Here is a 72,089-nt window from a genome sequence, read left to right on the forward strand (position 1 = left end):
ATACCTGGGTTAGTACCTGGGGTTAGTACCTGGGGTTAGTACCTGGGGTTACTACCTGGGGTTAGTTCCTGGGGTTACTTCCTGGGGTTAGTAACTGGGTTAGTACCTGGGTTAATATCTGGGTTAGTACCTGGGGTTAGTACCTGGGTTACCGCCTGGGTTACTTCCTGGGATGTAGTGGTAAAACTATAGATGGGTAAATTCTGATCACCGGGTCGCAAAAAGCGCGTCTACCGCGTTTACTTGTTTCCCCTCCGCTACACCACTGGTTGGTACATTACACATCTCCCTCTGTGTCAGGTTTAGGACCGTACCATGTACACCATATGAAGGGGGAGATCATTTCAAATGCTGAAGAAGGTACTGAAAGCTTTGCCTCAAGACTGTTATTTCCTGTTATCCAGTGTGAAATTGTATCCTTGTGTTGGTGGTTAGTCAGATGTGACGGAGGTCAACGTCAGGATAAATACACAACTGTGAATTCATGCCTTATTAAGTGTACTCTGCTCTCTCTCTCTGTTGAACACACTACAACGAGCCAAGCAGAGTACCCAGGTGTTGAGTAGTATCCTTCTCTTGTCTCTTCTCTCCTCCTCTCTTCTCTCCTCCTCTCTTCTCTCCTCCTCTCTTATCTCTTCTCCTCTCTTCTCCTCTCCTTCTATCCTCTTCTCCTCTCTTCTCCTCTCCTCTTCTCCTCTCTTCTCTCCTCCTCTCTTCTCTCCTCCTCTCTTATCTCTTCTCCTCTCTTCTCTTCTCCTTCTCCTCTCTTCTCTCCTCTTCTCTTCTCCTTCTCCTCTCTTCTCTCCTCCTCTCTTATCTCTTCTCCTCTCTTCTCCTCTCCTCCTATCCTCTTCTCCTATCTTCTCCTCTCCTCTTCTCCTCTCTTCTCCTATCCTCTTCTCCTCTCTTCTCCTCTCCTTTTCTCCTTCTCCTCTCTTCTCCTTTATTATCCTCTCTTCTCCTCTCCTCTTCTCCTCTCCTCTTCTCCTCTCTTGTCTTCTCTTCTCTCCTCTTCTCCTTCTCCTCTCTTCTCTCCTCCTCTCTTATCTCTTCTCCTCTCTTCTCCTCTCCTCTTCTCCTCTCCTCTTCTCCTTCTCCTCTCTTCTCTCCTCCTCTCTTATCTCTTCTCTTCTCTTCTCCTCTTATCTTCTCCTTCTCTCCTCCTCTCTTATCTCTTCTCCTCTCTTCTCTTCTCCTTCTCCTCTCTTCTCTCCTCCTCTCTTATCTCTTCTCCTCTCTTCTCCTCTCTTCTCCTCTCCTCTTCTCTTGTCTCTTCTCTCCTCTCCTCTTCTCCTATTTTTTCTCGGTTTTTGTTACATAGTGAAAAGGGCTTGAGGGTGTTGATTGGAACAGTTTCTCTCCGCTTGTTATGAGACTAAACATCAGTCAATGTCTTTGTAAATATTGTACATATTTGATTGTTGTATATATATATATATATATATTATGTGTTCTTGCTTTTAATGTAATAATTATGAATGAATCTATTTATGTTTTATTGATGTTCTGAGTATTCTGAGGACAGCTAGCGTTTTGTAAGTACTGTGTTATTTGTTGACGACGGCGCGTTATAGAAACGGTAAACATGGTGAGTGTCGGATCAACTGTTAAGGACCTTTCAACTATACCTGAACACTGAACAGAGCCATGTCTGGTACGTTGCTCTGTAACACACCTCGGACGGTACTGAACAGAGCGATGTCTGGTACGTTGCTCTGTAACACACCTCGGACGGTACTGAACAGAGCCATGTCTGGTACTTTGCTCTGTAGCACACCTCGGACGGTACTGAACAGAGCGATGTCTGGTACGTTGCTCTGTAACACACCTCGGACGGTACTGAACAGAGCCATGTCTGGTACGTTGCTCTGTAACACACCTCGGACGGTACTGAACAGAGCCATGTCTGGTACGTTGCTCTGTAGCACACCTCGGACGGTACTGAACAGAGCCATGTCTGGTACGTTGCACTGTAGCACACCTCGGACGGTACTGAACAGAGCCATGTCTGGTACGTTGCTCTGTACCACACCTCGGACGGTACTGAACAGAGCGATGTCTGGTACGTTGCTCTGTAACACACCTCGGACGGTACTGAACAGAGCGATGTCTGGTACGTTGCTCTGTAACACACCTCGGACGGTACTGAACAGAGCCATGTCTGGTACGTTGCTCTGTAACACACCTTGGACGGTACTGAACAGAGCGATGTCTGGTACTTTGCTCTGTAACACACCTCGGACGGTAGTGAACAGAGCCATGTCTGGTACGTTGCTCTGTAACACACCTCGGACGGTACTGAACAGAGCGATGTCTGGTACGTTGCTCTGTAACACACCTTGGACGGTACTGAACAGAGCCATGTCTGGTACGTTGCTCTGTAACACACCTCGGACGGTACTGAACAGATCCATGTCTGGTACGTTGCTCTGTAACACACCTCGGACGGTACTGAACAGAGCCATGTCTGGTACTTTGCTCTGTAACACACCTCGGACGGTAGTGAACAGAGCCATGTCTGGTACGTTGCTCTGTAACACACCTCGGACGGTACTGAACAGAGCCATGTCTGGTACGTTGCTCTGTGACACACCTCGGACGGTACTGAACAGAGCGATGTCTGGTACGTTGCTCTGTAACACACCTCGGACGGTACTGAACAGAGCCATGTCTGGTACGTTGCTCTGTAACACACCTCGGACGGTACAGAACAGAGCGATGTCTGGTACGTTGCTCTGTAACACACCTCGGACGGTACTGAACAGAGCGATGTCTGGTACGTTGCTTTGTAACACACCTCGGACGGTACTGAACAGAGCGATGTCTGGTACGTTGCTCTGTAACACACCTCGGACGGTACTGAACAGAGCGATGTCTGGTACGTTGCTCTGTAACACACCTCGGACGGTACTGAACAGAGCCATGTCTGGTACTTTGCTCTGTAACACACCTCGGACGGTACTGAACAGAGCGATGTCTGGTACGTTGCTCTGTAACACACCTCGGACGGTACTGAACAGAGCCATGTCTGGTACGTTGCTCTGTAGCACACCTCGGACGGTACTGAACAGAGCGATGTCTGGTACGTTGCTCTGTAACACACCTCGGACGGTAATGAACAGAGCCATGTCTGGTACGTTGCTCTGTAGCACACCTCGGACGGTACTGAACAGAGCGATGTCTGGTACGTTGCTCTGTGACACACCTCGGACGGTACTGAACAGAGCGATGTCTGGTACGTTGCTCTGTAGCACACCTCGGACGGTACTGAACAGAGCGATGTCTGGTACGTTGCTCTGTAACACACCTCGGACGGTACTGAACAGAGCGATGTCTGGTACGTTGCTCTGTAACACACCTCGGACGGTACTGAACAGAGCGATGTCTGGTACGTTGCTCTGTAGCACACCTCGGACGGTACTGAACAGAGCCATGTCTGGTACGTTGCTCTGTGACACACCTCGGACGGTACTGAACAGAGCGATGTCTGGTACGTTGCTCTGTAACACACCTCGGACGGTACTGAACAGAGCGATGTCTGGTACGTTGCTCTGTAGCACACCTCGGACGGTACTGAACAGAGCGATGTCTGGTACGTTGCTCTGTAACACACCTCGGACGGTATCCAGGCTTTTTTGAGGAAGTACGATTACACGATTTTCACTTTTAGTCTATGGTCGGCGGGTTGGTTTTCCATAGCTGTGTGTCCCAAACGACGCTCTATTCCCTATATAGTGCACTACTTTTGTTCAGGGTCCATAGGGCTCTGGTCAAAAGTAGTGCACTATGTAGGTACAAGTGTGCCATTTGGTAAGCACAATATGAGTTGAAGCATTATTCTGTCATGTGTGCAAAGGGGGTAACTTAAACAGAAGATCTGAGCCTTGTGTTAAATATTAGAATTTTTTTATTGAGCATGTATTTGTATGAACCTGGATATGATAAACATTATGATTCTAAAATCGCTGACTACGCAGTTTCATTACAGCAGTTTGTTGTTTCTACATCTACAGTAGCAACACATGTGATCCACCATTAGACTCTTTTAAGAATTCACATGTGAGGCCATGTGCTAAACAGAGGGAGTAAGGAGACTAAAATCGTGGTAAAAGTAGTAGCCTACAATAAGGAAAAACTACAGGTAAAAATACACTTTATCTCGTCCTTAGCCTTTATCCTAATCTGGTAAAACACACACTTTAACAAATAAAATCCACGTTTATTTGTCACATGCACAGGACACACAAGGTGCAAACGGTACAGTGAAATAGTTACTTGCATAGTACATGCAATTTAAAAAACAGAAAGTGTCCAGATAAAATATGTTATAATTATTAGATGATGCTTAGCCAGACACACTTCGATGTGAAACAAATGCTATACCCCCAGCTACATCTAGCTATTGTCACGACATGTACACATGTACCATAATCACCCCCAGACACACCTGGCTAACTTTATGGGTCATGTCGTCATCTGGCGTAGTGGAGTCTTTTGTTTAAACATAGCTAGCTAGCTAGCTAAACAATTAACCAAAATCCCAACCCATACAGTACTAGCAATAGAAACTGATTGTCATAGCTAGCCACCATACACGAAATGGTGTAGTATGAATCTGCAGGTAGCTAAAGCTAACCAATTAGAAACTAAATCGTTGTTACTCCACTGTAAAACACTCAGATCTGTGATAGTACAATGTGGAAAAAAACGGGTAGCTCATTAATAAAGCCATCCATGTTTTAATCCACCGTTAATCCACCGTTAATTCACTGTTAATCCACTGTTAATCCACTGTTAATCCACCGTTAATCCACTGTTAATCCACTGTTAACCCACTGTTAATCCACTGTTAATCCACTGTTAATTCACTGTTAATCCACTGTTAATCCACCGTTAGTCCACCGTTAATTCACTGTTAATCCACTGTTAATCCACTGTTAATCCACAGTTAATCCACCGTTAATCCACTGTTAATCCACTGTTAATCCACTGTTAACCCACTGTTAATCCACTCTTAATCCACTGTTAATCCACTGTTAATCCACTGTTAATCCACTGTTAGTCCACCGTTAATTCACTGTTAATCCACTGTTAATCCACTGTTAATCCACCGTTAATCCACTGTTAATCCACCATTAATCCACCGTTAATCCACCGTCTATCCTCTGTTAATCCACCGTTAATCCACTGTTAATCCACCGTCTATCCACTAAATAAAATATGACCCACGCTTGACTGATCATGTTACTCTCACTTGATAGTAATGTACACACAGAGGTGAAGGGGTAAATAAAAGGCAAATCAACATACACTGTATTTTATTTCAGATCATCGGCTGTGAAACATTGTGAAGCAGACTCTTTCTGACACACACACACATAAAGAAACGTGGACTACAGAGATTCATCTCTTGACATTCTGGAGATCCCCTCTAGCCATGCGTGTTCTGTTCTGGCCAGGGCCTGACTTGAATTTCATTTCACCTTGTTCCCACCTTCTGATTACTGTAACATTGTCTTCTGATTACGGTAACATTGTATTCTGATTACGGTAACATTGTCTTCTGATTACGGTAACATTGTCTTCTGATTACATTAACATTGTCTTCTGATTACGGTAACATTGTCTTCTGATTACGGTAACATTGTCTTCTGATTACGATAACATTGTATTCTGATTACGGTAACATTGTATTCTGATTACGGTAACATTGCCTTCTGATTACGGTAACATTGTCTTCTGATTACGGTAACATTTCGTTCTGATTACGGTAACATTGTCTTCTGATTACGGTAACATTGCCTTCTGATTACGGTAACATTGCCTTCTGATTATGGTAACATTGCCTTCTGATTACGGTAACATTGTCTTCTGATTATGGTAACATTGCCTTCTGATTACGGTAATATTGTCTTCTTCTGTCTTCTTCTCCTTTGGTGATTGGTCATATAAAATCTGATTACTAGGAGTTAGTGAGTTATGAACATACCTAAGGCAGGTATAACCCTTTGTAAATGTGGTTATAACTCTTCATACGGTGTTAATAACTCACTCCCTCTCAAAAAGAGACCTTTCAAAAGAGGCTTTCCCTAGAAAAGCTACCTAGAGCAGCCCATGTATCTTGGTATGTAAAAAAAAATGTTTTAACTTGTTGTTGCTTCATTTGTTTGTTTGTGGTTGTTTACATGATGTCCTGCTGGTGCTGTGTAGATTCACTGACCACCTGTGGAAGGAGAGGACAGTCAGTCAAGGTCGAGAGGTCAGGCACAGAGAGACAACAACCAGATAGCCCAGAGAGACGAAGTGTATAGATTTGTATTTGACTTGTTTGTTGTACCTTTCGTTCAACAGGGAGTCCCATTGAGACCAAGGTCTCTTTCACAAGGGAGCCCCGCATCGTACAATCACACAACTTTTTTTTACAAAATACAACATAATACAAAAATACGATAACGAACGAGTCCCCTCATATAAATACCTTGGGCATTTGGATCGACGACGAGCTGTCATTTAAAACACGCAGATGAGCTACCGAAGAAACTGAGTCTTAAACTGGGCTTGTTCTTCAGGTTGTAGGAAAACTATTGATCAGTCAATTTCCCTGTCAAATCAAATCAAATCAAATGTATTTATATAGCCCTTCGTACATCAGCTAATATCTCAAAGTGCTGTACAGAAACCCAGCCTAAAACCCCAAACAGCAAGCAATGCAGGTGTAGAAGCACGGTGGCTAGGAAAAACTCCCTAGAAAGGCCAGAACCTAGGAAGAAACCTACAGAGGAACCAGGCTATGTGGGGTGGCCAGTCCTCTTCTGGCTGTACCGGGTAGAGAGGAACCAGGCTATGTGGGGTGGCCAGTCCTCTTCTGGCTGTACCGGGTAGAGAGGAACCAGGCTATGAGGGGTGGCCAGTCCTCTTCTGGCTGTGCCAGGTGGAGATTATAACAGAACATGGCCAAGATGTTCAAATGTTCATAATGTCGGCCTTTGACTATGGGCGATATCATCTATATAAACGCTGCTGTCACTTCTTTAAAACCATTGGACACTGCTTGTCGTGGGCCACGTTCTCACGGGTAAATTCGCTGTGTGTCAGAGTCGCTGGCGGAGCCCAGCGGGCAGCTTAGCGGTTAGAGCGTCTGGGGCAGTAAGCGAAAGATCGCAGGGTTTTATATACCCAAGGTGAAAAATCAGTCGGCGTGCCGTTGAGAAAGGCACTTAACCCTAATTTGCGCCTGGGGCTCCGTACTACTATGGCTGACCCTGTAAAACAACACCTATCATACTACCATGGCTGACCCTGTAAAACAACACCTATCATACTACTATGACTGACCCTGTAAAACAACACCTATCATACTACTATGACTGACCCTGTAAAACAACACCTATCATACTACCATGGCTGACCCTGTAGAACAACACCTATCATACTACTATGACTGACCCTGTAAAACAACACCTATCATACTACTATGGCTGACCCTGTAAAACAACACCTATCATACTACTATGACTGACCCAGTAAAACAACACCTATCATACTACTATGACTGACCCTGTAAAACAACACCTATCATACTACTATGACTGACCCTGTAAAACAACACCTATCATGCTACTATGACTGACCCTGTAAAACAACACCTATCATACTACTATGACTGACCCTGTAAAACAACACCTATCATGCTACTATGACTGACGCTGTAAAACAACACCTATCATACTACTATGACTGACCCTGTAAAACAACACCTATCATACTACTATGACTGACCCTGTAAAACAACACCTATCATACTACTATGACTGACCCTGTAAAACAACACCTATCATACTACTATGACTGACCCTGTAAAACAACACCTATCATGCTACTATGACTGACCCTGTAAAACAACACCTATCATACTACTATGACTGACCCTGTAAAACAACACTGCACCTATCCGGTTTATGTGTTTGTTGTATTGTTGTGTTGTTGTGTTGTTGTGTTGTTGTATTGTTGTATTGTTGTGTTGTTGTGTTGTTGTGTTGTTGTATTGTTGTATTGTTGTGTTATTGTATTGTTATATTTGTTGTGTTGTTGTGTTGTTGTGTTGTTGTGTTGTTGTATTGTTGTATTGTTGTGTTATTGTATTGTTATATTTGTTGTGTTGTTGTGTTGTTGTATTGTTGTGTTATTGTATTGTTATATTTGTTGTGTTGTTGTGTTGTTGTATTTGTTGTGTTGTTGTGTTGTTGTGTTGTTGTGTTGTTGTATTTGTTGTGTTGTTGTATTTGTTGTGTTGTTGTATTTGTTGTGTTGTTGTTTTGTTGTATTGTTGTGTTGTTGTGTTGTTGTGTTGTTGTGTTGTTGTGTTATTGTATTGTTGTATTGTTGTGTTGTTGTGTTGTTGTGTTGTTGTGTTGTTGTGTTGTTGTATTTGTTGTGTTGTTGTATTTGTTGTGTTGTTGTTTTGTTGTGTTGTTGTATTGTTGTATTGTTGTGTTGTTGTGTTGTTGTGTTGTTGTGTTATTGTATTGTTGTATTGTTGTGTTGTTGTGTTGTTGTGTTGTTGTGTTGTTGTATTTGTTGTGTTGTTGTATTTGTTGTGTTGTGTTGTTGTATTGTTGTATTGTTGTATTGTTGTGTTGTTGTGTTGTTGTGTTGTTGTATTGTTGTATTGTTGTGTTGTTGTGTTGTTGTGTTGTTGTGTTGTTGTATTGTTGTATTGTTGTGTTGTTGTGTTGTTGTGTTATTGTATTTGTTGTGTTGTTGTATTGTTGTATTGTTGTGTTGTTGTGTTGTTGTGTTATTGTATTTGTTGTGTTGTTGTATTTGTTGTGTTGTTGTGTTGTTGTGTTGTTGTGTTATTGTGTTATTGTATTGTTGTATTGTTGTATTGTTGTGTTGTTGTTTTGTTGTGTTGTTGTATTGTTGTATTGTTGTATTGTTGTGTTGTTGTGTTGTTGTGTTATTGTATTGTTGTATTGTTGTGTTGTTGTGTTGTTGTGTTGTTGTGTTGTTGTGTTGTTGTATTTGTTGTGTTGTTGTATTTGTTGTGTTGTGTTGTTGTATTGTTGTATTGTTGTATTGTTGTGTTGTTGTGTTGTTGTGTTATTGTATTGTTGTATTGTTGTGTTGTTGTGTTGTTGTATTGTTGTATTGTTGTATTGTTGTGTTGTTGTGTTGTTGTGTTGTTGTGTTGTTGTGTTGTTGTGTTGTTGTATTGTTGTATTGTTGTGTTGTTGTGTTGTTGTGTTGTTGTGTTGTTGTGTTATTGTATTGTTGTGTTGTTGTATTTGTTGTGTTGTTGTGTTGTTGTATTGTTGTATTGTTGTGTTATTGTATTGTTGTATTGTTGTGTTATTGTATTGTTGTATTGTTGTGTTATTGTATTGTTGTATTGTTGTATTGTTGTGTTGTTGTGTTGTTGTGTTGTTGTGTTATTGTGTTGTTGTGTTGTTGTGTTGTTGTGTTATTGTATTGTTGTATTGTTGTGTTGTTGTGTTGTTGTGTTGTTGTGTTGTTGTATTGTTGTATTGTTGTATTGTTGTATTGTTATATTTGTTGTGTTGTTGTGTTGTTGTGTTGTTGTGTTGTTGTATTTGTTGTATTGTTGTATTTGTTGTGTTGTTGTGTTGTCATGACACTGCCGTTATCTCAACTCTGTCCTTGTTTATGTACCTTGTTTTTTCTGCTGCTCTTTTTTTTTTTTTGTGAGACAGGGCTCTCTTCCAAAAGAGACATGGTCTCAAAGGGACTTTCCTGTGAAAATAAAGGTTAAATAAACACAATAAAATACATATAGATATACCGGAGACAAGGACTATACAACTGTAGTTTACTGTGAACAATAATGTGTCCTCCAGGGTTCAGTCAATCCAGGAAGTAAAATGTAAATCCAGGAAGTAAAATGTAAATCCAGGAAGTAAAATGTAAATCCAGGAAGTAAAATGTAAATTCAGGAAGTAAAATGTAAATTCAGGAAGTAAAATGTAAATCCAGGAAGTAAAATGTAAATTCAGGAAGTAAAATGTAAATCCAGGAAGTAAAATGTAAATTCAGGAAGTAAAATGTAAATCCAGGAAGTAAAATGTAAATTCAGGAAGTAAAATGTAAATTCAGGAAGTAAAATTAAATTCCAATTCCTAATTCTCCTCAATGATTTTCTTTTTAGTTGTTGTAACCCCTCTTTTTCTCCCCAATTTCGTGATTTCCAATAAGGATCCAATTACGATCTTGTCTCATCGCTGCAACTCCCCAACGGGTTCGGGAGGTGAAGGTCGAGTTATGCATCCTACGAAACAAGAACCACCAAAACTTTGCTTCTAAACACCCGCCCGCTTAACCCGGAAACACTGTTCAACTGACGACCAAGGGGTCAGCCTGCAGGCGCCCAGCCCGCCACAAGGAGTCGCTGGAGTGCGATGAGCCAAGTAAACCCCCCGCCGGCCAAACTCTCCCCTAACCCGGACGACGCTGGGCCAATTGTGTTCTGCCCTATGGGACTTTCGGTCACGGCCGGTTGTGACGGCCTGGGATCGAACCCGGGTCTGTCGTAATGCATCAAGCATTGTACCACTTGGGAGGCCGTCTCAATGCTTTTCTATTAAGAAAATGTTTAATTGGGAATCAGGAATTTCTGTTCACTTCATGAATTGTCTGAAATGAAATGATATTGACCCGAACCCTGGTGTCCTCTGTAAATCTCTGAACTGTGAGAGGAGGGTGAGATGCTCGGAGGTGGGGTAGAGTCATCAGGTCTAATACTGAGGTGTTCCGGATAAGGGAAGTGAGTTAATTAAAAGGTAGTTGATCAACAGTTGAGATTTAAACTGTACTTACACACAGAGCACTAGCACCCCCTCTCAATATTTAATCTAGATCAAAATGTATTAATTAAATGACTGTAAGGCTATGAGATGCTATGTCCAAGTGCAAAATAAACACCCTATTCCTTATATATAGTGTGCTACTTTTGACACGAGTCCCGGGCCCTGGTAGTGCACTATGAAGGGGATATGGAGTTATTTAGGATGAGGCCTATATTGGTCCATAGTGTCTTCTGTTTTTTGTCGTTCTGTCTGTTTAGCTCACCTCTCCATCGCGGGTTTCGATGGTCTTGATCAGAACAGTCTTCTTTGAGTGGACCTCTGATGAACGCCCTACGTCTGGGCTGGTCTCTGCAGGGAGAGGACAGAGGTAGCACAACCTCAGTCTAATCCAGGACTCAGCTCTCAGGCTTAATGAGACTTGAAAAAGATGTAAACTCAAGACTAACCAACTATCTCTAGGCTGATGTTTTGAATGGAAAGACCACAAGTAAGACTATCTCAACCGTCACCTAGCCACAACCACAACCTAACCCTACCTCAACCTAACCTCAACCTAACCTAACCACAACCTAACCCTACCTCAAACTAACCTCAACCTAACCTCAACCTAACCTCAACCTAACCTAACCACAACCTAACCTAACCTCAACCTAACCACAACCTGATCAAACCACAACCTAACCTTACCTCAACCTAACCTAACCATAACCTGATCAAAACCACAACCTAAGCTTACCTCACTCAACCTAACCTCAACCTAACCACAACCTAATCAAACCACAACCTAACCCTACCTCAACCAAAGCTCAACCTAACCACAACCTGATCAAACCACAACCTAACCCCCAAAACAACCTTAGTCTCTTACCACAGCAGCAGAGAGGAGATAGGCCCGCAAAATGAGGTAAAAAAACAACCACAAGCTAACCCTACCTCAACCTAACCTCAACCTAACCGCAACCTGATCAAACCACAAGCTAACCCTACCTCAACCTAACCTCAACCTAACCACAACCTGATCAAACCACAAGCTAACCCTACCTCAACCTAACCTCAACCTAACCACAACCTGATCAAACCACAAGCTAACCCTACCTCAACCTAACCTCAACCTAACCACAACCTGATCAAACCACAAGCTAACCCTACCTCAACCTAACCTCAACCTAACCACAACCTGATCAAACCACAAGCTAACCCTACCTCAACCTAACCTCAACCTAAACACAACCTGATCAAACCACAACCTAACCTTACCTCAACCTAACCTAAACACAACCTGATAAAACCACAACCTCAACCTAACCTCAACCTAACCTAACCACAACCTGATCAAACCACAACCTAAACTTACCTCAACCTAACCTAACCATAACCTGATCAAAACCACAACCTAAGCTTACCTCACTCAACCTAACCTCAACCTAACCACAACCTAATCAAACCACAACCTAACCCTACCTCAACCAAACCTCAACCTAACCACAACCTGATCAAACCACAACCTAACCCCCAAAACAACCTTAGTATCTTACCACAGCAGCAGAGAGGAGATAGGCCCGCAAAATGAGGTAAAAAAACAACCACAAGCTAACCCTACCTCAACCTAACCTCAACCTAACCACAACCTGATCAAACCACAACCTAACCCCCAAAACAACCTTAGTCTCTTACCACAGCAGCAGAGAGGAGATAGGCCCGCAAAATGAGGTAAAAAAAACAACCACAAGCTAACCCTACCTCAACCTAACCTCAACCTAACCACAACCTGATCAAACCACAAGCTAACCCTACCTCAACCTAACCTCAACCTAACCACAACCTGATCAAACCACAAGCTAACCCTACCTCAACCTAACCTCAACCTAACCACAACCTGATCAAACCACAAGCTAACCCTACCTCAACCTAACCTCAACCTAACCACAACCTGATCAAACCACAAGCTAACCCTACCTCAACCTAACCTCAACCTAACCACAACCTGATCAAACCACAAGCTAACCCTACCTCAACCTAACCTCAACCTAACCACAACCTGATCAAACCACAAGCTAACCCTACCTCAACCTAACCTCAACCTAACCACAACCTGATCAAACCACAAGCTAACCCTACCTCAACCTAACCTCAACCTAACCACAACCTGATCAAACCACAACCTAACCCCCAAAACAACCTTAGTCTCTTACCACAGCAGCAGAGAGGAGATAGGCCCGCAAAATTAGGTAAAAAAACAACCACAAGCTAACCCTACCTCAACCTAACCTCAACCTAACCACAACCTGATCAAACCACAAGCTAACCCTACCTCAACCTAACCTCAACCTAACCACAACCTGATCAAACCACAAGCTAACCCTACCTCAACCTAACCTCAACCTAACCACAACCTGATCAAACCACAACCTAACCCCCAAAACAACCTTAGTCTCTTACCACAGCAGCAGAGAGGAGATAGGCCCGCAAAATGAGGTAAAAAACAACCACAAGCTAACCCTACCTCAACCTAACCTCAACCTAACCACAACCTGATCAAACCACAAGCTAACCCTACCTCAACCTAACCTCAACCTAACCACAACCTGATCAAACCACAAGCTAACCCTACCTCAACCTAACCTCAACCTAACCACAACCTGATCAAACCACAAGCTAACCCTACCTCAACCTAACCTCAACCTAACCACAACCTGATCAAACCACAAGCTAACCCTACCTCAACCTAACCTCAACCTAACCACAACCTGATCAAACCACAAGCTAACCCTACCTCAACCTAACCTCAACCTAACCACAACCTGATCAAACCACAAGCTAACCCTACCTCAACCTAACCTCAACCTAACCACAACCTGATCAAACCACAAGCTAACCCTACCTCAACCTAACCTCAACCTAACCACAACCTGATCAAACCACAAGCTAACCCTACCTCAACCTAACCTCAACCTAACCACAACCTGATCAAACCACAAGCTAACCCTACCTCAACCTAACCTCAACCTAACCACAACCTGATCAAACCACAACCTAACCCCCAAAACAACCTTAGTCTCTTACCACAGCAGCAGAGAGGAGATAGGCCCGCAAAATGAGGTAAAAAAACAACCACAAGCTAACCCTACCTCAACCTAACCTCAACCTAACCACAACCTGATCAAACCACAAGCTAACCCAAAAGCCACAGTTGATTTATGACATCCATGATCAATATTAATTAAGTCTAATCGGGCTCCATTATTTTCATTTGGCTGGTAAACAAGACACACCCCTACTCCTCCCCTCCCCCCTACTCCTCCCCTCCCCCTACACCTCCCCTCCCCCTACTCCTCCCCTCCCCCTACTCCTCCCCTCCCCCTACACCTCTCCTCCCCCCTACACCTCTCCTCCCCCTACTCCTCCCCTCCCCCTACACCTCTCCTCCCCCCTACACCTCTCCTCCCCCTACTCCTCCCCTCCCCCCTACTCCTCCCCTCCCCCTACACCTCTCCTCCCCCCTACACCTCTCCTCCCCCTACTCCTCCCCTCCCCCCTACTCCTCCCCTCCCCCCTTCTCCTCTCCTCCCCCCTACACCTCTCCTCCCGCCTACACCTCTCCTCCCCCCTTCTCCTCTCCTCCCCCCTTCTCCTCTCCTCCCCCCTACACCTCTCCTCCCCCCTACTCCTCCCCTCCCCCTACACCTCTCCTCCCCCTACACCTCTCCTCCCCCCTACACCTCTCCTCCCGCCTACACCTCTCCTCCCCCCTACACCTCTCCTCCCCCCTACACCTCTCCTCCCCCCTACTCCTCCCCTCCCCCTACACCTCTCCTCCCCCCTACACCTCTCCTCCCGCCTACACCTCTCCTCCCCCCTACACCTCTCCTCCCCCCTACTCCTCCCCTCCCCCCTACTCCCCCCCCCCTACTCCTCCCCTCCCCCTACTCCTCCCCCTACTCCTCCCCTCCCCCCTACTCCTCCCCTCCCACTACACCTCTCCTCCCCCCTACACATCTCCTCCCCCCTACTCCTCCCCTCCCCCTACACCTCTCCTCCCCCCTACACCTCTCCTCCTGCCTACTCCTCCCCTCCCCCTACACCTCTCCTCCCCCCTTCTCCTCCCCTCTCCCCTACTCCTCCCCTCCCCCCTACTCCTCTCCTCCCCCCTTCTCCTCCCCTCCCCCTACTCCTCCCCTCCCCCTACACCTCTCCTCCCCCCTTTTCCTCCACTCGCCCCTACACCTCTCCTCCCCCCTACTCCTCCCCTCCCCCCTACACATCTCCTCCCCCCTACTCCTCCCCTCCCCCTACACCTCTCCTCCTGCCTACTCCTCCCCTCCCCCTACACCTCTCCTCCCCCCTTCTCCTCCCCTCTCCCCTACTCCTCCCCTCCCCCCTACTCCTCTCCTCCCCCCTTCTCCTCCCCTCCCCCTACTCCTCCCCTCCCCCTACACCTCTCCTCCCCCCTTTTCCTCCACTCGCCCCTACACCTCTCCTCCCCCCTACTCCTCCCCTCCCCCCTACACCTCTCCCCCCCCCTACTCCTCCCCTCCCCCCTACTCCTCCCCTCCCCCCTACTCCTCCCCTCCCCCTACACCTCTCCTCCCCCCTACACCTCTCCTCCCCCTACTCCTCCCCTCCCCCCTACTCCTCCCCTCCCCCCTTCTCCTCTCCTCCCCCCTACACCTCTCCTCCCGCCTACACCTCTCCTCCCCCCTTCTCCTCTCCTCCCCCCTTCTCCTCTCCTCCCCCCTACACCTCTCCTCCCCCCTACTCCTCCCCTCCCCCTACACCTCTCCTCCCCCTACACCTCTCCTCCCCCCTACACCTCTCCTCCCGCCTACACCTCTCCTCCCCCCTACACCTCTCCTCCCCCCTACACCTCTCCTCCCCCCTACTCCTCCCCTCCCCCTACACCTCTCCTCCCCCCTACACCTCTCCTCCCGCCTACACCTCTCCTCCCCCCTACACCTCTCCTCCCCCCTACTCCTCCCCTCCCCCCTACTCCCCCCCCCCTACTCCTCCCCTCCCCCTACTCCTCCCCCTACTCCTCCCCTCCCCCCTACTCCTCCCCTCCCACTACACCTCTCCTCCCCCCTACACATCTCCTCCCCCCTACTCCTCCCCTCCCCCTACACCTCTCCTCCCCCCTACACCTCTCCTCCTGCCTACTCCTCCCCTCCCCCTACACCTCTCCTCCCCCCTTCTCCTCCCCTCTCCCCTACTCCTCCCCTCCCCCCTACTCCTCTCCTCCCCCCTTCTCCTCCCCTCCCCCTACTCCTCCCCTCCCCCTACACCTCTCCTCCCCCCTTTTCCTCCACTCGCCCCTACACCTCTCCTCCCCCCTACTCCTCCCCTCCCCCCTACACCTCTCCCCCCCCCTACTCCTCCCCTCCCCCCTACACCTCTCCTCACCCCTACTCCTCTCCTCCTTCCTACACCTCTCCTCCCCCCTACTCCTCCCCTCCACCCTACACCTCTCCTCCCCCCTACTCCTCTCCTCCTCCATACACCTCTCCTCCCCCCTACTCCTCCCCTCCCCCCTACACCTCTCCTCCCCCCTACACCTCCCCTCCCCCCTACTCCTCCCCTCCCTGGTCTTAGAATAATCAATATCTGAAATGCATCAACTATCAACCTATTTTCCGCTTCTCCCCCTTCTGGTAAAATGTGATGCTGAAGAAATGTGTTCTCACCTCTGAATCCAATAGTGGAATATGATGAGGCAGCAGAGTGAGCAGCAGAGTGAGCAGCAGAGTGAGCAGCAGAGTGAGAGGCGGAGTGGGAGCCAGATACAGTGATGCTGGGGAAAGAGAGAGAGAGAAGACAAAACATACAGGAAATGACAGGTTAGATATCTATTTGACTGAACGTTTGAAAGTCCCTGCAACAATCTATTGTGGCTGATTCCATTCATGATGACCTCCCTCGCCTACTTTTACCCTGGCTCTATCGCAACGTGTCTTTTGCAATTCCTTGCATCTTATCTCCTCCCTCCTCCTCAACGGTAATGGGGAAGAGGAAGCACAAGTGTATCTATCTACCGGGAAGAGTTTAAATATCTTCCACACCCCATTTGAATCATTGTCTGAGGAGAAAAGCCTGCAAACATTTAAACATAATGGTACTTATTGTTTTATCTATAAAATGTATTGCACAACTACCTTACTTTGTTTTGATCAATTTATACATGTATTTTGGGATCCCTCCCCCTACTCCTCTCCTCCCACTTCTCTATCCCTCCCCCTACACCTCCCTTCCCCCTACTCCTCCCCTACCTCTTCTCCATCCCTCCCCCTACTCCTACTCTCCATCCCTCCCCCTACTCCTCCTCTCCCTCTTCTCTATCCCTCCCCCTCCCCCTCTCCTCCCTCTTCCACCTCTCCTCCCACTTCTCTATCCCTCCCCTCCCCCTACTCCTCCTCTCCCTCTTCTCTATCCCTCCCCCTACTCCTCTCCTCCCTCTTCTCTATCCCTCCCCCTCCCCCTACTCCTCCTCTCCCTCTTCTCTATCCCTCCCCCTCTCCCTACTCCTCTCCTCCCTCTTCTCTATCCCCCCCCTCCCCCTACTCCTCCTCTCCCTCTTTTCTATCCCTCCCCCTCCCCCTACTCTTCTCCTCCCTCTTCTCTATCCCTCCCCCTGCCCCTTCCCCTACTCCTTCTCTCCCTCTTCTATATCCCTCGCCCTACACCTCTCCTCCCTCTTCTCTATCCCTCCCCCTACACCTCTCCTCCCTCTTCTCTATCTCTCCCCTACCCCTCCATCTTCTCTATCCCTCCCAATACTCCACTCTTCTCTCCCTCTTCTCTGTCCCTCCCCCTGCACCTCCCTCCCTCCCTCTTCTCTATCCCTCCCTCTACTTATCCCTCTCTCCTACCGGCTCTCCTCTCCTTCCAGTAGCTTCCTGTAGGTAGCGATCTCTATATCCAGGGCCATCTTGACATTGAGGAGGTCCTGGTACTCTCTGAGGTGACGAGCCATCTCATCCTTCATCTTAGCGATCTCAGCCTCCAGACGGGTGATGGAGTCCTGGTAACCTCCAGCCTCGTTTCCCAGACGATCCTCCATCTCCCTCATCTGCCTCAGCAGAGACTCATTCTGTAGGGAGGAGAGAGAGAGAGAGAGAGAGAGAGGGATGATTACATTAACAGTAAAGTAGGTAAACAGGTATCATAGTTAGATTGAGAGGGGGGATGGGGGAATCGGGGAGAGGTGATTGAAGTGATGATAGGTTAGGGAATTGTCCTGAAGTGCATCGTACCCACATATTTAAAACCATTGGAGTGTCAAATACAAGAAGTAATATAGAGTAGGGTGTAGTAATATAGAGTAGGGTGTAGTAATATAGAGTAGAATGTAGTAATATAGAGTAGGGTGTAGTAATATAGAGTAGGGTGTAGTAATATAGAATAGAATGTAGTAATATAGAGTAGGATGTAGTAATATAGAGTAGGGTGTAGTAATATAGAGTGGGGTGTAGTGATATAGAGTAGGATGTAGTAATATAGAGTAGGGTGTAGTAATAAAGAGTAGGGTGTAGTAATATAGAGTAGAATGTAGTAATATAGAGTAGGGTGTAGTAATATAGAGTAGGGTTTAGTAATATAGAGTAGAATGTAGTAATATAGAGTAGAATGTTGTAATATAGAGTAGGGTGTAGTAATATAGAGTAGAATGTAGTAATATAGAGTAGGGTGTAGTAATATAGAGTAGGGTGTAGTAATATAGAGTAGGGTGTAGTAACAGAGTACTTACGGTTCCCTTGAGAGAGTCGATCTCACAGGTGTAGGACTGGATTTGATGCCTGAACTCCATGCTCTCCTGTTTGGACTGTCTCAGAGCATCGTTGTTCTTGTTCACAGCCTGGTTCAGGTCTGACACCTGGAGAGGAGGTGGAGACATGGGGTGGAATAGATGCTACTGTCACTGTGTAGTGGTGCCAATGTAGTTAGCTTAGCTACAGTCACTGTGGAGTGGTGCCGATGTAGTTAGCTTAGCTACTGTCACTGTGTAGTGGTGCCGATGTAGTTAGCTTAGCTACAGTCACTGTGTAGTGGTGCCGATGTAGTTAACTTAGCTACAGTCACTGTGTAGTGGTGCCCGATGTAGTTAGCTTAGCTACTGTTACCTGTGTAGTGGTGCCGATGTAGTTACCTTAGCTACTGTCACTGTGTAGTGGTGCCCGATGTAGTTAGCTTAGCTACAGTCACTGTGTAGTGGTGCCGATGTAGTTAGCTTAGCTACTGTCACTGTTTAGTGGTGCCGATGTAGTTAGCTTAGCTACTGTCACCTGTGTAGTGGTGCCCGATGTAGTTAGCTTAGCTACTGTCACTGTGGAGTGGTGCCGATGTAGTTAGCTTAGCTACAGTCACTGTGGAGTGGTGCCGATGTAGTTAGCTTAGCTACAGTCACTGTGGAGTGGTGCCGATGTAGTTAGCTTAGCTACAGTCACTGTGTAGTGGTGCCGATGTAGTTAGCTTAGCTACTGTTACCTGTGTAGTGGTGCCCGATGTAGTTAGCTTAGCTACTGTTACCTGTGTAGTGGTGCCGATGTAGTTAGCTTAGCTACTGTTACCTGTGTAGTGGTGCCCGATGTAGTTAGCTTAGCTACTGTTACCTGTGTAGTGGTGCCGATGTAGTTAGCTTAGCTACTGTTACCTGTGTAGTGGTGCCGATGTAGTTAGCTTAGCAACTGTTACCTGTGTAGTGGTGCCCGATGTAGTTAGCTTAGCTACAGTCACTGTGTAGTGGTGCCCGATGTAGTTAGCTTAGCTACTGTTACCTGTGTAGTGGTGCCGATGTAGTTAGCTTAGCAACTGTTACCTGTGTAGTGGTGCCCGATGTAGTTAGCTTAGCTACAGTCACTGTGTAGTGGTGCCCGATGTAGTTAGCTTAGTTACAGTCACTGTGTAGTGGTGCTGATGTAGTTAGCTTAGCTACTGTCACTGTGTAGTGGTGCCCGATGTAGTTAGCTTAGCTACAGTCACTGTGTAGTGGTGCCGATGTAGTTAGCTTAGCTACTGTCACTATGTAGTGGTGCCGATGTAGTTAGCTTAGCTACTGTCACTGTGTAGTGGTGCCGATGTAGTTAGCTTAGCTACTGTCACTGTGTAGTGGTGCCGATGTAGTTAGCTTGGCTACTGTCACTGTTTAGTGGTGCCCGATGTAGTTAGCTTAGCTACTGTCACTGTGTAGTGGTGCCCGATGTAGTTAGCTTAGCTACAGTCACTGTGTAGTGGTGCCGATGTAGTTAGCTTAGCTACTGTCACCTGTGTAGTGGTGCCGATGTAGTTAGCTTAGCTACAGTCACTGTGTAGTGGTGCCGATGTAGTTAGCTTAGCTACTGTTACCTGTGTAGTGGTGCCCGATGTAGTTAGCTTAGCTACTGTTACCTGTGTAGTGGTGCCCGATGTAGTTAGCTTAGCTACTGTCACTATGTAGTGGTGCCCGATGTAGTTAGCTTAGCTACTGTTACCTGTGTAGTGGTGCCGATGTAGTTAGCTTAGCTACAGTCACTATGTAGTGGTGCCGATGTAGTTAGCTTAGCTACTGTCACCTGTGTAGTGGTGCCGATGTAGTTAGCTTAGCTGCAGTCACTGTGTAGTGGTGCCGATGTAGTTAGCTTAGCTACAGTCACTATGTAGTTGTGCCGATGTAGTTAGCTTAGCTACTGTCACCTGTGTAGTGGTGCCGATGTAGTTAGCTTAGCTACTGTTACCTGTGTAGTGGTGCCCGATGTAGTTAGCTTAGCTACTGTTACCTGTGTAGTGGTGCCCGATGTAGTTAGCTTAGCTACTGTCACTATGTAGTGGTGCCCGATGTAGTTAGCTTAGCTACAGTCACTGTGTAGTGGTGCCCGATGTAGTTAGCTTAGCTACAGTCACTGTGTAGTGGTGCCGATGTAGTTAGCTTAGCTACTGTTACCTGTGTAGTGGTGCCCGATGTAGTTAGCTTAGCTACTGTTACCTGTGTAGTGGTGCCCGATGTAGTTAGCTTAGCTACTGTTACCTGTGTAGTGGTGCCCGATGGTGTGTTATAGATGGTTCCTCTTTACTATACCATATTATATAATACTGTTATAGATGGTGTTCACCTTGGACTTGTACCAGTCCTCTGCCTCTGAGATGTTCTTGGCTGCGATGCCCTCGTACTGCATACGGATGTCCCTGAGGGCAGCGGTCAGGTCTGGTTTGGACATGTCCATCTGGACCTGCACCGAGGTCTCCTGGATCTGGCTCGTCATCTCATGGATCTCCTGCAGGGGGTACGAGGTCAGAGGTCAGGGGTTGTAGGTCAGGGGATAAAGGTCAGGGGTCAGAGGTTAGGTGTTATAGGGGTCAACTAGAGTTGAATCAGAGTGGTTTTACATGTAAGAATCAGAATCGCTGCTACAGTGGATGTTTTTCGTAGTAGAATGAACAGGATTTTATTTGGATAACTAGCCTTTGTGAAGAGAGGTTCTGATGAACCCTGAAAAGTGTATTTTTATAGTTGCGTTAATAAAGTAATATGGTTTTAATGGCGAGCGTTGTGCCTTTTTCTTTTTTAAGGATCCTTTAGCATAATTAGCTACTTCTTTCCTCAACGTTCCTGAGTCATTCAATATACAGGTCAAAACCCTGGCTGCTACAACACACAGACAGGACAAAACCCTGGCTCCTACGACATATAGACAGGACAAAACCCTGGCTCCTACGACATATATACAGGTCAAAACCCTGGCTCCTACGACATATAGACAGGACAAAACCCTGGCTCCTACGACATATAGACAGGACAAAACCCTGGCTCCTACGACATATATACAGGACAAAACCCTGGCTCCTACAACATATAGACAGGACAAAACCCTGGCTCCTACGACATATAGACAGGACAAAACCCTGGCTCCTACGACATATATACAGGACAAAACCCTGGCTCCTACAACATATAGACAGGACAAAACCCTGGCTCCTACAACATATAGACAGGACAAAACCCTGGCTCCTACGACATATAGACAGGACAAAACCCTGGCTCCTACGACATATAGACAGGACAAAACCCTGGCTCCTACGACATATAGACAGGACAAAACCCTGGCTCCTACGACATATAGACAGGACAAAACCCTGGCTCCTACGACATATATACAGGACAAAAGCCTGGCTGCTACAACACACAGACATGACAAAACCCTGGCTCCTACAATACACAGACAGGACCAATGGTCTCTCTCTCTCTCATTGTCCTACAAAGACAGGACCAATGGTCTCTCTCTCTCATTGTCCTACAAAGGCAGGACCAATGGTCTCTCTCTCTCTCATTGTCCTACAAAGACAGGACCAATGGTCTCTCTCTCTCTCTCTCTCTCTCTTTCTCTCTGTCCTACAAAGACAGGACCAATGGTCTCTCTCTCTCTCATTGTCCTACAAAGACAGGACCAATGGTCTCTCTCTCTCTCATTGTCCTACAAAGACAGGACCAATGGTTTCTCTCTCTCTCTCTCTCTCTCTCTCTCTCTCTCTCTCTCTCTCTCTCTCTCTCTCTCTCTCTCTCTCTCTCTCCCTCTCTCTCTCTCTCGCTGTCCTACATAGACAGGATCAATGATCTCTTTCTCTGCCCTAAATATTTCCCAGCTGCTAGTCTCTCTCTCTCATGGTTTAATTTTAGCTGTGCATCTGTTGAACAATGTTACAGAGGGCCCTCGATGTCACAGGCCCAGCTGACACTCTGCCTTAACCAAGTCAGGACAGGTCAGGCCAGCATAGCACTGAAGTCCAAATGTCAGAAGAGACAGCATGACAGGATCTGGCTTTAGAAACCAGATCAAGTTCCTCCATCCATTGTGCACTGTGTAACTGTACGGGTGGGTGTGTGTGTGTGTGTGTGTGTGTGTGTGTGTGTGGTGGTGGTGGTGGTGGTGGTGGTGGTGGGGTTGTGTGTTTTGCCCAGAATGTTCTGGCTACCATAGGAGTGAGTGTCACATATATGATCAACTCACTATAGAAATGATGAACTATGCAATTAGAAACTAGGAAAGTCCCGCACGCTGTGCAGGATGTGACTGTATGGTTGGAGATGTATGGTTAGAGATGTATGGTTGGAGATGTATGGTTGGAGATGTATGGTTGGAGATGTATGGTTGGAGATGTATGGTTAGATATGTATGGTTAGAGATGTATGGTTAGAGATGTATGGTTGGAGATGTATGGTTGGAGATGTATGGTTGGAGATGTATGGTTGGAGATGTATGGTTGGAGATGTATGGTTAGAGATGTATGGTTAGAGATGTATGGTTAGAGATGTATGGTTGGAGATGTATGGTTGGAGATGTATGGTTAGATATGTATGGTTAGAGATGTATGGTTGGAGATGTATGGTTAGATATGTATGGTTAGAGATGTATGGTTGGAGATGTATGGTTAGATATGTATGGCTGGAGATGTATGGTTGGAGATGTATGGTTAGATATGTATGGTTAGAGATGTATGGTTGGAGATGTATGGTTAGAGATGTATGGTTAGATATGTATGGTTAGAGATGTATGGTTGGAGATGTATGGTTAGATATGTATGGCTGGAGATGTATGGTTGGAGATGTATGGTTAGATATGTATGGTTAGAGATGTATGGTTGGAGATGTATGGTTAGATATGTATGGCTGGAGATGTATGGTTAGATATGTATGGTTGGAGATGTATGGTTAGATATGTATGGTTGGAGATGTATGGTTGGAGATGTATGGTTAGATATGTATGGTTGGAGATGTATGGTTAGATATGTATGGTTAGAGATGTATGGTTAGAGATGTACAGTAGCTAGTAGGTATAGTAGCTGGGAGTACAGTAGCTGGGAGAACAGTAGCTGGAGGTATAGTAGCTGGGAGCATAGTAGTTGGGAGTATAGTAGCTGGGAGTATAGTAGCTGGGAGTACAGTAGCTGGGAGTACAGTAGCTGGGAGAACAGTAGCTGGATGTATAGTAGCTGGGAGTACAGTAGCTGGGAGAACAGTAGCTGAAGGTATAGTAGCTGGGAGTACAGTAGCTGGGAGTACAGTAGCTAGTAAGTATAGTAGCTGGGAGTACAGTAGCTGGGAGTATAGTAGCTGTGAGCATAGTAGTTGGGAGTATAATAGCTGGGAGTATAATAGCTGGGAGTATAGTAGCTGGGAGTATAATAGCTGGGAGTATAATAGCTGGGAGTATAGTAGCCGGGAGTATAATAGCTGGGAGTATAATAGCTGGGAGTATAGTAGCTGGGAGTACAGTAGCTGGGAGTATAGTAGCAGGGAGTATAATAGCTGGGAGTACAGTATCTGGGAGTATAGTAGCCGGGAGTACAGTAGCTGGGAGTATAGTCACTGGGGGTATAGTAGCTGGGAGTATAGCCACTGGGGGTATAGTAGCTGGGAGTATAGTAGCTGGGAGTATAGTAGCTGGGGGTATAGTAGATGGGAGTATAGTAGCTGGGAGTACAGTAGCTGGGAGTATAGTAGCTAGTAGGTACAGTAGCTGGGAGTATAGTCACTGGGGGTATAGTAGCTGGGAGTATAATAGCTGGGAGTATAGTAGCTGGGAGTATAGTCACTGGTGGTATAGTAGCTGGGAGTATAGTCACTGGGGGTATAGTAGCTGGGAGTATAGTAGCTGGGAGTATAGTAGCTGGGGGTATAGTAGCTGGGGGTATAGTAGCTGGGAGTATAGTAGCTGGGAGTATAGTAGCTGGGAGTATAGTAGCTGGGAGTATAGTCACTGGGGGTATAGTAGCTGGGAGTATAGTCACTGGGGGTATAGTAGCTGGGAGTATAGTAGCTGGGAGTATAGTAGCTAGTAGGTATAGTAGCTGGGAGTATAGTAGCTGGGAGTATAGTGGCTGGGAGTATAGTAGCTGGTAGTACCGTAGTTGGGAGCATAGTAGCTGGGAGTATAGTAGCTGGGAGTATAGTAGCTAGTAGGTATAGTAGCTGGGAGTATAGTAGCTGGGGGTATAGTAGCTGGGAGTATAGTAGCTGGGAGTATAGTAGCTGGGAGTATAGTAGCTGGGAGTATAGTCACTGGGGGTATAGTAGCTGGGAGTATAGTCACTGGGGGAATAGTAGCTGGGAGTATAGTAGCTGGGAGTACAGTAGCTGGGAGTATAATAGCTGGGAGTATAGTAGCTTGTAGGTATAGTAGCTGGGAGTATAGTAGCAGGGAGTATAGTAGCTGGGAGTATAGTAGCTGGTAGTACCGTAGTTGGGAGCATAGTAGCTGGGAGTATAGTAGCTAGTGGGTATAGTCACTGGGAGTACAGTAGCTAGTGGGTATAGTCACTGGGAGTATAGTCACTGGGAGTATAGTAGCTGGGAGAACAGTAGCTGGAGGTATAGTAGCTGGGAGTATAGTAGCTAGTGGGTATAGTCACTGGGAGTATAGTAGCTGGGAGAACAGTAGCTGGAGGTATAGTAGCTGGGAGTATAGTAGCTAGTGGGTATAGTAGCTGGGAGTATAGTAGTTGGGAGCATAGTAGCTGTGAGTATAGTAGCTGAGAGTATAGTAGCTGGGAGTACAGTAGCTGGGAGTACCAAACACCATCAGTGTATTGAAGGGTAGGATGTGAGAAAGAAGGCAGGGGAACTGACACTGATGGCTTGAACTTTACTGTAAATAAGTCTTGTCCGAGCCAGAATGGTCCATAGGGCAGGATCCTATCTCCTGTTTCCACAGCATAATGTGCTGGTTTGATATGTTCTGTTCACATTAACCTTGTAGCATGGTTTGAGCAACTATGGTAGAAGCCTCAACAGGCCGGCCCAGTTTAGTTTGGCCGGGCTTGGCTCAGTTGTGTGAAAAGGAGTTAGGAATTGTCTCAAAAGGCCATGCAGGACCACACTAACCTCCTCGTGGATCTTCTTGAGGAAGGCGATCTCCTCCTGTAGACTCTCAATGCGTCTCTCCAGGTCCAGCCTGGCCAGAGTGGCAGAGTCCACGTCCTAGAAAAACAGAACAAGAACAGGGGATAGAGTTGACGTTTAGTATTGATGTTTCAGCATAAGGCCTTTCCAAAGATGAGAGCCGACATACTGACACAGATACAGAGAGAGAGACAGAGAGAGAGACAGAGAGAGAGAGAGGAGAGAGAGAGACAGACAGACAGAGAGGAGAGAGAGAGAGAGAGAGACAGAGAGACAGAGAGATAGACAGAGAGCGCGAGAGAGATAGACAGAGATAGACAGAGAGACAGAGATAGACAGACAGATAGACAGACAGAGAGATAGAGAGAGAGATAGAGAGAGAGAGACAGAGAGATAGACAGAGAGAGCGAGAGAGATAGACAGAGAGATAGACATAGAGACAGAGATAGACAGAGAGAGAGATAGAGAGAGAGATAGAGAGATACTGAGAGAGACACTCAGAAGTTACTCTATAGAATAATTGCAGCTTCAGTTCATGTTGGTATCACACTCGGTACTGTCATCAATGATCTAACCTGACAGCATGTTGATCATTGATCATTTGGGAAGAGAGAAAGTTCTGAAGGCAGACAAAGAGAGAGAGAAGGAGAGGGAAAGTGTAACTCACAGCTCTGAAGGCAGACAGGTTGTTCTCTGCCTCTTCCCTCTGGTGGATCTCCTCCTGCAGTCTGGAGGGAGGGAGGGAGGGAGGGAGGGAGGGAGGGAGGGAGGGAGGGAGGGAGGGAGGGAGGGAGCGATTAAAGAAAAGGTTCAAATTGAGTTTAAACAGATTTCAAATGCAGCCCTTTTCCTCCCTGTTTGTGCCTGTTGGAACAGCAGACTTTATACTGATGGAACAGCAGACTTTACACTGTTGGAACAGCAGACTTTACACTGTTGGAACAGCAGACTTTATACTGATGGAACAGCAGACTTTATACTGATGGAACAGCAGACTTTATACTGTTGGAACAGCAGACTTTATACTGATGGAACAGCAGACTTTATACTGATGGAACAGCAGACTTTATACTGATGGAACAGCAGACTTTATACTGTTGGAACAGCAGACTTTATACTGATGGAACAGCAGACTTTACACTGTTGGAACAGCAGCCTTTATACTGATGGAACAGCAGACTTTACACTGATGGAACAGCAGACTTTATACTGATGGAACAGCAGACTTTATACTGATGGAACAGCAGACTTTACACTGTTGGAACAGCAGACTTTACACTGTTGGAACAGCAGACTTTATACTGATGGAACAGCAGACTTTACAATGATGGAACAGCAGACTTTACACTGTTGGAACAGCAGACTTTACACTGTTGGAACAGCAGACTTTATACTGATGGAACAGCAGACTGTATAATGATGGAACAGCAGACTTTACACTGATGGAACAGCAGACTTTACACTGTTGGAACAGCAGACTTTATTCTGATGGAACAGCAGACTTTATACTGTTGGAACAGCAGACTTTACACTGATGGAACAGCAGACTTTATACTGATGGAACAGCAGACTTTACACTGATGGAACAGCAGACTTTACACTGTTGGAACAGCAGACTTTATACTGATGGAACAGCAGACTTTATACTGATGGAACAGCAGACTTTACACTGTTGGAACAGCATTCTTTACACTGATGGAACAGCAGACTTTATACTGTTGGAACAGCAGACTTTATACTGATGGAACAGCAGACTTTACACTGCTGGAACAGCAGACTTTATACTGATGGAACAGCAGACTTTATACTGATGGAACAGCAGACTTTATACTGATGGAACAGCAGACTTTATACTGTTGGAACAGCAGACTTTACACTGTTGGAACAGCAGACTTTATACTGTTGGAACAGCAGACTTTATACTGATGGAACAGCAGACTTTATACTGATGGAACAGCAGACTTTACACTGTTGGAACAGCAGACTTTATACTGATGGAACAGCAGACTACACTGTTGGAACAGCAGACTTTACACTGATGGAACAGCAGACTTTACACTGTTGGAACAGCAGACTTTATACTGATGGAACAGCAGACTTTACACTGAAGGAACAGCAGACTTTATACTGATGGAACAGCAGACTTTACACTGTTGGAACAGCAGACTTTATACTGATGGAACAGCAGACTTTACACTGAAGGAACAGCAGACTTTACACTGTTGGAACAGCAGACTTTACACTGAAGGAACAGCAGACTTTACACTGTTGGAACAGCAGACGTTATACTGTTGGAACAGCAGACTTTACACTGTTGGAACAGCAGACTTTACACTGTTGGAATAGCAGACTTTACACTGTTGGAACAGCAGACATTATACTGTTGGAACAGCAGACTTTACACTGTTGGAACAGCAGACTTTACACTGTTGGAATAGCAGACTTTATACTGTTGGAACAGCAGACTTTACACTGTTGGAACAGCAGACTTTATACTGATGGAACAGCAGACTACACTGTTGGAACAGCAGACTTTACACTGATGGAACAGCAGACTTTACACTGTTGGAACAGCAGACTTTATACTGATGGAACAGCAGACTTTACAATGAAGGAACAGCAGACTTTATACTGATGGAACAGCAGACTTTACACTGTTGGAACAGCAGACTTTATACTGTTGGAACAGCAGACTTTACACTGAAGGAACAGCAGACTTTACACTGTTGGAACAGCAGACTTTACACTGAAGGAACAGCAGACTTTACACTGTTGGAACAGCAGACTTTACACTGTTGGAACAGCAGACTTTACACTGTTGGAATAGCAGACTTTACACTGTTGGAACAGCAGACTTTACACTGTTGGAACAGCAGACTTTACACTGTTGGAACAGCAGACTTTATACTGATGGAACAGCAGACTTTACACTGTTGGAACAGCAGACTTTACACTGTTGGAACAGCAGACTTTATACTGATGGAACAGCAGACTTTATACTGTTGGAACAGCAGACTTTACACTGATGGAACAGCAGACTTTACACTGTTGGAACAGCAGACTTTATACTGATGGAACAGCAGACTTTCCACTGTTGGAACAGCAGACTTTATACTGTCGGAACAGCAGACTTTACACTGTTGGAACAGCAGACTTTACACTGTTGGAACAGCAGACTTTACACTGATGGTACAGCAGACTTTACACTGTTGGAACAGCAGACTTTATACTGATGGAACAGCAGACTTTACACTGTTGGAACAGGATACTTTATACTGTTGGAACAGCAGACTTTATACTGATGGAACAGCAGACTTTATAATGATGGAACAGCAGACTTTACACTGTTGGAACAGCAGACTTTACACTGTTGGAACAGCAGACTTTACACTGTTGGAACAGCAGACTTTACACTGATGGAACAGCAGACTTTACACTGTTGGAACAGCAGACTTTATACTGTTGGAACAGCAGACTTTACACTGATGGAACAGCAGACTTTACACTGTTGGAACAGCAGACTTTACACTGATGGAACAGCAGACTTTACACTGATGGAACAGCAGACTTTATACTGTTGGAACAGCAGACTTTATACTGATGGAACAGCAGACTTTACACTGATGGAACAGCAGACTTTACACTGTTGGAACAGCACACTTTACACTGATGGAACAGCAGACTTTACACTGATGGAACAGCAGACTTTATACTGTTGGAACAGCAGACTTTATACTGATGGAACAGCAGACTTTACACTGTTGGAACAGCAGACTTTATACTGTTGGAACAGCAGACTTTATACTGATGGAACAGCAGACTTTATACTGTTGGAACAGCAGACTATACTGTTGGAACAGCAGACTTTACACTGTTGGAACAGCAGACTTTACACTGTTGGAACAGCAGACTAAATATACTGATGGAACAGCAGACTTTATACTGATGGAACAGCAGACTTTACACTGTTGTAACAGCAGACTTTATACTGTTGGAACAGCAGACTTTATACTGATGGAACAGCAGACTTTATACTGTTGGAACAGCAGACATTATACTGTTGGAACAGCAGACTTTACACTGTTGGAACAGCAGACTTTACACTGTTGGAACAGCAGACTTTATACTGATGGAACAGCAGACTTTACACTGTTGGAACAACAGACTTTATACTGTTGGAACAGCAGACTTTATACTGATGGAACAGCAGACTTTATACTGTTGGAACAGCAGACATTATACTGTTGGAACAGCAGACTTTACACTGTTGGAATAGCAGACTTTACACTGTTGGAACAGCAGACATTATACTGATGGAACAGCAGACTTTATACTGATGGAACAGCAGACTTTATACTGTTGGAACAGCAGACTTTACACTGTTGGAACAGCAGACTTTATACTGTTGGAACAGCAGACTTTATACTGATGGAAGAGCAGACTTTATACTGATGGAACAGCAGACTTTACACTGTTGGAACAGCAGACTTTATACTGATGGAACAGCAGACTTTACACTGTTGGAACAGCAGACTTTACACTGTTGGAACAGCAGACTTTATACTGTTGGAACAGCAGACTTTATACTGATGGAACAGCAGACTTTACACTGCTGGAACAGCAGACTTTATACTGATGGAACAGCAGACTTTATACTGATGGAACAGCAGACTTTATACTGATGGAACAGCAGACTTTATACTGTTGGAACAGCAGACTTTACACTGTTGGAACAGCAGATGTTGGAACAGCAGACTTTATACTGATGGAACAGCAGACTTTATACTGATGGAACAGCAGACTTTACACTGTTGGAACAGCAGACTTTATACTGATGGAACAGCAGACTACACTGTTGGAACAGCAGACTTTACACTGATGGAACAGCAGACTTTACACTGTTGGAACAGCAGACTTTATACTGATGGAACAGCAGACTTTACACTGAAGGAACAGCAGACTTTATACTGATGGAACAGCAGACTTTACACTGTTGGAACAGCAGACTTTATACTGATGGAACAGCAGACTTTACACTGAAGGAACAGCAGACTTTACACTGTTGGAACAGCAGACTTTACACTGAAGGAACAGCAGACTTTACACTGTTGGAACAGCAGACGTTATACTGTTGGAACAGCAGACTTTACACTGTTGGAACAGCAGACTTTATACTGATGGAACAGCAGACTACACTGTTGGAACAGCAGACTTTACACTGATGGAACAGCAGACTTTATACTGTTGGAACAGCAGACTTTATACTGATGGAAGAGCAGACTTTATACTGATGGAACAGCAGACTTTACACTGTTGGAACAGCAGACTTTATACTGATGGAACAGCAGACTTTACACTGTTGGAACAGCAGACTTTACACTGTTGGAACAGCAGACTTTATACTGTTGGAACAGCAGACTTTATACTGATGGAACAGCAGACTTTACACTGCTGGAACAGCAGACTTTATACTGATGGAACAGCAGACTTTATACTGATGGAACAGCAGACTTTATACTGATGGAACAGCAGACTTTATACTGTTGGAACAGCAGACTTTACACTGTTGGAACATCAGATGTTGGAACAGCAGACTTTATACTGATGGAACAGCAGACTTTATACTGATGGAACAGCAGACTTTACACTGTTGGAACAGCAGACTTTATACTGATGGAACAGCAGACTACACTGTTGGAACAGCAGACTTTACACTGATGGAACAGCAGACTTTACACTGTTGGAACAGCAGACTTTATACTGATGGAACAGCAGACTTTACACTGAAGGAACAGCAGACTTTATACTGATGGAACAGCAGACTTTACACTGTTGGAACAGCAGACTTTATACTGATGGAACAGCAGACTTTACACTGAAGGAACAGCAGACTTTACACTGTTGGAACAGCAGACTTTACACTGAAGGAACAGCAGACTTTACACTGTTGGAACAGCAGACGTTATACTGTTGGAACAGCAGACTTTACACTGTTGGAACAGCAGACTTTACACTGTTGGAATAGCAGACTTTACACTGTTGGAACAGCAGACATTATACTGTTGGAACAGCAGACTTTACACTGTTGGAACAGCAGACTTTACACTGTTGGAATAGCAGACTTTATACTGTTGGAACAGCAGACTTTACACTGTTGGAACAGCAGACTTTATACTGATGGAACAGCAGACTACACTGTTGGAACAGCAGACTTTACACTGATGGAACAGCAGACTTTACACTGTTGGAACAGCAGACTTTATACTGATGGAACAGCAGACTTTACACTGAAGGAACAGCAGACTTTATACTGATGGAACAGCAGACTTTACACTGTTGGAACAGCAGACTTTATACTGTTGGAACAGCAGACTTTACACTGAAGGAACAGCAGACTTTACACTGTTGGAACAGCAGACTTTACACTGAAGGAACAGCAGACTTTACACTGTTGGAACAGCAGACGTTATACTGTTGGAACAGCAGACTTTACACTGTTGGAACAGCAGACTTTACACTGTTGGAATAGCAGACTTTACACTGTTGGAACAGCAGACTTTACACTGTTGGAACAGCAGACTTTACACTGTTGGAACAGCAGACTTTATACTGATGGAACAGCAGACTTTACACTGTTGGAACAGCAGACTTTACACTGTTGGAACAGCAGACTTTATACTGATGGAACAGCAGACTTTATACTGTTGGAACAGCAGACTTTACACTGATGGAACAGCAGACTTTACACTGTTGGAACAGCAGACTTTATACTGATGGAACAGCAGACTTTCCACTGTTGGAACAGCAGACTTTATACTGTTGGAACAGCAGACTTTACACTGTTGGAACAGCAGACTTTACACTGTTGGAACAGCAGACTTTACACTGATGGTACAGCAGACTTTACACTGTTGGAACAGCAGACTTTATACTGATGGAACAGCAGACTTTACACTGTTGGAACAGCAGACTTTATACTGTTGGAACAGCAGACTTTATACTGATGGAACAGCAGACTTTATAATGATGGAACAGCAGACTTTACACTGTTGGAACAGCAGACTTTACACTGTTGGAACAGCAGACTTTACACTGTTGGAACAGCAGACTTTACACTGATGGAACAGCAGACTTTACACTGTTGGAACAGCAGACTTTATACTGTTGGAACAGCAGACTTTACACTGATGGAACAGCAGACTTTACACTGTTGGAACAGCAGACTTTACACTGATGGAACAGCAGACTTTACACTGATGGAACAGCAGACTTTATACTGTTGGAACAGCAGACTTTATACTGATGGAACAGCAGACTTTACACTGATGGAACAGCAGACTTTACACTGTTGGAACAGCACACTTTACACTGATGGAACAGCAGACTTTACACTGATGGAACAGCAGACTTTATACTGTTGGAACAGCAGACTTTATACTGATGGAACAGCAGACTTTACACTGTTGGAACAGCAGACTTTATACTGTTGGAACAGCAGACTTTATACTGATGGAACAGCAGACTTTATACTGTTGGAACAGCAGACTTTATACTGTTGGAACAGCAGACTTTACACTGTTGGAACAGCAGACTTTACACTGTTGGAACAGCAGACTTTATACTGATGGAACAGCAGACTTTATACTGATGGAACAGCAGACTTTACACTGTTGTAACAGCAGACTTTATACTGTTGGAACAGCAGACTTTATACTGATGGAACAGCAGACTTTATACTGTTGGAACAGCAGACTTTATACTGATGGAACAGCAGACTTTATACTGATGGAACAGCAGACTTTATACTGTTGGAACAGCAGACTTTATACTGTTGGAACAGCAGCCTTTATACTGATGGAACAGCAGACTTTATACTGATGGAACAGCAGACTTTATACTGTTGGAACAGCAGACTTTATACTGTTGGAGCAGCAGACTTTATACTGATGGAACAGCAGACTTTATACTGTTGGAACAGCAGCCTTTATACTGATGGAACAGCAGACTTTATACTGATGGAACAGCAGACTTTACACTGTTGGAACAGCAGACTTTATACTGATGGAACAGCAGACTTTATACTGATGGAACAGCAGACTTTATACTGATGGAACAGCAGACTTTATACTGTTGGAACAGCAGACTTTATACTGATGGAACAGCAGACTTTACACTGAAGGAACAGCAGACTTTACACTGTTGGAACAGCAGACGTTATACTGTTGGAACAGCAGACTTTACACTGTTGGAACAGCAGACTTTACACTGTTGGAATAGCAGACTTTACACTGTTGGAACAGCAGACTTTACACTGTTGGAACAGCAGACTTTACACTGATGGAACAGCAGACTTTACACTGTTGGAACAGCAGACTTTATACTGTTGGAACAGCAGACTTTACACTGATGGAACAGCAGACTTTACACTGTTGGAACAGCAGACTTTACACTGATGGAACAGCAGACTTTACACTGATGGAACAGCAGACTTTATACTGTTGGAACAGCAGACTTTATACTGATGGAACAGCAGACTTTACACTGATGGAACAGCAGACTTTACACTGTTGGAACAGCACACTTTACACTGATGGAACAGCAGACTTTACACTGATGGAACAGCAGACTTTATACTGTTGGAACAGCAGACTTTATACTGATGGAACAGCAGACTTTACACTGTTGGAACAGCAGACTTTATACTGTTGGAACAGCAGACTTTATACTGATGGAACAGCAGACTTTATACTGTTGGAACAGCAGACTTTATACTGTTGGAACAGCAGACTTTACACTGTTGGAACAGCAGACTTTACACTGTTGGAACAGCAGACTAAATATACTGATGGAACAGCAGACTTTATACTGATGGAACAGCAGACTTTACACTGTTGTAACAGCAGACTTTATACTGTTGGAACAGCAGACTTTATACTGATGGAACAGCAGACTTTATACTGTTGGAACAGCAGACATTATACTGTTGGAACAGCAGACTTTACACTGTTGGAACAGCAGACTTTACACTGTTGGAACAGCAGACTTTATACTGATGGAACAGCAGACTTTATACTGATGGAACAGCAGACTTTACACTGTTGGAACAGCATTATTTACACTGATGGAACAGCAGACTTTATACTGTTGGAACAGCAGACTTTATACTGATGGAACAGCAGACGTTACACTGCTGGAACAGCAGACTTTATACTGATGGAACAGCAGACTTTATACTGATGGAACAGCAGACTTTATACTGATGGAACAGCAGACTTTATACTGTTGGAACAGCAGACTTTACACTGTTGGAACAGCAGACTTTATACTGTTGGAACAGCAGACTTTATACTGATGGAACAGCAGACTTTATACTGATGGAACAGCAGACTTTACACTGTTGGAACAGCAGACTTTATACTGATGGAACAGCAGACTACACTGTTGGAACAGCAGACTTTACACTGATGGAACAGCAGACTTTACACTGTTGGAACAGCAGACTTTATACTGATGGAACAGCAGACTTTACACTGAAGGAACAGCAGACTTTATACTGATGGAACAGCAGACTTTACACTGTTGGAACAGCAGACTTTATACTGATGGAACAGCAGACTTTACACTGAAGGAACAGCAGACTTTACACTGTTGGAACAGCAGACTTTACACTGAAGGAACAGCAGACTTTACACTGTTGGAACAGCAGACGTTATACTGTTGGAACAGCAGACTTTACACTGTTGGAACAGCAGACTTTACACTGTTGGAATAGCAGACTTTACACTGTTGGAACAGCAGACATTATACTGTTGGAACAGCAGACTTTACACTGTTGGAACAGCAGACTTTACACTGTTGGAATAGCAGACTTTATACTGTTGGAACAGCAGACTTTACACTGTTGGAACAGCAGACTTTATACTGATGGAACAGCAGACTACACTGTTGGAACAGCAGACTTTACACTGATGGAACAGCAGACTTTACACTGTTGGAACAGCAGACTTTATACTGATGGAACAGCAGACTTTACACTGAAGGAACAGCAGACTTTATACTGATGGAACAGCAGACTTTACACAGTTGGAACAGCAGACTTTATACTGTTGGAACAGCAGACTTTACACTGAAGGAACAGCAGACTTTACACTGTTGGAACAGCAGACTTTACACTGAAGGAACAGCAGACTTTACACTGTTGGAACAGCAGACGTTATACTGTTGGAACAGCAGACTTTACACTGTTGGAACAGCAGACTTTACACTGTTGGAATAGCAGACTTTACACTGTTGGAACAGCAGACTTTACACTGTTGGAACAGCAGACTTTACACTGTTGGAACAGCAGACTTTATACTGATGGAACAGCAGACTTTACACTGTTGGAACAGCAGACTTTACACTGTTGGAACAGCAGACTTTATTCTGATGGAACAGCAGACTTTATACTGTTGGAACAGCAGACTTTACACTGATGGAACAGCAGACTTTACACTGTTGGAACAGCAGACTTTATACTGATGGAACAGCAGACTTTCCACTGTTGGAACAGCAGACTTTATACTGTTGGAACAGCAGACTTTACACTGTTGGAACAGCAGACTTTACACTGTTGGAACAGCAGACTTTACACTGATGGTACAGCAGACTTTACACTGTTGGAACAGCAGACTTTATACTGATGGAACAGCAGACTTTACACTGTTGGAACAGCAGACTTTATACTGTTGGAACAGCAGACTTTATACTGATGGAACAGCAGACTTTATAATGATGGAACAGCAGACTTTACACTGTTGGAACAGCAGACTTTACACTGTTGGAACAGCAGACTTTACACTGTTGGAACAGCAGACTTTACACTGATGGAACAGCAGACTTTACACTGTTGGAACAGCAGACTTTATACTGTTGGAACAGCAGACTTTACACTGATGGAACAGCAGACTTTACACTGTTGGAACAGCAGACTTTACACTGATGGAACAGCAGACTTTACACTGATGTAACAGCAGACTTTATACTGTTGGAACAGCAGACTTTATACTGATGGAACAGCAGACTTTACACTGATGGAACAGCAGACTTTACACTGTTGGAACAGCACACTTTACACTGATGGAACAGCAGACTTTACACTGATGGAACAGCAGACTTTATACTGTTGGAACAGCAGACTTTATACTGATGGAACAGCAGACTTTACACTGTTGGAACAGCAGACTTTATACTGTTGGAACAGCAGACTTTATACTGATGGAACAGCAGACTTTATACTGTTGGAACAGCAGACTTTATACTGTTGGAACAGCAGACTTTACACTGTTGGAACAGCAGACTTTACACTGTTGGAACAGCAGACTTTATACTGATGGAACAGCAGACTTTATACTGATGGAACAGCAGACTTTACACTGTTGTAACAGCAGACTTTATACTGTTGGAACAGCAGACTTTATACTGATGGAACAGCAGACTTTATACTGTTGGAACAGCAGACTTTATACTGATGGAACAGCAGACTTTATACTGATGGAACAGCAGACTTTATACTGTTGGAACAGCAGACTTTATACTGTTGGAACAGCAGCCTTTATACTGATGGAACAGCAGACTTTATACTGATGGAACAGCAGACTTTATACTGTTGGAACAGCAGACTTTATACTGTTGGAGCAGCAGACTTTATACTGATGGAACAGCAGACTTTATACTGTTGGAACAGCAGCCTTTATACTGATGGAACAGCAGACTTTATACTGATGGAACAGCAGACTTTACACTGTTGGAACAGCAGACTTTATACTGATGGAACAGCAGACTTTATACTGATGGAACAGCAGACTTTATACTGATGGAACAGCAGACTTTATACTGTTGGAACAGCAGACTTTATACTGATGGAACAGCAGACTTTACACTGTTGGAACAGCAGACTTTATACTGATGGAACAGCAGACTTTATACTGATGGAACAGCAGACTTTATACTGATGAAACAGCAGACTTTATACTGATGGAACAGCAGACTTTATACTGTTGGAACAGCAGACTTTATACTGTTGGAACAGCAGACTTTATACTGATGGAACAGCATACTGATGGAACAGCAGACTTTATACTGATGGAACAGCAGACTTTACACTGTTGGAACAGCAGACTTTATACTGATGGAACAGCAGACTTTACACTGCTGGAACAGCAGACTTTATACTGTTGGAACAGCAGACTTTATACTGATGGAACAGCAGACTTTATACTGATGGAACAGCAGACTTTACACTGTTGGAACAGCAGACTTTACACTGTTGGAACAGCAGACTTTACACTGTTGGAACAGCAGACTTTATACTGATGGAACAGCAGACTTTACACTGATGGAACAGCATACTTTACACTGTTGGAACAGCAGACTTTATACTGATGGAACAGCAGACTTTATACTGATGGAAAAGCACTGTTCACACTACACATCAGATATAGGCTGAGAAGGAACTCTATTTTGAAAGCAGATAAAGAAACAGACACAGACTCTCAGTGGAGAGTTAATGATGTGCAGTTGTTACTTCATCTTTACAGCACAGTCTCTCTCTGTGACTACAGGAATAGAGTCTGGACCCTTCCACAGTCTCTCTCATTTAAGAACAATTTCTTATTTTCAATGACGGCCTAGGAACAGTGGGTTAACTGCCTGTTCAGGGGCAGACAACCTTGTCAGCTCGGGGGTTTGAACTTGCAACCTTCCGGTTACTAGTCCAACGCTCTAACCACTAGTCTACCCTGCCGCCCTGTAGTCTCTCTCTGACTACAGGAATAGAGTCTGGACCCTTCCACACTCTCTCTCTCTGACTACGGGAATAGAGTCTGGACCCTTCCACAGTCTCTCCCTGACTACAGGAATAGAGTCTGGACCCTTCCACAGTCTCTCTCTCTGACTACATGAATAGAGTCTGGACCCTTCCACAGTCTCTCTCTCACTCTGACTATAGGAATAGAGTCTGGACCCTTCCACACTCTCTCTCTCTGACTACATGAATAGAGTCTGGACCCTTCCACAGTCTCACTCTCTGACTACAGGAATAGAGTCTGGACCCTTCCACAGTCTCTCTCTCTGACTACAGGAATAGAGTCTGGACCCTTCCACAGTCTCTCTCTCTGACTACAGGAATAGATTCCGGACCCGTCCACAGTCTCTCTCTCTCTCTGACTACAGGAATAGCGTCTGGACCCTTCCACACTCTCTCTCTCTCTCTGACTACAAGAATAGAGTCTGGACCCTTCCACAGTCTCTCTGTGACTACAGGAATAGAGTCTGTACCCTTCCACAGTCTCTCTCTCTGACTACAGGAATAGAGTCTGGACCCTTCCACAGTCTCTCTCTCTGACTACAGGAATAAAGTCTGGACCCTTCCACAGTCTCTCTCTCTGTGACTACAGGAATAGAGTCTGGACCCTTCCACAGTCTCTCTCTATGTGACTACAGGAATAGAGTCTGGACCCTTCCACAGTCTCTCTCTCTGTGACTACAGGAATAAAGTCTGGACCCTTCCACAGTCTCTCTCTCTCTCTCTCTCTCTGACTACAGGAATAGAGTCTGGACCCTTCCACAGTCTCTCTCTCTCTCTGTGACTACAGGAATAGAGTCTTGTCTAGTGTGTGTAATGCTTGGCAGTCCAGGCTATTTGTATGCAGTATCGATTGACGGCTACACGTGCAATGTGTCTGATTTTACCATCGACGATAATACCTCGTCAGAGGTCACACACAGCCAAGGTGTTTGTGGAACAGAATTGCAGAGTGTGTTCTAATACCTGATCTAAGATCAGTCTCTACCAGGTCTGGTAAACCAGGGTACAGAACAGACCTGATCTGATCAGAATTCCTATTCTGAGACTCTTTATGACAACCAACCCTGAGCTGATCTGAGGTCAATGTTACACAGCAGCTGCATATTCCACCCCTAACCTTCTCAACCTTTCCTTCACTTCCACAGTATTTTGCCTCTCCCTCATTCCCCCCCCCACCCCCCGTTCCCCCTCATTCACGGCATCCTTTCATGCACACCCCTCCCCCCACAGAGGCCTTGAAGGAGATAGACCCTACCAGCTGTTGCAGTAACGGAGAGACAATCCAATACAAAAAAACGCCAGAGATGATTTCGCACTGCTGATCCAATAGCTTTAAATAGAAAACATCTATTAACAGCTCTGCAAACCGTTGCATTGACTAAAATGTATCCCCACAAAATGGGATGTCTCCCTACGGGCTGTGGAACGCGTATAGAAAACACAGGCGCAAGCCGAAAGGCATGTCAGCGTGGTCTGTTAAAATATGTTACCATGAGACAAAACAAGTGACTTATAGCCAAGTGACTTATTGACAAGCGACTTAAAAACCTCTACTGTGCCAGGTGACTTATAGCCAAGTGACTTATTGACAAGTGACCTATGAACCTATAAAGCTTATAAACAACAGACCAGTCCAAGTATTTATATCTTAGGGGCCCATAATCGAACAGTCCAAAATTCCCAAGCTAATAACTTTAAAGAGTCTATTACAGAGGTGGTTTCAGTAATTCTCTTTATGTTTTTACAGACTTCTACCGCATGCGGTTTGAGTCAAATCTACTTCCATTGTGGCTCCTGAATATGACGAGCTTCTCGTCTTCAGTGTTTGCTGGCATGGTGCATAACCTCTGGCCTCTCATGCAGTCCGTCTGACCCCTGACTCCTAACCTCTCACCTGAGTTTGAGTTTCTGCAGGTCGTCTGCCAGGTTGTCTCTCTCCACCTCCATGCGGGCTCTGTCATTGGACATGCCGTCCACCTGACGCCTCAGCTCTCTCATCTCCTCCTCGTACATCTCGGCCACGCGGGTCGGCTCGTGACCCCTCAGCCTCTGGATCTCCACCTCCAGAGTAGCGTTCTGCTGCTCCAGGAAACGGACCTTCTCGATGTAGCTGGCGAACCGGTCGTTCAGGTGCTGCAGCTCTGCCTTCTCATTGGTCCTGGTGTCCAGGAAGTCGCGGTTCGTGGCGTCGGCCAAGCTGAAGTCCAGCTTCTCGCCCATCCCGGCGTACGAGCGCATCGCGCCGCCGGAAGAGGAACGAATGCTACCGGAGGAGTAGCTGGGGCGGGCGGAGCTTTTGGTCATCTCGTAGACTCTAGAGGACATGTGGGCCGAGCCGGAGGAGCCGGAGGAGCCGCGTCCACTGTGGGAGAACATGGAGGACATGCCTGGGGTGGATCCAATACCAGAACCAAAGGTCCGGCGGTAGGAAGAGGCTGACTGGGCGGACTGGGAGGAGAAGGACTTGCTCATGGTGGACGTTGTCCGAGGGTCTGGCTGGAGGAACTGGGCTGCTGTTGAAGGTTGATAACTGAATGAGGGGCTGTTGGACAGGAGATCTGCTATTTGTAGACATACAACGCCCACTCCATAACCCCAAGCCTCGAACTCCCTCAATCACCCCACTCCTTCTCATCTCCTGCTCTCTCTCTCTCGCTCTTTCTCTCTCTCTCTCTCTCTCTCTCTCTCTCAGCTGTCATAGGGTCTAGTTTCCAGTAGCAGGGTGGAGTCTGGCCAGAGAGGGGGTGTACCATGTGGGGGTGAAGGGGGGAGGCAGGAAGGAGGCGGAAGGGGGGGAGGTGGGAAGGAGGGGGAGGGGGGGAGAGGGAAGGAAGGTGGGCAGGAAGGAAGGTGGGGGAGGGAAGGAAGGAGGGGGGAGGTGGGAGGAGGGGGAGGGAAGGAAGGTGGGGGGGTAGGAGGGGGGAGGAGGAAGGTCGGGGGGGGGGTATATTAGTATTGTGGCTCTCTTAGAAAGATGACGTTCTGTTTACCGTTAGTTACCCTACGTATCTCTATCACAGAAAGATGACGTTCTGGTTACCGTTAGTTACCCTACGTATCTCTATCACAGAACACAAATAGATTACACCTAGTCGACGCAGATATTTACCCTGTACACCTGTTCACCTGTACACCCTACCATGTTGCTGGTTTCACAATGTGTTAACGACTGAGCTCCATTTTTACTGGTGGAAGCCTCACCAAGCCATCAAACTACTGTTTCAGTGGACATAATGTCAGGAGTACAGGAGGTTTCATGGCGTTGTGTTAGAGCTAGAGGTCACCCACTTCCTCATGACCTGAACACAGGATCCATCTAGTGAGCTCACACACATTGGGCCCTGTGTGTGTGTGTGTGTGTGTGTGTGTGTGTGTGTGTGTGTGTGTGTGTGTGTGTGTGTGTGTGTGTGTGTGTGTGTGTGTGTGTGTGTGTGTGTGTGTGTGTGTGTGTGTGTGTGTGGTGTGTGTGTGTGTGGGTGTGTGTGTGTGGGTGGGTGGCCATGATGTTTCCCATGGCAACATCTGAGAAAGCCAGCATGCCTGGTCAGGTAGCAGGGCAGTGGGCCAGAGCAGCACATGGTACCGAAGACATTATCCAGTAACTCTTTCCACTGGGATTCTCTGCCTCTAACCCTATTACAGGGGCTGAGTCACTGGTCACTATTCGGTGTCCTGTGTGAATTTAAGTGTGCTCTCTCTAATTCTCTCTTTCTCTCTTTCTCTCTCTCAGAGGACCTGAGCCCTAGGACCATGCCCCAGGACTACCTGACATGATGACTCCTTGCTGTCCCCAGTCCACCTGGCCATGCTGCTGCTCCAGTTTCAACTGTTCTGCCTTATTATTATTTGACCATGCTGGTCATTTATGAACATTTGAACATCTTGGCCATGTTTTGTTATAATCTCCACCCGGCACAGCCAGAAGAGGACTGGCCACCCCACATAGCCTGGTTCCTCTCTAGGTTTCTTCCCTTGGTTTTGCCTTTCTAGGGAGTTTTTCCTAGCCACCGTGCTTCTACACCTGCATTGCTTGCTGTTTAGGGTTTTAGGCTGGTTTTCTGTACAGCACTTTGAGATATCAGCTGATGTAAGAAGGGCTATATAAATACATTTGATTTGATTTGATTTAATGGACTTTAGGGTAGATCAGGAGGCCCTGACTACTGTCTAGTCTGACCTGATGATAAACAGATACCATCTGACTACTGTCTAGACTGACCTGATGATAAACAGATACCATCTGACTACTGTCTAGTCTGACCTGATGATAAACAGATACCATCTGACTACTGTCTAGTCTGACCTGATGATAAACAGATACAGAAGTCAAGGTAATATGTACATGTAGGGTAAAGTGACTACACATAGATAGTAATCAGCAGGTAGCAGCAGTGTAAAAACACACGGGGGTTGGGGGTCAACGTAAATAGTCCGGTGGTCATTTGATTAATTGTTCAGGAGTCTTATGGCTTGAGGTGTAGAAGCTGTTAAGGAGACTTTTGTTCCAAGATTTGGCACTCCGGTACCGCTTGCCGTCCAGTAGAAAAGAGAACAGTCTATAACTGTGGTGATTGGAGTCTTAGACCATTTTTTGGCATTCCTCTGACACCGCCTGGTATAGAGGTCCTGAATGGCAGGAAGCTTGGCCCCAGTGATGTACTGGGCCGTTCGCACTAACCTCTGTAGCGCCTTATGGTCAGATGCCCAATAGTTGCGTTACCAGGCGGTGATGCAACCGGTCAGGATGCTCTCAATGGTGCAGCTGTAGAACATTTTGAGGATTTGAGGACCGATGTCAAAAAATGTTCAGTCTCCTGAGGGGGAAAAATCATTATTGTGCCCTCTTCACTACTGTCTTGGTGTGTTTGGACTATGACAGTTTGTTGGTGATGTGGACACCAAGGAACTTGAAACTCATTGCTTCTCATTGCTATTCATTGCTATTTAAGTTATCACATGCCAATACAAGTGAGTCATTACGCTTCACACACTAAAATACAGCTCAGCTGCTGTTGTTGTTGTTGTGTCTGTGTGTGTGTGTGTGTGTGTGTGTGTGTGTGTGTGTGTGTGTGTGCGTGTGCGTGTGTGCGTGTGCGTGTGTGCGCACACACGTCTCAGCTGCTGGTGTCACAGCTATCGTTAGCCTGTTAGTCTAATCTTAGTCACTGCATGGCCCAAGAGGGGACCTGTCAAGGAAGCAGAAAATAGACCCCCAGTCTCATCTCCTACACGTTGGACCATGGGGTGATAATGGCGGGTAAAAATGACATTTATCAGGGAGGCCTCTTTTTATGTTAGAAAATGTGTAATTCTCTTAAACACGAAGCAAGGAGCCCTGCAGCTGTAGGGAGTTTTGAGTTGGAATAGAAAATGGACAAGTTAAAAGGCATTCCTGGTTAATAGCAGTTAGCACCAGCCATTACAATAGTCATGTGACCTCTCTGTCCTTGATGGGAACATGCACCAGCCATTACAATAGTCATGTGACCTCTCTGTCCCTGATGGGAACATGCACCAGCCATTACAATAGTCATGTGACCTCTCTGTCCTTGATGGTAACATGCACCAGCCATTACAATAGTCATGTGACCTCCCTGTCCTTGATGGGAACATGCACCAGCCATTACAATAGTCATGTGACCTCTCTGTCCTTGATGGGAACATGCACCAGCCATTACAATAGTCATGTGACCTCTCTGTCCTTGATGGGAACATGCACCAGCCATTACAATAGTCATGTGACCTCTCTGTCCTTGATGGGAACATGCACCAGCCATTACAATAGTCATGTGACCTCTCTGTCCTTGATGGGAACATGCACCAGCCATTACAATAGTCATGTGACCTCTCTGTCCTTGATGGGAACATGCACCAGCCATTACAATAGTCATGTGACCTCTCTGTCCTTGATGGGAACATGCACCAGCCATTACAATAGTCATGTGACCTCTCTGTCCTTAATGGTAACATGCACCAGCCATTACAATAGTCATGTGACCTCTCTGTCCTTGATGGGAACATGCACCAGCCATTACAATAGTCATGTGACCTCTCTGTCCTTGATGGGAACATGCACCAGCCATTACAATAGTCATGTGACCTCTCTGTCCTTGATGGGAACATGCACCAGCCATTACAATAGTCATGTGACCTCTCTGTCCTTGATGGGAACATGCACCAGCCATTACAATAGTCATGTGACCTCTCTGTCCTTGATGGGAACATGCACCAGCCATTACAATAGTCATGTGACCTCTCTGTCCTTAATGGTAACATGCACCAGCCATTACAATAGTCATGTGACCTCTCTGTCCTTGATGGGAACATGCACCAGCCATTACAATAGTCATGTGACCTCTCTGTCCTTGATGGGAACATGCACCAGCCATTACAATAGTCATGTGACCTCTCTGTCCTTGATGGTAACATGCACCAGCCATTACAATAGTCATGTGACCTCTCTGTCATTGATGGTAACATGCACCAGCCATTACAATAGTCATGTGACCTCTCTGTCCTTGATGGTAACATGCACCAGCCATTACAATAGTGATGTGACCTCTCTGTCCTTGATGGGAACATGCACCAGCCATTACAATAGTCATGTGACCTCTCTGTCCTTAATGGTAACATGCACCAGCCATTACAATAGTCATGTGACCTCTCTGTCCTTGATGGGAACATGCACCAGCCATTACAATAGTCATGTGACCTCTCTGTCCTTGATGGTAACATGTACCAGCCATTACAATAGTCATGTGACCTCTCTGTCCTTGATGGGAACATGCACCAGCCATTACAATAGTCATGTGACCTCTCTGTCCTTGATGGGAACATGCACCAGCCATTACAATAGTCATGTGACCTCTCTGTCCTTGATGGGAACATGCACCAGCCATTACAATAGTCATGTGACCTCTCTGTCCTTGATGGGAACATGCACCAGCCATTACAATAGTCATGTGACCTCTCTGTCCTTGATGGTAACATGCACCAGCCATTACAATAGTCATGTGACCTCTCTGTCCTTGATGGTAACATGCACCAGCCATTACAATAGTCATGTGACCTCTCTGTCCTTGATGGTAACATGCACCAGCCATTACAATAGTCATGTGACCTCTCTGTCATTGATGGGAACATGCACAAGCCATTACAATAGTCATGTGACCTCTCTGTCCTTGATGGTAACATGCACCAGCCATTACAATAGTCATGTGACCTCTCTGTCCTCGATGGGAACATGCACCAGCCATTACAATAGTCATGTGACCTCTCTGTCCCTGATGGGAACATGCACCAGCCATTACAATAGTCATGTGACCTCTCTGTCCTTGATGGGAACATGCACCAGCCATTACAATAGTCATGTGACCTCTCTGTCCTTGATGGGAACATGCACCAGCCATTACAATAGTCATGTGACCTCTCTGTCCTTGATGGGAACATGCACCAGCCATTACTATAGTCATGTGACCTCTCTGTCCTTGATGGGAACATGCACCAGCCATTACAATAGTCATGTGACCTCTCTGTCCTTAATGGGAACATGCACCAGCCATTACAATAGTCATGTGACCTCTCTGTCCTTGATGGTAACATGCACCAGCCATTACAATAGTCATGTGACCTCTCTGTCCTTGATGGGAACATGCACCAGCCATTACAATAGTCATGTGACCTCTCTGTCCTTGATGGGAACATGCACCAGCCATTACAATAGTCATGTGACCTCTCTGTCCTTGATGGTAACATGCACCAGCCATTACAATAGTCATGTGACCTCTCTGTCATTGATGGTAACATGCACCAGCCATTACAATAGTCATGTGACCTCTCTGTCCTTGATGGTAACATGCACCAGCCATTACAATAGTGATGTGACCTCTCTGTCCTTGATGGGAACATGCACCAGCCATTACAATAGTCATGTGACCTCTCTGTCCTTGATGGTAACATGCACCAGCCATTACAATAGTCATGTGACCTCTCTGTCCTTGATGGGAACATGCACCAGCCATTACAATAGTCATGTGACCTCTCTGTCCTTGATGGTAACATGCACCAGCCATTACAATAGTCATGTGACCTCTCTGTCCTTGATGGGAACATGCACCAGCCATTACAATAGTCATGTGACCTCTCTGTCCTTGATGGGAACATGCACCAGCCATTACAATAGTCATGTGACCTCTCTGTCCTTGATGGGAACATGCACCAGCCATTACAATAGTCATGTGACCTCTCTGTCCTTGATGGGAACATGCACCAGCCATTACAATAGTCATGTGACCTCTCTGTCCTTGATGGGAACATGCACCAGCCATTACAATAGTCATGTGACCTCTCTGTCCTTGATGGTAACATGCACCAGCCATTACAATAGTCATGTGACCTCTCTGTCATTGATGGTAACATGCACCAGCCATTACAATAGTCATGTGACCTCTCTGTCCTTGATGGTAACATGCACCAGCCATTACAATAGTGATGTGACCTCTCTGTCCTTGATGGGAACATGCACCAGCCATTACAATAGTCATGTGACGTCTCTGTCCTTGATGGTAACATGCACCAGCCATTACAATAGTCATGTGACCTCTCTGTCCTTGATGGGAACATGCACCAGCCATTACAATAGTCATGTGACCTCTCTGTCCTTGATGGGAACATGCACCAGCCATTACAATAGTCATGTGACCTCTCTGTCCTCGATGGGAACATGCACCAGCCATTACAATAGTCATGTGACCTCTCTGTCCTCGATGGGAACATGCACCAGCCATTACAATAGTCATGTGACCTCTCTGTCCCCGATGGGAACATGCACCAGCCATTACAATAGTCATGTGACCTCTCTGTCCTTGATGGGAACATGCACCAGCCATTACAATAGTCATGTGACCTCTCTGTCCTTGATGGTAACATGCACCAGCCATTACAATAGTCATGTGACCTCTCTGTCCTTGATGGTAACATGCACCAGCCATTACAATAGTCATGTGGCCTCTCTGTCCTCGATGGGAACATGCACCAGCCATTACAATAGTCATGTGACCTCTCTGTCCCTGATGGGAACATGCACCAGCCATTACAATAGTCATGTGACCTCTCTGTCCTTGATGGGAACATGCACCAGCCATTACAATAGTCATGTGACCTCTCTGTCCTTGATGGGAACATGCACCAGCCATTACAATAGTCATGTGACCTCTCTGTCCTTGAGGGGAACATGCACCAGCCATTACTATAGTCATGTGACCTCTCTGTCCTTGATGGGAACATGCACCAGCCATTACAATAGTCATGTGACCTCTCTGTCCTTAATGGGAACATGCACCAGCCATTACAATAGTCATGTGACCTCTCTGTCATTGATGGTAACATGCACCAGCCATTACAATAGACATGTGACCTCTCTGTCCTTGATGGGAACATGCACCAGCCATTACAATAGTCATGTGACCTCTCTGTCCTTGATGGGAACATGCACCAGCCATTACAATAGTCATGTGGCCTCTCTGTCCTTGATGGGAACATGCACCAGCCATTACAATAGTCATGTGACCTCTCTGTCCTTGATGGGGACATGCACCAGCCATTACAATAGTCATGTGACCTCTCTGTCCTTGATGGGAACATGCACCAGCCATTACAATAGTCATGTGACCTCTCTGTCCTTGATGGGAACATGCACCAGCCATTACAATAGTCATGTGACCTCTATGTCCTTGATGGGAACATGCACCAGCCATTACAATAGTCATTTGACCTCTCTGTCCTTGATGGGAACATGCACCAGCCATTACAATAGTCATGTGACCTCTCTGTCCTTGATGGGAACATGCACCAGCCATTACAATAGACATGTGACCTCTCTGTCCCTGATGGTAACATGCACCAGCCATTACAATAGTCATGTGACCTCTCTGTCCTTGATGGGAACATGCACCAGCCATTACAATAGACATGTGACCTCTCTGTCCTTGATGGGAACATGCACCAGCCATTACAATAGTCATGTGACCTCTCTGTCCTTGATGGGAACATGCACCAGCCATTACAATAGACATGTGACCTCTCTGTCCTTGATGGGAACATGCACCAGCCATTACAATAGTCATGTGACCTCTCTGTCCTTGATGGGAACATGCACCAGCCATTACAATAGTCATGTGACCTCTCTGTCCTTGATGGGAACATGCACCAGCCATTACAATAGTCATGTGACCTCTCTGTCCTTGATGGGAACATGCACCAGCCATTACAATAGTCATGTGACCTCTCTGTCCTTGATGGGAACATGCACCAGCCATTACAATAGTCATGTGACCTCTCTGTCCTTGATGGGAACATGCACCAGCCATTACAATAGTCATGTGAACTCTCTGTCCTTGATGGTAACATGCCCCAGCCATTAAAATAGTCATGTGACCTCTCTGTCCTTGATGGGAACATGCACCAGCCATTAAAATAGTCATGTGACCTCTCTGTCCTTGATGGGAACATGCACCAGCCATTACAATAGTCATGTGGCCTCTCTGTCCTTGATGGGAACATGCACCAGCCATTACAATAGTCATGTGACCTCTCTGTCCTTGATGGGAACATGCACCAGCCATTACAATAGTCATGAGACCTCTCTGTCCTTGATGGGAACATGCACCAGCCATTACAATAGTCATGTGACCTCTATGTCCTTGATGGGAACATGCACCAGCCATTACAATAGTCATGTGACCTCTCTGTCCTTGATGGGAACATGCACCAGCCATTACAATAGTCATGTGACCTCTCTGTCCTTGATGGGAACATGCACCAGCCATTACAATAGACATGTGACCTCTCTGTCCCTGATGGTAACATGCACCAGCCATTACAATAGTCATGTGACCTCTCTGTCCTTGATGGGAACATGCACCAGCCATTACAATAGACATGTGACCTCTCTGTCCTTGATGGGAACATGCACCAGCCATTACAATAGTCATGTGACCTCTCTGTCCTTGATGGGAACATGCACCAGCCATTACAATAGACATGTGACCTCTCTGTCCTTGATGGTAACATGCACCAGCCATTACAATAGTCATGTGACCTCTCTGTCCTTGATGGTAACATGCACCAGCCATTACAATAGTCATGTGACCTCTCTGTCCTTGATGGGAACATGCACCAGCCATTACAATAGTCATGTGACCTCTCTGTCCTTGATGGGAACATGCACCAGCCATTACAATAGTCATGTGACCTCTCTGTCCTTGATGGTAACATGCACCAGCCATTACAATAGTCATGTGACCTCTCTGTCCTTGATGGGAACATGCACCAGCCATTACAATAGTCATGTGACCTCTATGTCCTTGATGGGAACATGCACCAGCCATTACAATAGTCATGTGACCTCTCTGTCCTTGATGGGAACATGCACCAGCCATTACAATAGTCATGTGACGTCTCTGTCCTTGATGGGAACATGCACCAGCCATTACAATAGACATGTGACCTCTCTGTCCCTGATGGTAACATGCACCAGCCATTACAATAGTCATGTGACCTCTCTGTCCTTGATGGGAACATGCACCAGCCATTACAATAGACATGTGACCTCTCTGTCCTTGATGGGAACATGCACCAGCCATTACAATAGTCATGTGACCTCTCTGTCCTTGATGGGAACATGCACCAGCCATTACAATAGACATGTGACCTCTCTGTCCTTGATGGGAACATGCACCAGCCATTACAATAGTCATGTGACCTCTCTGTCCTTGATGGGAACATGCACCAGCCATTACAATAGTCATGTGACCTCTCTGTCCTTGATGGTAACATGCACCAGCCATTACAATAGTCATGTGACCTCTCTGTCCTTGATGGTAACATGCACCAGCCATTACAATAGTCATGTGACCTCTCTGTCCTTGATGGGGACATGCACCAGCCATTACAATAATCATGTGACCTCTCTGTCCTTGATGGGAACATGCACCAGCCATTACAATAGTCATGTGACCTCTCTGTCCTTGATGGGAACATGCACCAGCCATTACAATAGTCATGTGACCTCTATGTCCTTGATGGGAACATGCACCAGCCATTACAATAGTCATGTGACCTCTCTGTCCTTGATGGGAACATGCACCAGCCATTACAATAGTCATGTGACCTCTCTGTCCTTGATGGGAACATGCACCAGCCATTACAATAGACATGTGACCTCTCTGTCCCTGATGGTAACATGCACCAGCCATTACAATAGTCATGTGACCTCTCTGTCCTTGATGGGAACATGCACCAGCCATTACAATAGACATGTGACCTCTCTGTCCTTGATGGGAACATGCACCAGCCATTACAATAGTCATGTGACCTCTCTGTCCTTGATGGGAACATGCACCAGCCATTACAATAGACATGTGACCTCTCTGTCCTTGATGGGAACATGCACCAGCCATTACAATAGTCATGTGACCTCTCTGTCCTTGATGGGAACATGCACCAGCCATTACAATAGTCATGTGACCTCTCTGTCCTTGATGGGAACATGCACCAGCCATTACAATAGTCATGTGACCTCTCTGTCCTTGATGGGAACATGCACCAGCCATTACAATAGTCATGTGACCTCTCTGTCCTTGATGGGAACATGCACCAGTTATTACAATAGTCATGTGACCTCTCTGTCCTTGATGGGAACATGCACCAGCCATTACAATAGTCATGTGAACTCTCTGTCCTTGATGGTAACATGCCCCAGCCATTAAAATAGTCATGTGACCTCTCTGTCCTTGATGGGAACATGCACCAGCCATTAAAATAGTCATGTGACCTCTCTGTCCTTGATGGGAACATGCACCAGCCATTACAATAGTCATGTGGCCTCTCTGTCCTTGATGGGAACATGCACCAGCCATTACAATAGTCATGTGACCTCTCTGTCCTTGATGGGAACATGCACCAGCCATTACAATAGTCATGTGACCTCTCTGTCCTTGATGGGAACATGCACCAGCCATTACAATAGTCATGTGACCTCTATGTCCTTGATGGGAACATGCACCAGCCATTACAATAGTCATGTGACCTCTCTGTCCTTGATGGGAACATGCACCAGCCATTACAATAGTCATGTGACCTCTCTGTCCTTGATGGGAACATGCACCAGCCATTACAATAGACATGTGACCTCTCTGTCCCTGATGGTAACATGCACCAGCCATTACAATAGTCATGTGACCTCTCTGTCCTTGATGGGAACATGCACCAGCCATTACAATAGACATGTGACCTCTCTGTCCTTGATGGGAACATGCACCAGCCATTACAATAGACATGTGACCTCTCTGTCCTTGATGGGAACATGCACCAGCCATTACAATAGTCATGTGACCTCTCTGTCCTTGATGGGAACATGCACCAGCCATTACAATAGTCATGTGACCTCTCTGTCCTTGATGGTAACATGCACCAGCCATTACAATAGTCATGTGACCTCTCTGTCCTTGATGGTAACATGCACCAGCCATTACAATAGTCATGTGACCTCTCTGTCCTTGATGGGAACATGCACCAGCCATTACAATAGTCATGTGACCTCTCTGTCCTTGATGGGAACATGCACCAGCCATTACAATAGTCATGTGACCTCTCTGTCCTTGATGGGAACATGCACCAGCCATTACAATAGTCATGTGACCTCTCTGTCCTTGATGGGAACATGCACCAGCCATTACAATAGTCATGTGACCTCTATGTCCTTGATGGGAACATGCACCAGCCATTACAATAGTCATGTGACCTCTCTGTCCTTGATGGGAACATGCACCAGCCATTACAATAGTCATGTGACCTCTCTGTCCTTGATGGGAACATGCACCAGCCATTACAATAGACATGTGACCTCTCTGTCCCTGATGGTAACATGCACCAGCCATTACAATAGTCATGTGACCTCTCTGTCCTTGATGGGAACATGCACCAGCCATTACAATAGACATGTGACCTCTCTGTCCTTGATGGGAACATGCACCAGCCATTACAATAGTCATGTGACCTCTCTGTCCTTGATGGGAACATGCACCAGCCATTACAATAGACATGTGACCTCTCTGTCCTTGATGGGAACATGCACCAGCCATTACAATAGTCATGTGACCTCTCTGTCCTTGATGGGAACATGCACCAGCCATTACAATAGTCATGTGACCTCTCTGTCCTTGATGGTAACATGCACCAGCCATTACAATAGTCATGTGACCTCTCTGTCCTTGATGGTAACATGCACCAGCCATTACAATAGTCATGTGACCTCTCTGTCCTTGATGGGAACATGCACCAGCCATTACAATAGTCATGTGACCTCTCTGTCCTTGATGGGAACATGCACCAGCCATTACAATAGTCATGTGACCTCTCTGTCCTTGATGGGAACATGCACCAGCCATTACAATAGTCATGTGACCTCTCTGTCCTTGATGGTAACATGCACCAGCCATTACAATAGTAATGTGACCTCTATGTCCTTGATGGGAACATGCACCAGCCATTACAATAGTCATGTGACCTCTCTGTCCTTGATGGTAACATGCACCAGCCATTACAATAGTCATGTGACCTCTCTGTCCTTGATGGGAACATGCACCAGCCATTACAATAGTCATGTGACCTCTCTGTCCTTGATGGGAACATGCACCAGCCATTACAATAGTCATGTGACCTCTCTGTCCTTGATGGTAACATGCACCAGCCATTAAAATAGTCATGTGACCTCTCTGTTCTTGATGGGAACATGCACCAGCCATTACAATAGTCATGTGACTTCTCTGTCCTTGATGGGAACATGCACCAGCCATTACAATAGTCATGTGACCTCTCTGTCCTTGATGGGAACATGCACCAGCCATTACAATAGTCATGTGACCTCTCTGTCCTTGATGGGAACATGCACCAGCCATTACAATAGTCATGTGACCTCTCTGTCCTTGATGGGAACATGCACCAGCCATTACAATAGTCATGTGACCTCTCTGTCCTTGATGGGAACATGCACCAGCCATTACAATAGTCATGTGACCTCTCTGTCCTTGATGGGAACATGCACCAGCCATTACAATAGTCATGTGACCTCTCTGTCCTTGATGGTAACATGCACCAGCCATTAAAATAGTCATGTGACCTCTCTGTCCTTGATGGGAACATGCACCAGCCATTACAATAGTCATGTGACCTCTCTGTCCTTGATGGGAACATGCACCAGCCATTGCAATAGTCATGTGACCTCTCTGTCCTTGATGGTAACATGCACCAGCCATTACAATAGTCATGTGACCTCTCTGTCCTTGATGGGAACATGCACCAGCCATTACAATAGTCATGTGACCTCTCTGTCCTTGATGGGAACATGCACCAGCCATTACAATAGTCATGTGACCTCTCTGTCCTTGATGGTAACATGCACCAGCCATTACAATAGTCATGTGACCTCTCTGTCCTCGATGGGAACATGCACCAGCCATTACAATAGTCATGTGACCTCTCTGTCCCTGATGGGAACATGCACCAGCCATTACAATAGTCATGTGACCTCTCTGTCCTTGATGGGAACATGCACCAGCCATTACAATAGTCATGTGACCTCTCTGTCCTTGATGGGAACATGCACCAGCCATTACAATAGTCATGTGACCTCTCTGTCCTTGATGGGAACATGCACCAGCCATTACAATAGTCATGTGACCTCTCTGTCCTTGATGGGAACATGCACCAGCCATTACAATAGTCATGTGACCTCTCTGTCCTTGATGGGAACATGCACCAGCCATTACAATAGTCATGTGACCTCTCTGTCCTTGATGGGAACATGCACCAGCCATTACAATAGTCATGTGACCTCTCTGTCCTTGATGGTAACATGCACCAGCCATTACAATAGTCATGTGACCTCTCTGTTCTTGATGGGAACATGCACCAGCCATTACAATAGTCATGTGACCTCTCTGTCCTTGATGGGAACATGCACCAGCCATTACAATAGTCATGTGACCTCTCTGTCCTTGATGGGAACATGCACCAGCCATTACAATAGTCATGTGACCTCTCTGTCCTTGATGGGAACATGCACCAGCCATTACAATAGTCATGTGACCTCTCTGTCCTTGATGGGAACATGCACCAGCCATTACAATAGTCATGTGACCTCTCTGTCCTTGATGGGAACATGCACCAGCCATTACAATAGTCATGTGACCTCTCTGTCCTTGATGGGAACATGCACCAGCCATTACAATAGTCATGTGACCTCTCTGTCCTTGATGGTAACATGCACCAGCCATTAAAATAGTCATGTGACCCCTCTGTCCTTGATGGGAACATGCACCAGCCATTACAATAGTCATGTGACCTCTCTGTCCTTGATGGTAACATGCACCAGCCATTACAATAGTCATGTGACCTCTCTGTCCTTGATGGGAACATGCACCAGCCATTACAATAGTCATGTGACCTCTCTGTCCTTGATGGTAACATGCACCAGCCATTAAAATAGTCATGTGACCTCTCTGTCCTTGATGGGAACATGCACCAGCCATTACAATAGTCATGTGACCTCTCTGTCCTTGATGGTAACATGCACCAGCCATTAAAATAGTCATGTGACCCCTCTGTCCTTGATGGGAACATGCACCAGCCATTACAATAGTCATGTGACCTCTCTGTCCTTGATGGTAACATGCACCAGCCATTACAATAGTCATGTGACCTCTCTGTCCTTGATGGGAACATGCACCAGCCATTACAATAGTCATGTGACCTCTCTGTCCTTGATGGTAACATGCACCAGCCATTAAAATAGTCATGTGACCTCTCTGTCCTTGATGGGAACATGCACCAGCCATTAAAATAGTCATGTGACCTCTCTGTCCTTGATGGGAACATGCACCAGCCATTACAATAGTCATGTGGCCTCTCTGTCCTTGATGGGAACATGCACCAGCCATTACAATAGTCATGTGACCTCTCTGTCCTTGATGGGGACATGCACCAGCCATTACAATAGTCATGTGACCTCTCTGTCCTTGATGGGAACATGCACCAGCCATTACAATAGTCATGTGACCTATCTGTCCTTGATGGGAACATGCACCAGCCATTACAATAGTCATGTGACCTCTCTGTCCTTTATGGGAACATGCACCAGCCATTACAATAGTCATGTGACCTCTCTGTCCTTGATGGGAACATGCACCAGCCATTACAATAGACATGTGACCTCTCTGTCCCTGATGGTAACATGCACCAGCCATTACAATAGTCATGTGGCCTCTCTGTCCTTGATGGGAACATGCACCAGCCATTACAATAGTCATGTGACCTCTCTGTCCTTGATGGGGACATGCACCAGCCATTACAATAGTCATGTGACCTCTCTGTCCTTGATGGGAACATGCACCAGCCATTACAATAGTCATGTGACCTATCTGTCCTTGATGGGAACATGCACCAGCCATTACAATAGTCATGTGACCTCTCTGTCCTTTATGGGAACATGCACCAGCCATTACAATAGTCATGTGACCTCTCTGTCCTTGATGGGAACATGCACCAGCCATTACAATAGACATGTGACCTCTCTGTCCCTGATGGTAACATGCACCAGCCATTACAATAGTCATGTGACCTCTCTGTCCTTGATGGGAACATGCACCAGCCATTACAATAGACATGTGACCTCTCTGTCCTTGATGGGAACATGCACCAGCCATTACAATAGTCATGTGACCTCTCTGTTCTTGATGGGAACATGCACCAGCCATTACAATAGACATGTGACCTCTCTGTCCTTGATGGGAACATGCACCAGCCATTACAATAGTCATGTGACCTCTCTGTCCTTGATGGGAACATGCACCAGCCATTACAATAGTCATGTGACCTCTCTGTCCTTGATGGGAACATGCACCAGCCATTACAATAGTCATGTGACCTCTCTGTCCTTGATGGTAACATGCACCAGCCATTACAATAGTCATGTGACCTCTCTGTCCTTGATGGTAACATGCACCAGCCATTACAATAGTCATGTGACCTCTCTGTCCTTGATGGGAACATGCACCAGCCATTACAATAGTCATGTGACCTCTCTGTCCTTGATGGGAACATGCACCAGCCATTACAATAGTCATGTGACCTCTCTGTCCTTGATGGGAACATGCACCAGCCATTACAATAGTCATGTGACCTCTCTGTCCTTGATGGTAACATGCACCAGCCATTACAATAGTAATGTGACCGCTATGTCCTTGATGGGAACATGCACCAGCCATTACAATAGTCATGTGACCTCTCTGTCCTTGATGGTAACATGCACCAGCCATTACAATAGTCATGTGACCTCTCTGTCCTTGATGGGAACATGCACCAGCCATTACAATAGTCATGTGACCTCTCTGTCCTTGATGGTAACATGCACCAGCCATTACAATAGTCATGTGACCTCTCTGTTCTTGATGGGAACATGCACCAGCCATTACAATAGTCATGTGACCTCTCTGTCCTTGATGGGAACATGCACCAGCCATTACAATAGTCATGTGACCTCTCTGTCCTTGATGGGAACATGCACCAGCCATTACAATAGTCATGTGACCTCTCTGTCCTTGATGGGAACATGCACCAGCCATTACAATAGTCATGTGACCTCTCTGTCCTTGATGTTAACATGCACCAGCCATTACAATAGTCATGTGACCTCTCTGTCCTTGATGGGAACATGCACCAGCCATTACAATAGTCATGTGACCTCTCTGTCCTTGATGGGAACATGCACCAGCCATTACAATAGTCATGTGACCTCTCTGTCCTTGATGGTAACATGCACCAGCCATTAAAATAGTCATGTGACCTCTCTGTCCTTGATGGGAACATGCACCAGCCATTACAATAGTCATGTGACCTCTCTGTCCTTGATGGGAACATGCACCAGCCATTACAATAGTCATGTGACCTCTCTGTCCTTGATGGTAACATGCACCAGCCATTACAATAGTCATGTGATCTCTCTGTCCTTGATGGGAACATGCACCAGCCATTACAATAGTCATGTGACCTCTCTGTCCTTGATGGGAACATGCACCAGCCATTACAATAGTCATGTGACCTCTCTGTCCTTGATGGGAACATGCACCAGCCATTACAATAGTCATGTGACTTCTCTGTCCTTGATGGGAACATGCACCAGCCATTACAATAGTCATGTGACCTCTCTGTCCTTGATGGGAACATGCACCAGCCATTACAATAGTCATGTGACCTCTCTGTCCTTGATGGGAACATGCACCAGCCATTACAATAGTCATGTGACCTCTCTGTCCTTGATGGTAACATGCACCAGCCATTAAAATGGTCATGTGACCTCTCTGTCCTTGATGGGAACATGCACCAGCCATTACAATAGTCATGTGACCTCTCTGTCCTTGATGGGAACATGCACCAGCCATTACAATAGTCATGTGACCTCTCTGTCCTTGATGGTAACATGCACCAGCCATTACAATAGTCATGTGATCTCTCTGTCCTTGATGGGAACATGCACCAGCCATTACAATAGTCATGTGACCTCTCTGTCCTTGATGGGAACATGCACCAGCCATTACAATAGTCATGTGACCTCTCTGTCCTTGATGGGAACATGCACCAGCCATTACAATAGTCATGTGACTTCTCTGTCCTTGATGGGAACATGCACCAGCCATTACAATAGTCATGTGACCTCTCTGTCCTTGATGGGAACATGCACCAGCCATTACAATAGTCATGTGACTTCTCTGTCCTTGATGGGAACATGCACCAGCCATTACAACAGTCATGTGACCACTCTGTCCTTGATGGTAACATGCACCAGCCATTAAAATAGTCATGTGACCTCTCTGTCCTTGATGGGAACATGCACCAGCCATTACAATAGTCATGTGACCTCTCTGTCCTTGATGGAAACATGCACCAGCCATTACAATAGTCATGTGACCTCTCTGTCCTTGATGGGAACATGCACCAGCCATTACAATAGTCATGTGACCTCTCTGTCCTTGATGGGAACATGCACCAGCCATTACAATAGTCATGTGACCTCTCTGTCCTTGATGGGAACATGCACCAGCCATTACAATAGTCATGTGACCTCTCTGTCCTTGATGGGAACATGCACCAGCCATTACAATAGTGATGTGACCTCTCTGTCCTTGATGGGAACATGCACCAGCCATTACAATAGTCATGTGACCTCTCTGTCCTTGATGGGAACATGCACCAGCCATTACAATAGTCATGTGACCTCTCTGTCCTTGATGGTAACATGCACCAGCCATTACAATAGTCATGTGACCTCTCTGTCCTTGATGGTAACATGCACCAGCCATTACAATAGTCATGTGACCTCTCTGTCCTTGATGGGAACATGCACCAGCCATTACAATAGTCATGTGACCTCTCTGTCCTTGATCGGAACATGCACCAGCCATTGCAATAGTCATGTGACCTCTCTGTCATTGATGGTAACATGCACCAGCCATTACAATAGTCATGTGTTCTCTCTGTCCTTGATGGGAACATGCACCAGCCATTACAATAGTCATGGCCTCTCTGTCCTTGATGGGAACATGCACCAGCCATTACAATAGTCATGTGACCTCTCTGTCCTTGATGGGAACATGCACCAGCCATTACAATAGTCATGTGACCTTTCTGTTCTTGATGGGGACATGCACCAGCCATTACAATAGTGATGTGACCTCTCTGTACTTGATGGGAACATGCACCAGCCATTACAATAGTCATGTGACCTCTCTGTCCTTGATGGGAACATGCACCAGCCATTACAATAGTCATGTGACCTCTCTGTCCTTGATGGTAACATGCACCAGCCATTACAATAGTCATGTGACCTCTATGTCCTTGATGGTAACATGCACCAGCCATTACAATAGTCATGTGACCTCTCTGTCCTTGATGGGAACATGCACCAGCCATTACAATAGTCATATGACCTCTCTGTCCTTGATCGGAACATGTACCAGCCATTACAATAGTCATGTGACCTCTCTGTCCTTGATGGGAACATGCACCAGCCATTACAATAGTCATGTGACCTCTCTGTCCTTGATGGGAACATGCACCAGCCATTACAATAGTCATGTGACCTCTCTGTCCTTGATGGTAACATGCACCAGCCATTACAATAGTCATGTGACCTCTCTGTCCTTTATGGGGACATGCACCAGCCATTACAATAGTCATGTGACCTCTCTGTCCTTGATGGGAACATGCACCAGCCATTACAAGTGTCATGTGACCTCTCTGTCCTTGATGGGAACATGCACCAGCCATTACAATAGTCATGTGACCTCTCTGTCCTTGATGGGAACATGCACCAGCCATTACAATAGTCATGTGACCTCTCTGTCCTTGATGGGAACATGCACCAGCCATTACAATAGTCATGTGACCTCTCTGTCCTTGATGGTAACATGCACCAGCCATTACAATAGTCATGTGACCTCTCTGTCCTTGATGGGAACATGCACCAGCCATTACAATAGTCATGTGACCTCTCTGTCCTTGATGGTAACATGCACCAGCCATTACAATAGTCATGTGACCTCTATGTCCTTGATCGGAACATGCACCAGCCATTACAATAGTCATGTGACCTCTCTGTCCTTGATGGGAACATGCACCAGCCATTACAATAGACATGTGACCTCTCTGTCCTTGATGGTAACATGCACCAGCCATTACAATAGTCATGTGACCTCTCTGTCCTTGATGGTAACATGCACCAGCCATTACAATAGTCATGTGACCTCTCTGTCCTTGATGGGAACATGCACCAGACATTACAATAGTCATGTGACGTCTCTGTCCTTGATGGGAACATGCACCAGCCATTACAATAGACATGTGACCTCTCTGTCCTTGATGGTAACATGCATCAGCCATTACAATAGTGATGTGACCTCTCTGTCCTTGATGGTAACATGCACCAGCCATTACAATAGTCATGTGACCTCCCTGTCCCTGATGGTAACATGCACCAGCCATTACAATAGTCATGTGACCTCTCTGTCCTTGATGGGAACATGCACCAGCCATTACAGTAGTCATGTGACCTCTCTGTCCTTGATCGGAACATGCACCAGCCATTACAATAGTAATGTGACCTCTATGTCCTTGATGGGAACATGCACCAGCCATTACAATAGTCATGTGACCTCTCTGTCCGTGATGGGGACATGTACCAGCCATTACAATAGTCATGTGACCTCTCTGTCCTTGATGGGAACATGCACCAGCCATTACAATAGTCATGTGACCTCTATGTCCTTGATGGGAACATGCACCAGCTATTACAATAGTCATGTGACCTCTCTGTCCTTGATGGGAACATGCACCAGCCATTACAATAGTCATGTGACCTCTCTGTCCTTGATGGGAACATGCACCAGCCATTACAATAGTCATGTGACCTCACTGTCCTTGATGGGAACATGCACCAGCCATTACAATAGTCATGTGACCTTTCTGTTCTTGATGGGGACATGCACCAGCCATTAGAATAGTCATGTGACCTCTCTGTCCTTGATGGGAACATGCACCAGCCATTACAATAGTCATGTGACCTCTCTGTCCTTGATGGCAACATGCACCAGCCATTACAATAGTCATGTGACCTCTCTGTCCTTGATGGTAACATGCACCAGCCATTACAATAGGCATGTGACCTCTCTGTCCTTAATGGGAACATGCACCAGCCATTACAATAGTCATGTGACCTCTCTGTCCTTGATGGTAACATGCACCAGCCATTGCAAGTGTCATGTGACCTCTCTGTCCTTGATGGGAACATGCACCAGCCATTGCAATAGTCATGTGACCTCTCTGTCCTTGATGGTAACATGCACCAGCCATTACAATAGTCATGTGACCTCTCTGTCCTTGATGGGAACATGCACCAGCCATTGCAATAGTCATGTGACCTCTCTGTCCTTGATGGTAACATGCACCAGCCATTACAACAGTCATGTGACCTCTCTGTCCTTGATGGTAACATGCACCAGCCATTACAATAGTCATGTGACCTCTCTGTCCTTGATGGTAACATGCACCAGCCATTACAATAGTCATGTGACCTCTCTGTCCTTGATGGTAACATGCACCAGCCATTACAATAGTCATGTGACCTCTCTGTCCTTGATGGGAACATGCACCAGCCATTACAATAGTCATGTGACCTCTCTGTCCTTGATGGGAACATGCACCAGCCATTACAATAGTCATGTGACCTCTCTGTCCTTGATGGTAACATGCACCAGCCATTACAATAGTCATGTGACCTCTCTGTTCTTGATGGGAACATGCACCAGCCATTACAATAGTCATGTGACCTCTCTGTCCTTGATGGGAACATGCACCAGCCATTACAATATTCATGTGACCTCTCTGTCCTTGATGGGAACATGCACCAGCCATTACAATAGTCATGTGACCTCTCTGTCCTTGATGGGAACATGCACCAGCCATTACAATAGTCATGTGACCTCTCTGTCCTTGATGGGAACATGCACCAGCCATTACAATAGTCATGTGACCTCTCTGTCCTTGATGGTAACATGCACCAGCCATTACAATAGTCATGTGACCTCTCTGTCCTTGATGGTAACATGCACCAGCCATTGCAAGTGTCATGTGACCTCTCTGTCCTTGATGGGAACATGCACCAGCCATTGCAATAGTCATGTGACCTCTCTGTCCTTGATGGTAACATGCACCAGCCATTACAATAGTCATGTGACCTCTCTGTCCTTGATGGGAACATGCACCAGCCATTGCAATAGTCATGTGACCTCTCTGTCCTTGATGGTAACATGCACCAGCCATTACAACAGTCATGTGACCTCTCTGTCCTTGATGGTAACATGCACCAGCCATTACAATAGTCATGTGACCTCTCTGTCCTTGATGGTAACATGCACCAGCCATTACAATAGTCATGTGACCTCTCTGTCCTTGATGGTAACATGCACCAGCCATTACAATAGTCATGTGACCTCTCTGTCCTTGATGGGAACATGCACCAGCCATTACAATAGTCATGTGACCTCTCTGTCCTTGATGGGAACATGCACCAGCCATTACAATAGTCATGTGACCTCTCTGTCCTTGATGGTAACATGCACCAGCCATTACAATAGTCATGTGACCTCTCTGTTCTTGATGGGAACATGCACCAGCCATTACAATAGTCATGTGACCTCTCTGTCCTTGATGGGAACATGCACCAGCCATTACAATATTCATGTGACCTCTCTGTCCTTGATGGGAACATGCACCAGCCATTACAATAGTCATGTGACCTCTCTGTCCTTGATGGGAACATGCACCAGCCATTACAATAGTCATGTGACCTCTCTGTCCTTGATGGGAACATGCACCAGCCATTACAATAGTCATGTGACCTCTCTGTCCTTGATGGGAACATGCACCAGCCATTACAATAGTCATGTGACCTCTCTGTCCTTGATGGTAACATGCACCAGCCATTAAAATAGTCATGTGACCTCTCTGTCCTTGATGGGAACATGCACCAGCCATTACAATAGTCATGTGACCTCTCTGTCCTTGATGGGAACATGCACCAGCCATTACAATAGTCATGTGACCTCTCTGTCCTTGATGGGAACATGCACCAGCCATTACAATAGTCATGTGACCTCTCTGTCCTTAATGGGAACATGCACCAGCCATTACAATAGTCATGTGACCTCTCTGTCCTTGATGGGAACATGCACCAGCCATTACAATAGTCATGTGACCTCTCTGTCCTTGATGGGAACATGCACCAGCCATTACAATAGTCATGTGACCTCTCTGTCCTTGATGGGAACATGCACCAGCAATTACAATAGTCATGTGACCTCTCTGTCCTCGATGGTAACATGCACCAGCCATTACAATAGTCATGTGACCTCTCTGTCCTTAATGGGAACATGCACCAGCCATTACAATAGTCATGTGACCTCTCTGTCCTTGATGGGAACATGCACCAGCCATTACAATAGACATGTGACCTCTCTGTCCTTGATGGTAACATGCACCAGCCATTACAATAGTCATGTGACCTCTCTGTCCTTGATGGTAACATGCACCAGCCATTACAATAGTCATGTGACCTCTCTGTCCTTGATGGGAACATGCACCAGCCATTACAATAGTCATGTGACGTCTCTGTCCTTGATGGGAACATGCACCAGCCATTACAATAGACATGTGACCTCTCTGTCCTTGATGGTAACATGCACCAGCCATTACAATAGTCATGTGACCTCTCTGTCCTTGATGGGAACATGCACCAGCCATTACAATAGTCATGTGACCTCTCTGTCCTTGATGGTAACATGCACCAGCCATTACAATAGTCATGTGACCTCTCTGTCTTTGATGTCAACATGCACCAGCCATTACAATAGTCATGTGACCTCCCTGTCCCTGATGGTAACATGCACCAGCCATTACAATAGTCATGTGACCTCTCTGTCCTTGATGGGAACATGCACCAGCCATTACAATAGTCATGTGACCTCTCTGTCCTTGATCGGAACATGCACCAGCCATTACAATAGTAATGTGACCTCTATGTCCTTGATGGGAACATGCACCAGCCATTACAATAGTCATGTGACCTCTCTGTCCGTGATGGGGACATGTACCAGCCATTACAATAGTCATGTGACCTCTCTGTCCTTGATGGGAACATGCACCAGCCATTACAATAGTCATGTGACCTCTATGTCCTTGATGGGAAAATGCACCAGCTATTACAATAGTCATGTGACCTCTCTGTCCTTGATGGGAACATGCACCAGCCATTACAATAGTCATGTGACCTCTCTGTCCTTGATGGGAACATGCACCAGCCATTACAATAGTCATGTGACCTCACTGTCCTTGATGGGAACATGCACCAGCCATTACAATAGTCATGTGACCTTTCTGTTCTTGATGGGGACATGCACCAGCCATTAGAATAGTCATGTGACCTCTCTGTCCTTGATGGGAACATGCACCAGCCATTACAATAGTCATGTGACCTCTCTGTCCTTGATGGCAACATGCACCAGCCATTACAATAGTCATGTGACCTCTCTGTCCTTGATGGTAACATGCACCAGCCATTACAATAGTCATGTGACCTCTCTGTCCTTAATGGGAACATGCACCAGCCATTACAATAGTCATGTGACCTCTCTGTCCTTGATGGTAACATGCACCAGCCATTACAAGTGTCATGTGACCTCTCTGTCCTTGATGGGAACATGCACCAGCCATTACAATAGTCATGTGACCTCTCTGTCCTTGATGGGAACATGCACCAGCCATTGCAATAGTCATGTGACCTCTCTGTCCTTGATGGTAACATGCACCAGCCATTACAATAGTCATGTGACCTCTCTGTCCTTGATGGGAACATGCACCAGCCATTGCAATAGTCATGTGACCTCTCTGTCCTTGATGGTAACATGCACCAGCCATTACAACAGTCATGTGACCTCTCTGTCCTTGATGGTAACATGCACCAGCCATTAGAATAGTCATGTGACCTCTCTGTCCTTGATGGTAACATGCACCAGCCATTACAATAGTCATGTGACCTCTCTGTCCTTGATGGGAACATGCACCAGCCATTACAACAGTCATGTGATCTCTCTGTCCGTGATGGGGACATGCACCAGCTGTTACGTGTCCTCTTGACAGTATTTTAAAAAATTCTTCCTTTATTGAACTAGGCATGTCAGTTAAGAACAAATTCTAATTTACAATGACATTCTACTGGGGAACAGTGGGTTAAATGCCTTGTTCAGCGGTAGAACAACACGGTAGAACAACACCTTGTCAGCTCGGGGATTCGATCCTGCAAGATAGAGGCTTTGGAGATAGGACTGAGGAGACCGATGCTGAGGAGGCTGAATGAGGAGACTGAAACAGGTTGAGTAGATAGAGGATGAGGAGACAGAGGCTGAGGAGACAGAGGCTAAGGAGACAGAGGCTGAGGAGACAGAGTTTGTGGAGACAGAGGATGCGGAGGCTGAATGAGGAGTCTGAGGAGACAGTGGCTGAGGAGACAGAGGATGAGGAGACAGAGGATGAGGAGGCTGAATGAGGAGTCTGAGGAGACAGAGGCTGAGGAGACAGAGGATGCGGAGGCTGAATGAGGAGTCTGAGGAGACAGTGGCTGAGGAGACAGAGGATGAGGAGACAGAGGATGAGGAGGCTGAATGAGGAGTCTGAGGAGACAGAGGCTGAATAAGGAAGCTGAGGAGGATGAATGAGGAGTCTGAGAAGACAGAGGCTGAGGAGGATGAATGAGGAGTCTGAGGAGACAGAGGCTGAGGAGGCTGAATGAGGAGTCTGAGGAGACAGAGTCTGAGGAGACAGAGGTGGAGGAGACTGAATAAGGAGCCCAGAAAAGACAGAGGTGGATCCTCCCCTCCGGATGTTGGCAAATTTATCATTTTTCAAAACTCATCTGCAACCTTGAATCATAAACATGATGCCTAATTATTTGTAATAAAAAATATGTAGATTTTTCTGGATAGGTTATATAACCATACCTGTTGATTTGTCATCACATAAGTGGGCCGAGACTATGGTGGAGTGGGGTCCACATCCCGCTCCAGAGCCGCCACCGCGGTAAAAGCCCACCCAGACCCTCCCCTATAGGTTCAGGTTTTGCGGCCGGAGTCCGCACATTTGGGGGGGGGGGGGGGGGGGGGGGTACTGTCACGTTCTGACCTTAGTTCCTTTTTATGTCTTTATTTTAGTTGGTCAGGGCGTGAGTTTGGGTGGGCATTCTATGCTTTGTTCTGTTATATTTCTATGTGTTTGGCCTAGTATGGTTCTCAATCAGAGGCAGGTGTCAGCCGTTGTCTCTGATTGGGAGCCATATTTAGGTAGCCTGTTTTCTATTGTGTTTTGTGGGTGGTTGTATCCTGTGTTAGTGCTTGTTTCGGTTGTTATTTTGTTCAGTGTTCTGTTGATTGATTAAATATATCATTATGGACACTTACCACGCTGCACATTGGTCTGATCCTTGCTACTCCTCCTCTGAAGAAAAGGAATGTTGGTACAGTTAGATAGGTTCCACTGGTGTACAGCAATATTTAAGTCATACCACAGATTTTGAATTGGATTGAGGTCTGGCCTTTAACTAGGCCATTCCAAGACATTTAAATGTTTCCCATTAAACCACTCAAGTGTTGCTTTAGCAGTATGCTTAGGGTCATTGTCCTGCTGGAAGGTGAACCTCTGTCCCAGTCTCAAATCTCTGGAAGACTGAAACAGGTTTCCCTCCCTTCAAGAATTTCCCTGTATTTAGCGCCATCCATCATTCCTTCAATTCAGACAAGTTTCCCAGTCCCTGTCAATGAAAATAATTCACACAGCATGATACTGCCTCCACCATGCTTCACTGTGGAGATGGTGTTCTCGGGGTGATGAGAGGTGTTGGGTTTGTGCCAGACATAGTGTTTTCCATGATGGCCAAAAAAGCTCAATTTTAGTCTCATCTGACCAGAGAACCTTTTGCCATATGTTTTTGGGAGTCTCGCATATACCTTTTGGCGAACACCAAACGTGTTTTCTTATTTTGTTCTGTAAATAATGGCTTTTTTTCTGGCCCCACTTCCATAAAGCCCAGCTCTGTGGAGTGTACGGCTTAAAGGGGTCTTATGGACAGATACTTCTCCGCTATGCAACTTTGCAGCTTCATGTCTCTGTGCTGCCTCTCTGACTAATGTCCTCCTTGCCTGGTCCATGAGTTTTGGTGGTCGGCCCTCTCTCGGCAGGTTTGTTGTGGTGCCATATTCATTACATGTTTTTAATAATGGATTTAATGGTGCTCCATGGGATGTTCAATGTTTCTGATTAGTTTTTTCATAACCCAACCCTGATCTGTACTTCTCCACAACTTTGTCCCTGACCTGTTTGGAGAGCTCCTTGGTCTTCATGCTGCTGCTGGCTTGGTGGTGTTGCAGACTCTGGGGCCTTTCAGAACATGTGTATATATACTGAGATCATGTAAGACTTAGATTGCACACAGGTGGACTTTATTTAACTAATTATGTGACTTCTGAAGGTAATTGGTTGCACCAGATCTTATTTAGGGGCTTTGTAGTAAAGGGGGTGAATACATATGCACGCCCCTCTTTTTCCGTTTTTAAATTAACTTTTGTTTTTAACCTGTCTACGATACTGGTTCCCAATTGGGAATCAACCCTCCCACGTTCAGCTGAAACGGTGGCGCATGGAACGCAAAAATATTCTTAAAAATATTTAACCTCCACACATTAACAAGTCCAATAGCTCAAATGAAAGATAAACACCTTGTTCATCTAGCCAGCAAGTCAGATTTCTAAAATGTTTTACGGCGAAAACATAGCACATATATATGTAAAACCACCACCAGACACAGCTCATTTGAATAGCCAAAACATGCAATCAACAAACGCAGGATTAAAAAATAAATCGCTCACTAACCTTTTCAAAATCTTCATCAGATGACAGTAATATGACATGTTACACAGTACATTTTTTTTTTTTCAATAATATGCCATTTATATCCATAAATGTCCATTTACAGTGAGTTCACGTTCAGAAATTACTCAAAAATGCCCGCAGGAAATCTATGTAGCGCGGCAAGATAACGTAAATAGACATCATAAACTTTGACTAAATATACATGTTCTACATATAGTTAGAAAGATACACTGCTTCTTTATGCAACCGCTTTGTTAGATTTATTTTTAACGTTACAGAAATCGCACACTATTCTATATGCTGAGACGGCGCTCAGTTCCAAGCTACATTTCTACGTAATGTTGGAGTCAACAGAAACACAGATTTAAGCATAAATATTCCCTTACCTTCGATGGTCTTCGTTCAGAATGTTCTGGAAGGCTTCATACTTACCCAATACATCGTTTGGTTTCAAGTCTTGCGTCTTTGTATTAGCTACTGCTAATAACATCAGCTGAAATGCACCCAAAACGTCCTCTGGTCCGGAAAAGTTGCGCATCAAAACTTCAAAATTACATATTATATGTCGACTAAACAGGTCAAACTAAGTGCAGAAGCAAGCTTTATGATGTTTTAGACACGCAAAACAAACTTCAATTCAATCGGCCATCGTCTGCCCTTCTCTTGAGTGCTGGAACAAAGGAATGGCTGGGACCAATTCGCGCCCATACGCACAGCCTATTCTCTCGTGGCACGCACTAATTTCACTCCCATAGGGTCAATTCTCGCGGGATTTGAACGATTCAAAGCTCTACTGAAAGAGGACATCTAGCGGAAGAGATAGAAAGTCCCCAGAATCATAACTGGTTGGGAAGGGTGGGGGCCATGACGTCAAAGTTGCTCCAACTTTCATGGCCACAAAAACTAGTTTGGAAGAATGCCTGCCCTGTGAGTTCTGCTATACTTACAGACATAATTCCAACGGTTTTAGAATCTTTAGAGTGTTTTCTATCCAATAATAATTTTTATTTGCATATATTAGCAATTTTTGACAGATTTTTTTTTCAGTTTACTAAGGGTACCCAATCTCTCCAAAGGGGGCGTATGTCTGCCATATCCTTAACAGGATTTATACAAGATATTATTTTCAATTTCAATTCACCAATATATCCATTATATGCACTCACCACTTTTGCAGTTCTCCATTTTTTCGTTGTTGAATTTTTTTAATTTCACTTCACCAATTTGGACTATTTTGTGTATGTTCATTACATGGAATCCAAATAGAAATCTATTTAAAACCTCTTCATCCTACCCCCTCCTTTTTCGAACATTCTGTTAAAAATCGCGGAACATTTCAGCGTCCTGCTACTCATGCCAGGAATATAGTATATGCATATGATTAGTATGTGTGGATAGAAAACACTCTGAAGTTTCTAAAACTGGTTAAATCACGGCTGTGACTATAACAGAGCGTGTGTTTCATCGAAAAGCGCAAGAAAAACTGGTCACTGAAAGCTGAAAAAAGTATCCATGCGCCCCTTTCATGTATTGTTTAAAGGAAACCAAATTTAATATGGAGACGGATGCAATTCCTACAGCTTCCACACGATGTCGCCAGAAACGTAATTTTCATTGACAAAAATCCTTTGAGACATTACCAATAGATCCGTCATTCCATCCAGCCTACCTCAATCGATTTTGGAAGATTGAAAAATGGACACTGTTTTCTTGAGTAGCTGCTATTGAATACAGATCGCCCAGTGATCAATTTATTCGCTTATTAACGTTTACAAATACCTAAAGTTGGGTTATAAAAGTAGGTTGAAGTGTTTTGTCAAAGAATATAGGCAACTTATATAATTTTTAAACATGACGTTGCGTGTTGGAAGAGAGCTTTTTTCCTGATGCAGACAGATTATACAAATGGATATTTTGGGCATTCATGGACGGATTTAATCGGGAAAAAGACCAATTTGTGATGTTTATGGGACATATAGGAGTGCCAACAAAGAATATCATCAAAGGTAATGAATGTTTTATATTTTATTTCTGCGTTTTTGTGTAGCGCCGGCTACGCTAATTATTTTGTTTACGTCGCCTTCAGGCATTTTGGGGTGTTGCATGCTATCAGATAATAGCTTCTCATGCTTTCGCCGAAAAGCATTTTAAAAATCTGACTTGTTGGCTAGATTCACAACGAGTGTAGCTTTAATTCAATACCCTGCATGTGTGTTTTAATGAACGTTTGAGTTTTAACGAGTACATTTAGCATTTAGCGTAGCGCATTTGCATTTCCAGGTGCCTAGTTGAGACGTCTGCGTCTCAAGTAAGATCAAGAAGTTAATAAATTACAGGTTGTAAAGCAACAAAATAGGAAAACTCCAAGGGGGATGAATACTTTTGCAAGGCACTGTAATGCAATAACATGCCTAGGATATTACATCTAAATTACAACATGGTACATTGTATCATAACACACATCATAAATACAGGCACATATCATGGCATCATTTATTTTACCTTTATTTATCATAATACATTTTATCATAATTAATACACAAATAACATGATGTTATCATAAGGTACCAGATGACATTTAAAGCAAGTCTTTAACTGCATATCTAACCTCTTCAGCAGTCTGCAGTCTGTGGTTCTTTTTTGAAAAGAAACATCTGCATCTGAAACATCTGCTCCTGCCACGTCCTCATCCGGTCTCCCTAACCTGCCGCCACTCCCCAAGTGCTCTCTCCCTCTCTCTCTGTGTGTGATTGTGTGGGCGGAGACAGATGTGCTGGAGACAGAGCAGATCCCTACCAGCTGCAACCTGGTCCATAATCAAGACCTCTACAAATATTCAGCCCTGCCTCTTCCACACTGCCAGATCGTAACCTCTTCTCAGTCAGTCTGCGTTTTTCTATCCGTTTGTTCCTGTTGAGATCTTGTTATCCTGTTATGCCTGTTTTCCCTTTCCCGAAGCTGTTTTCCTCTCCGCTACAGTTCTACCCGCTCTGACTTTGGCCCCTGTCTCCAGTCCCACGTCTTCAGTTCTGCTACTCTGTCCTGGCCCGCCCACTCCTCTGCGTCCTTGGATTCCTCTCCGGACCTACCCAACTCCCAACTCCAGCCTCAGCCTCTGCACCCGGCTTCCTTCAACCCGCCCGAGCTTCCCCTGGCCTGCACCCCATCTTCCCCCTGTGTTTCAATAAATACATTGGTTACCTCATCCCAGTCTCCTCGTCTGAGTCTGCTCTTGGGTTCACCTGTTCCGCTCTGCGTGACAACATCTCTGCTAAAGTCTGAATAAGATGGAAAGGAATGGGAGTCTTATTCAGTATAACAGCAGGCAAGTATATGTTGTCTTCTAGAGAATACAGCAATTATTATAATGATTGAAGCGTATGTCATTTTGATGGTGCCCACATTGATCGTGTCCCCAGTTATAAATATCATTTGGATGAAAAGCTGTCTTTTTTTAAAAGCATATTGATGAGTTGACTAACTAAGTTGAGAATAAAAATGGACTTCTATAGAAATAGGCCACGCCTCTCGCTATACAGAATGTCGACCATTCAGTCGACGTTCCTTCCTGTCCTAGACTATGGTGACATCTACATGAATGCAGCTGCCACTTCATTAAAGCCGTTCGAGGCAGTTTATCAGGTCTTGCACTCATCGTTGCTTGCCCTATCAGAAAGTAGGACTCCTTATTGCTTACTCTATCAGAAAGTAGGACTCCTTATTGCTTGCCCTATCAGAAAGTAGGACTCCTTATTGCTTGCCCTATCAGAAAGTAGGCCGGAATGCTGACTTTTATTCATTTATAAACTCCCTCGTGTTTAATTACCCATAGAAGTATGAGTTACCATACCCAATCACAGGGATGGCTAACTCTGAAAATTCTGTCTGACGCTACAGACTTAGAAAAAGCAACTGTTAGTTTCCTTCCACCCCATGGATCAAACAATCTGCAGAGTTCCCTACAAATGGATGT

At 45.4% G+C, this 72,089-nt stretch overlaps 1 protein-coding gene across 2 annotated transcripts; it reads right to left on the reverse strand.

Moving 5' to 3' along the window:
- Nucleotides 1–5,301: 5,301 nt before the first annotated feature.
- Nucleotides 5,302–41,209, reverse strand: LOC139405533 (desmin-like). 2 transcript variants are annotated; one of them, XM_071147944.1, is made up of 10 exons: nucleotides 40,425–41,189; nucleotides 26,351–26,411; nucleotides 25,666–25,761; nucleotides 20,900–21,061; nucleotides 18,562–18,687; nucleotides 17,684–17,904; nucleotides 16,502–16,608; nucleotides 11,086–11,171; nucleotides 9,673–9,753; nucleotides 5,302–6,223 (listed from the first exon to the last, which is right to left on the reverse strand). In XM_071147944.1, exons 1-10 carry the CDS (start codon nucleotides 41,000–41,002, stop codon nucleotides 6,182–6,184), a joined length of 1,560 nt encoding a protein of 519 aa, XP_071004045.1. In that variant the 5' UTR covers nucleotides 41,003–41,189; the 3' UTR covers nucleotides 5,302–6,181. The 2 variants fall into 2 exon arrangements, with proteins under 2 accessions (XP_071004045.1, XP_071004046.1); XM_071147945.1 differs by lacking the exon at nucleotides 9,673–9,753 and having other exon boundaries at nucleotides 40,425–41,209.
- Nucleotides 41,210–72,089: the final 30,880 nt, after the last annotated feature.

Source organism: Oncorhynchus clarkii, chromosome 3 (assembly GCF_045791955.1).
Source record: "Oncorhynchus clarkii lewisi isolate Uvic-CL-2024 chromosome 3, UVic_Ocla_1.0, whole genome shotgun sequence".
In the NCBI taxonomy this organism is placed as follows: Eukaryota; Metazoa; Chordata; class Actinopteri; order Salmoniformes; family Salmonidae; genus Oncorhynchus; species Oncorhynchus clarkii.

Excerpts from the sequence above, each read along its gene's own strand:
- LOC139405533 (XM_071147944.1), bottom strand. The coding sequence starts at position 41,002 with ATGAGCAAGTCCTTCTCCTCCCAGTCCGCCCAGTCAGCCTCTTCCTAC. Across the intron at positions 26,412-40,424 it reads CTGCAGAAACTCAAACTCAG|ACTGCAGGAGGAGATCCACC; the intron begins GTGAGAGGTTAG and ends CCCTCCCTCCAG. Across the intron at positions 9,754-11,085 it reads TCGAAACCCGCGATGGAGAG|GAAAGTCCCTTTGAGACCAT; the intron begins GTGAGCTAAACA and ends TTATTTTCACAG.